Genomic DNA, 72,089 nt, shown 5'->3' on the forward strand with positions numbered 1-72,089 from the left:
CCTCTACTATATCTCCGTACACCATAGACTACGGCTCCTCTACTATATCTCCATACACTATAGCTTATAGCTCCTCTACTATATCTCCATACACCATAGACTATGGGCCTCTACTATATCTCCGTACACCATAGACTATGGGCCTCTACTATATCTCCATACACCATAGACTATGGGCCTTTACTATATCTCCATACAACATAGACTATGGGCCTCTACTATATATCCATACACCATAGAATACAGCTCCTCTACTATATCTCCATACACCATAGACTATGGGCCTCTACTATATCTCCATACACCATAGACTATGGGCCTTTACTATATCTCCATACACCATAGACTATGGGCCTCTACTATATATCCATACACCATAGACTATGGGCCTCTACTATATCTCCATACACCATAGACTATGGGGCCACTACTATATCTCCGTACACAATAGACTACAGCTCCTCTACTATATCTCCATACACCATAGACTATGGGCCTCAACTATATCTCCATACACCATAGACTACAGGGCCTCTACTATATCTCCATACACCATAGACTATGGGCCTCTACTATATCTCTGTACACCATAGAATACATAGACTGCTCTTTATATACATATAGCCTAGTTACTATGAAAACACAACAATCACTGAACTCAGGGAGAACAGTGAAAATTCCAATGGAGTCCTCATTTAAGAGTCTACATTGATTGTCCCATACAAATTTTGAATATGCAAAAAAGGGGTCCGTGGAGCCTCAGTTACGAGTCTCAAAACACGGGAATAGCCAGATATCCCTCTCTCCAGAGAAGGAAGCCCATTGCTAAGGGATGCCTCCTAGTGGGGAGAGCACCAAACCACCCTGATACGTAGTCCCTCAGGTCCTCACTCTGTTGCGAGCTTTAGGACCTAAATAGGGAAACACCAGGGTGGCCCCTGTGAGTCAAAGTCTAACTCTGTGGCGAGTATAACGGCATAAGACAAGGGTTACCAAGGCTAGGCATCCATCCACAGACTGCAGTTTTGGGGTATTTGCCCCTCGTCAGTGCGGAGCAGGATTCTGGCTACCGGGGGCAATGATAAATAGACCAACAAAACACAACAATCACTGAACTCAGGGAGAACAGTGGAAAATTCCAATGGAGTCCTCATTTAAGAGTCTCCATTGATTGTCCCATACAAAATTTGAATATGCAAAAAAGGGGTCCGTGGAGCCTCAGTTACGAGTCTCAAAACACGGCTTCCTTCTCTGGAGAGAGGGATATCTGGCTATTCCCGTGTTTTGAGAAGCCTAGTTACTATGCTCAGTTCTATGCATGATACCGTATAGTGGAATGACACAGAGCTCCAAATCCTCTGCACGGCCATCAGTTACATGATAACATCCTGTCTTCCTGCAGCCACCACCAGGGGGAGCTCAGGAGGGTACCCCATACAATGTATCCATTGACCTCTATAATAACACAGAATACAGTAAGCAGAACCCGGACCATATGTGGGGGATCTTTCTCTGTATTAATCTTTGGGGTCTCTTCCAGGTTTTCGGGCAGCTGCCGCAGTTTAAAGACGGAGGCTTTGTTCTGTATCAGAGTAACAGCATCTTGCGATACCTCGGCCGTAAATACGGTAAGTTTTTATTCGTATTGAAGAGGTGTCTGTTCTGTCCTGACTCAAGGTATTGCCCAGTTTCTTCCGGCTATTCTGAGCCCCCTTACTTTACCCACTTTACCTTTACCACCACCAATTTCCCCCTCCTTACCCATAAAGCCCAAGGACACTCTGATATCATTGGAAAAATTGGCCATAACGGCCTCTGTGTTAAAGCGCTTCAAAATTAACAAGGTAAATAACATTAAAAACCATAAATACCAATATAAATCAGATGTAGGGAGGTCGGGCAAACGCCATCCAGCAGCACCAGTTCTTAGACTATCCCCCAGCCGCGACGCACCAGCTCGGGAGCCAACACATCTGTCACCTGACAATGCACTTTTGTTTCCTGGTCCTATGCCCCTCCGTGCCTCTACGAATAACAACAGCACAGAAGTGGGGGAGTACCATCCCTCTCATGGGTCCCCCTCAGAAAAACTCCACCTTAAAGTTCCCTGCAAGATCTCCCTACCAGCGAGAAGCCTTTACCCAGACACCAAAAAAACTGCAACAAGGGCGACTGGGTTGATTCTGGTCCAGCGGGAACTAAAGCTCCACCTCATCCTATCGGTCTACAGTTTGTGGTAGGTCACTCACCTAGCAACTTCCGCACTTTTCCAGACAAGCCCCCCCCCCTCCCCGTCTGACGTAAACTTAACCCACCAACTCTTGTCCCTTATTTAACCTAGTTATGATGGTCCTCCACTAGCTCTGCACCCCTTTTACCCCTCGGAGCCCTTCCTCGTTACAGATTATAGATCTCACTCAATAGTAAATATTTCAGAGGTCTCCTTATCCTCATCCTCAATACAAACAATAAGAACCACAAGGAATCATTCTATCATTTCACTCCGTCCTCAGGTCTTGCCGGGAGCGATAACCAGGAGAGCGCACTCATTGACATGGTGAACGATGGGGTGGAGGACCTCAGGCTGAAGTTCACCCGCCTGGTCTTCTTTGAGTTTGTAAGTTTCTCTTTCCATTAAATGAGGCGCCGTAATCTTCAGAGAAAAGTTTCTTCAGGATTAGTTGACTGTCCATTGTGTACAAGGGTGTCCCGACTGTCAGAAAGGTTCTGGGTAGAGATGAGTGAACCTGGAGCATGCTCAAGTCCATCCGAACCCGATCGTTGGATAGTTGGAAGTTGGATAAAGCCCTAAGGCTATGTGGGAATCCTGGGTATAGTCATTGGCTGTATCCATTTTTTCCAGACAACCTTAGAGCTTTATCCAACTTCAGCAGCCCCCGCTAATCAAATTCCGATCGTTCAGGTTCGGATGGACTTGAACCCGAACTCGGTTCGCTCATCTCTAGTCACCACCAGAAGAGTCTGTGAGCGGACAATGGTGATGAGGAAGGATAACAGACAGAAGAGTCCATGAGAGGACAGAAGATTCTGGAAGACGATGGAGGAGTCTGGAGGAGGAGAAGAGGGATCTGACGGAGGGGACAGAGAAGTCTAGAGGAGGTCATGATGAACACGGTGGCCTATCTGGGGGCATCCTATTGTAGAGTCGGCCTAGTTGAAAAGATTGATGTATAATTTTATGGTCATAGATTAGAGATGAGCACAACTTGAGCACACTCAGTTCCGTCCAAGCCCAAACATTCGGCATCTGATTCCCGGTGGCTGAAGAAGTTGGATGCTGTCCTAGGGATTTATGGAAAACATGGATACAACCAATGGCCTATTACTGTGTCCATATCTTCCAGGACTTCCTAGGGCGGCATCCAACCACCAGTAGTCACACGCAGAAGGCTTTCCGGTAAAGATTTCTGAGACCTTGTATATGATGGTGGAGACCTCCCTTCCCTCTGGATGGATAAATGCTCTTTATCTGCTTGTATGTTACAGGAGTCGGGTAAGGAGAAATATGAGACCGACCTCCCCAATCACTTGTCGGCATTTGAGAGGATTCTTTCCAAGAACGGTGAAGGAAAAAAGTATTTGGTGGGAGAGAAGGTAATGGAGACTGCATTCTAGAATATTCCAGTTTTCACTGTTTAGAAGGGTGGGCGACAATTGTTCAGCAGACTCCATTATCTGTGATCAGAGGAGCATGTGGCTCCATCATCTATGTATGATCAGCAGAACACGGGGCCCCATCACCTATGTATGATCAGCAGAACATGGGGCTCCATCACCTATGATCAGCAGAACATGGGACTCCATCACCTGTGATCAGCAGAACACCAGGCCCCATCACGTGATCAGCAGAACACGGGGCCCCATCATCTGTGATCAGCAGAACACGGGGCCCCATCATGTGATCAGCAGAACACCGGGCCCCATCACGTGATCAGCAGAACACGGGGCCCCATCACGTGATCAGCAGAACACGGGGCCCCATCATCTGTGATCAGCAGAACACGGGGCCCCATCATGTGATCAGCAGAACACCGGGCCCCATCACGTGATCAGCAGAACACGGGGCCCCATCATCTGTGATCAGCAGAACACTGGGCCCCATCACCTATGATCAGCAGAACACGGAGCCCCATCACCTATGATCAGCAGAACACCGGGCCCAATCACGTGATCAGCAGAACACGGGGCCCCATCACCTGTGATTAGCAGAACACGGGGCCCCATCATCTGTGATCAGCAGAACACGGGGCCCCATCATGTGATCAGCAGAACACCGGGCCCAATCACGTGATCAGCAGAACACGGGGCCCCATCATGTGATCAGCAGAACACTGGGCCCCATCATCTGTGATCAGCAGAACACTGGGCCCCATCATCTGTGATCAGCAGAACACTGGGCCCCATCACCTGTGATCAGCAGAACACGGGGCCCCATCATGTGATCAGCAGAACACGGAGCCCCATCATCTGTGATCAGCAGAACACGGGGCCCCATCATGTGATCAGCAGAACACCGGGCCCCATCACGTGATCAGCAGAACACTGGGCCCCATCATCTGTGATCAGCAGAACACGGGGCCCCATCATGTGATCAGCAGAACACCGGGCCCCATCATGTGATCAGCAGAACACGGGGCCCCATCATGTGATCAGCAGAATACGGGGCCCCATCATGTGATCAGCAGAACACAGGGCCCCATCATGTGATCAGCAGAACACAGGGCCCCATCATGTGATCAGCAGAACACCGGGCCCCATCATGTGATCAGCAGAACACCGGGCCCCATCATGTGATCAGCCGATTACAGCTGAGGGGAGGGGGTGTCTTTGAAATGATAGTGTCCCTTTATATAAAGACGGGGGGGGGGGTACGTGTTATAACTATAATGATTAGTGATGTGAGCGTCTTCTCCCCACAGATCTCCTATGCAGACTACAACCTCCTGGACCTCCTGCAGGGCCACATCCACTTCTTCCCAGCATGCCTTTCCTCCTTCCCCCTCCTGACCGCATTAATCGAACGCATCAGCTCCCGACCTAAACTTAGCGAATACCTGAAATCTGAAGCTCGAATCCAGAGACCTATTTTCCCTAAAAAATGAGCAAGCACGGGGGAGGGTAAATGTTTACAGACGATAGTACCTCTATAACCGCCTCATAGTACCTCCATAACAGCCTCATAGTACCTCTATAACAGCCTCATAGTACCTCTATAACCGCCCCATAGTACCTCCATAACAGCCTCATAGTACCTCCATAACCGCCCCATAGTACCTCCATAACCGCCCCATAGTACCTCTATAACCGCCCTATAGTACCTCCATAACCGCCCCATAGTACCTCTATAACCGCCTCATAGTACCTCCATAACAGCCTCATAGTACCTCTATAACAGCCTCATAGTACCTCTATAACCGCCCCATAGTACCTCCATAACAGCCTCATAGTACCTCTATAACAGCCCCATAGTACCTCCATAACAGCCTCATAGTACCTCTATAACCGCCTCATAGTACCTCCATAACCGCCTCATAGTACCTCTATAACAGCCTCATAGTACCTCTATAACAGCCCCATAGTACCTCTATAACCGCCCCATAGTACCTCTATAACAACCCCATAGTACCTCTATAACCGCCCCATAGTACCTCTATAACAGCCTCATAGTACCTCCATAACAGCCCCATAGTACCTCTATAACAACCCCATAGTACCTCCATAACCGCCCCATAGTACCTCCATAACCGCCCCATAGTACCTCTATAACAGCCTCATAGTACCTCCATAACAACCCCATAGTACCTCCATAACCGCCCCATAGTACCTCCATAACCGCCCCATAGTACCTCTATAACAGCCTCATAGTACCTCTATAACAACCCCATAGTACCTCCATAACAACCCCATAGTACCTCCATAACAGCCTCATAGTACCTCCATAACCGCCCCATAGTACCTCTATAACAACCCCATAGTACCTCCATAACTGCTCCATAATAACTCCATAACTGCTCCATAGTAATTCCCATGTAAGAACCCCGCTCTCTTCATGACTTGATAGAATGTTTCCTTTTTTTTTTTTTTTTTTTTTTAGAAATAAATTATTTTTAATTTTCTTTGTGATTGTTTGATTTGTTACTTTCTGGCTCCTCGGGGGCGGGGTTAGCTTTACCATTGGTCACAGTAGACCCTGATCCTGTAGTCACTTTATGTAAGGGGGGGGGGGGTGAGCGCAGGATGAGACTACGTGTGGTGAAGGTCAGCACGGGAGCTGTATACACAAACCCAGAGCGAATCCTGCGAGTTGTTTTATTTTACAACAGCAACCATAATAATAAGCGTCCACTGCTGATATAACCGCAGCTTCTCGGGATGCACAGATCGCTTTGATGTTCCGCCTGCACAGTGAGCGGGCGGAACATTAAAGTGAGCAGAATTTAGTGCAGGACCTGTCAGCGTCCTGCTCCTACATTCCCTCCCATAGGCTGCCGACACTTCATACCAGCAGCCTATGGGACGCCAGGACGTGACCTCAGCAGCAGGCGTGATCATGTGACGTCATCACGCCTGCCGGAGGTCCCGTCCCTGCGGCTCGCAAGATGGAGCCAGAAGAGGAGGAAGAGCTGCTGCCTGCACAGCGCGGATTAGGTGAGTAGGAGGTTTGTTTTTTTAGGGGAACCTCTGGGGGCATTATTAGTATATGGGGGCACCTCTGGGGGCATTATTAGTATATGGGGGCACCTCTGGGGGCATTATTAGTTCATGGGGGCACCTCTGGGGGCATTATTAGTTCATGGGGGGCACCTCTGGGGGCATTATTAGTATATGGGGGCACCTCTGGGGGCATTATTAGTATATGGGGGCACAGCAGGGGATCCTACATACAGGGGGCATCCCACATTCTCTATTCTCCCATATTCTCTAACCACCAGCAAGAGGCTGTGATTTGTATACTTTCTTACCACCAGCGAGAAGCTGTGATTTGTATACTTTCTTACCACCAGCGAGAAGCTGTGATTTGTATACTCTCTAACTACCAGCGAGAAGCTGTGATTTGTATACTCTCTTACCACCAGCGAGAAGCTGTGATTTGTATACTCTCTAACTACCAGCGAGAAGCTGTGATTTGTATACTCTCTAACTACCAGCGAGAAGCTGTGATTTGTATACTCTCTTACCACCAGCGAGAAGCTGTGATTTGTGTACTCTCTTACCACCAGCAAGAAGCTGTGATTTGTATACTCTCTAACTACCAGCGAGAAGCTGTGATTTGTATACTCTCTTACCACCAGCGAGAAGCTGTGATTTGTATACTCTCTTACCACCAGCGAGAAGCTGTGATTTGTGTACTCTCTTACCACCAGCAAGAAGCTGTGATTTGTATACTCTCTTAGCCCCAGTGAGAAGCTGTGGAGTGTATTCAAGTCTATATCTAAAGTTACCGAGATCAAGGGATCTCAGTCAGCACAAGTTAATCTGTATTTTTGGTTTATTGAAGAGACTGTGTTACTGCGCCTTTAAGAGAGAATTCAAGTAAACGTTTTCTTGGTTAAGTTGAACTGCAGGACTTGTGGTTGCTCACACCAGCAATACCCTACAATACTGCAATGTTCTCAATTGTGTGTGTTGGTACATCCAGGGGTGGGCACACACCCCTCCTGGCCACCGTGACAACCTCCTCAGCCATGCACCAACACTTGCCTTTAGCTAAACACCACCTGGGTTACCGCAGCAAAAAACTGCATGGGGCCCCATGAAACCTTGAATGGGGTGGAGTGCAGAGGGAGAGCAGAAGGAGAGCAGAGGGAGAGCTGGGCTGGGGCAGAGGGAGAGCTGGGGGGGTGGGGGCGAATGGGCAGAGGGAGAGCTGGGCTGGGGCAGAGGGAGAGCTAGGGGGGGGGGGTCGAATGGGCAGAGGGAGAGCTGGGCTGGGGCAGAGGGAGAGCTAGGGGGGTGGGGGCGAATGGGCAGAGGGAGAGCTGGGCTGGGGCAGAGGGAGAGCTAGGGGGGGGGGTCGAATGGGCAGAGGGAGAGCTGCGCTGGGGCAGAGGGAGAGCTAGGGGGGGGCGAAGGGGCAGAGGGAGAGCTGGGCTGGGGCAGAGGGAGAGCTAGGGGGGGGCGAATGGGCAGAGGGAGAGCTGGGCTGGGGCAGAGGGAGAGCTGGGCTGGGGCAGAGGGAGAGCTGGGGGGGGGGGCGAATGGGCAGAGGGAGAGCTGGGCTGGGGCAGAGGGAGAGCTGGGCTGGGGCAGAGGGAGAGCTGGGCTGGGGCAGAGGGAGAGCTGGGGGGGGGGGCGAATGGGCAGAGGGAGAGCTGGGCTGGGGCAGAGGGAGAGCTGGGCTGGGGCAGAGGGAGAGCTAGGGGGGGGCGAATGGGCAGAGGGAGAGCTGGGGCAGAGGGAGAGCTGGGGGGGGCAAATGGGCAGAGGGAGAGCTGGGGCAGAGGGAGAGCTGGGGGGGGCGAATGGGCAGAGGGAGAGCTGGGGCAGAGGGAGAGCTGGGGGGGGCAAATGGGCAGAGGGAGAGCTGGGCTGGGGCAGAGGGAGAGGTGGGGTGGGGGCAGAGGAAGAGGTGGGGGCAGAGGGAGAGCTGGGGTGGGGGCAGAGGGAGAGATGGGGCAGAGGGAGAGGTGGAAAGGAGACTGGAGCAGGCTGGGCAGAGGGAGAGGTGGGGTGGGGGCTGGGGGCTGGGGCAGAGGGAGATCTGGGGTGGGGGCAGAGGGAGAGGTGGGAAGGAGACTGGAGCAGGCTGGGCAGAGGGAGAGGTGGGAAGGAGACTGGAGCAGGCTGGGCAGAGGGACCTGGCACACACCTGGCATCTCCTCCCTGAGAACACAGGCTCCTCTCCTGATCTCGTGCACCGGAGGTCCCAGGTGTCTGGAGGAGGAGGAGGCGGCAGCCGCTGAAGGAGCTACGTTCGGGGCTGGAGTTGCAGTTGCTGGAGATAGAGGGGCGCAGTGCAGACCCCCGATCCCGCTGTACATCTCCAGCACCGAACGTAGCTCCTTCAGCGGCTGCCGCCTCCTCCTCCTCCGGACACCTGGGACCTCCGGTGATCAGGAGAGGAGCCGTTGTACCGGGCTGAAGGCAGACTGTTATGGAGGAAAGCTGCGGGTCGGGTGAGGCGACGTGTGATGCGTGGGAGGGACGGCTACACACGCGATCGCGATGTCACACTGCAAGCTGTCCCACCCGTGGGGGAGGGGGGGGGATACTATTAGCTCCCACCATGGAAGATTTTCCGTGGGGGCCCAGGCCCCATAGCGACAGCGTACCCTGCCCCCGCAGTAGCTACGCCAGTGCGCCCCACCATAGAAGGCGGCATCCCCCTGCACACCCGGAGGCGGCATCCCCCTGCACACCCGGAGGCGGCATCCCCCTGCACACCCGGAGGCGGCATCCCCCTGCACACCCGGAGGCGGCATCCCCCTGCACACACAGAGGCGGCATCCCCCTGCACACCCGGAGGCGGCATCCCCCTGCACACACAGAGGGCGGCATCCCCCTGCCCACCCGGAGGCAGCTTCGCCCTGCACACCCGGAGGCGGCATCCACCTGCACACCCGGAGGCGGCATCCCCCTGCACACCCGGAGGCGGCATCCCCCTGCACACCCGGAGGCGGCATCCCCCTGCACACCCGGAGGCGGCATCCCCCTGCACACCCGGAGGCGGCATCCCCCTGCACACCCGGAGGCGGCATCCCCCTGCGCACCTGGTGGCGGCTTCGCCCTGCACACCCGGAGGCGGCATCCCCATGCACACCCGGAGGCGGCATCCCCCTGCACACCCGGAGGCGGCATCCCCCTGCACACCCGGAGGCGGCATCCCCCTGCACACCCGGAGGCGGCATCCCCCTGCACACACAGAGGCGGCTTCGCCCTGCACACTAAATAAACGTTAATTATAGAGGCCAAATAAAAGCCGTCGCTGATCCACCCAAATAAGTGCTGAGCAGTGTGTGATGTCAGCGGGCTGAGAACGAGGTAAATTATATGTCATGGCAGGTTAGAACCAGACAGTCTATGAGAACAGCCCCCGACGCTCTCCTGTCAGCGCCCCCGCCGCACTGTTTTAGCCATTAGGGGGGACCCCGCATCACACTGATACTACACAGAGAGGGGGGACCCCGCATCACACTGATACTACACAGAGAGGGGGGACCCCGCATCACACTGATACTACACAGAGAGGGGGGACCCCGCATCACACTGATACTACACAGAGAGGGGGGACCCCGCATCACACTGATACTACACAGAGAGAGGGACCCCGCATCACACTGATACTACACAGAGAGGGGGGACCCCGCATCACACTGATACTACACAGAGAGGGGGGACCCCGCATCACACTGATAATACACAGAGAGGGGGGACCCCGCATCACACTGATACTACACAGAGAGGGACCCCGCATCACACTGATACTATACAGAGAGGGGGGACCCCGCATCACACTGATACTACACAGAGAGGGGGGACCCCGCATCACACTGATACTACACAGAGAGGGGCCCCGCATCACACTGATAATACACAGAGAGGGGGGACCCCGCATCACACTGATACTACACAGAGAGGGGGGACCCCGGGAGAGAAAGAGAGAGAGAGGTTGTGAACTGGAACAAGAAAGAATCACGAAATGTGCAGAAAAAGAAAATCATCTGGAAATTCAGGAGAGTCTGTGAGTCCGGAGAACGTCCCCCCCCCCTCTCCGAGCTGTTTCTGGCCTCATCCTGAGGAAGTCTGTGTAACCCGCAGCCTAAGATTTCAGGATTTCAGGACCTTCCTCTCCTATCAGCACAGACGTCCCTCCATCCTGCCATGCTATGGTTTCCAGCCCCAGCCTCTCCTGTGGCCCCCATGGCCTCCATCCCACCCTGTACTGTGGCCTCCCCTCTCCTCCCATCCTCTGGCCCCTTGTACTATGGCCTCCCCTCTCCCCCCATCCTCTGGCCCCCTGTACTATGGCCTCCCCTCCCCCCATTCTCTGGCCCCCTGTACTATGGCCTCCCCTCCCCCCATTCTCTGGCCCCCTGTACTATGGCCTCCCCCTCCCCCCATTCTCTGGCCCCCTGTACTATGGCCTCCCCTCCCCCCATTCTCTGGCCCCCTGTACTATGGCCTCCCCTCCCCCCATCCTCTGGCCTCTGTACTATGGCCTCCCCTCCCCCCATCCTCTGTCCCCCTGTACTATGGCCTCCCCTCTCCCCCCATCCTTTGGCCCCCTGTACTATGGCCTCCCCTCCCCCCATCCTCTGGCCTCTGTACTATGGCCTCCCCTCTCCCCCCATCCTCTGGCCCCTTGTACTATGGCCTCCCCTCTCCTCCAGCCCCCATCCTCTGGCCCCCTGTACTTTGGCCTCCCCTCTCCTCCCCCCATCCTCTGGTCCCCTGTACTATGGCCTCCCCTCCCCCCCATTCTCTGGCCCCCTGTACTATGGCCTCCCCTCCCCCCATTCTCTGACCCCCTGTACTATGGCCTCCCCTCTCCTCCCCCCATCCTCTGGCCCCCTGTACTATGGCCTCCCCTCTCCCCCCATCCTCTGACCCCCTGTACTATGGCCTCCCCTCTCCCCCCATCCTCTGGCCCCCTGTACTATGGCCTCCCCTCTCCCCCCATCCTCTGGCCCCCTGTACTATGGCCTCCCCTCCCCCCATCCTCTGGCCCCCTGTACTATGGCGTCCCCTCCCCCCATCCTCTGGCCCCCTGTACTATGGCCTCCCCTCCCCCCCATCCTCTGTCCCCCTGTACTATGGCCTCCCCTCTCCTCCCATCCTCTGGCCCCCTGTACTATGGCCTCTCCCCTCCCCCCATCCTCTGGCCCCCTGTACTATGGCGTCCCCTCCCCCCATCCTCTGGCCCCCTGTACTATGGCCTCCCCTCCCCCCCATCCTCTGGCCCCCTGTACTATGGCCTCCCCTCTCCCCCCATCCTCTGGCCCCCTGTACTATGGCCTCCCCTCCCCCCATTCTCTGGCCCCCTGTACTATGGCCTCCCCTCCCCCCATCCTCTGGCCCCCTGTACTATGGCCTCCCCTCTCCCCCCATCCTCTGGCCCCCTGTACTATGGCGTCCCCTCCCCCCATCCTCTGGCCCCCTGTACTATGGCCTCCCCTCCCCCCATCCTCTGGCCCCCTGTACTATGGCCTCCCTTCCCCCCATCCTCTGGCCCCCTGTACTATGGCCTCCCCTCTCCCCATCCTCTGTCCCCCTGTACTATGGCCTCCCCTCCCCCATCCTCTGGCCCCTGTACTATGGCCTCCCCTCCCCCCATCCTCTGGCCCCCTGTACTATGGCCTCCCCTCTCCTCCCCCCATCCTCTGGCCCCCTGTACTATGGCCTCCCCTCCCCCCATCCTCTGGCCCCCTGTACTATGGCCTCCCCTCTCCCCCATCCTCTGGCCCCCTGTACTATGGCCTCCCCTCCCCCCATCCTCTGGCCCCCTGTACTATGGCCTCCCCCATCCTCTGGCCCCCTGTACTATGGCCTCCCCTCTCCCCCATCCTCTGGCCCCCTGTACTATGGCCTCCCCTCTCCCCCCATCCTCTGGCCCCTGTACTATGGCCTCCCCTCTCCTCCCATCCTCTGGCCCCTGTACTATGGCCTCCCCTCCCCCCATCCTCTGGCCTCTGTACTATGGCCTCCCCTCCCCCCCATCCTCTGGCCCCCTGTACTATGGCCTCCCCTCCCCCCATCCTCTGACCCCCTGTACTATGGCCTCCCCTCTCCTCCCATCCTCTGGCCCCCTGTACTATGGCCTCCCCTCTCCTCCCATCCTCTGGCCCCCTGTACTATGGCCTCCCCCCTCCCCCCATTCTCTGGCCCCCTGTACTATGGCCTCCCCTCCCCCCATCCTCTGGCCCCCTGTACTATGGCCTCCCCTCTCCTCCCCCATCCTCTGGCCCCCTGTACTATGGCCTCCCCTCTCCTCCCCCATCCTCTGGCCCCCTGTACTATGGCCTCCCCCCTCCCCCCATTCTCTGGCCCCCTGTACTATGGCCTCCCCTCCCCCCATCCTCTGGCCCCCTGTACTATGGCCTCCCCTCTCCCCCCATCCTCTGGCCCCCTGTACTATGGCCTCCCCTCTCCCCCATCCTCTGACCCCCTGTACTATGGCCTCCCCCCTCCCCCCATCCTCTGACCCCCTGTACTATGGCCTCCCCTCTCCTCCCCCCATCCTCTGGCCCCCTGTACTATGGCCTCCCCTCTCCTCCCCCCATCCTCTGGCCCCCTGTACTATGGCCTCCCTTCCCCCCATCCTCTGGCCCCCTGTACTATGGCCTCCCCTCTCCTCTCCCCATCCTCTGGCACCCTGTACTATGGCCTCCCCCCTCCCCCCATCCTCTGGCCCCCTGTACTATGGCCTCCCCTCCCCCCATCCTCTGGCCTCTCCCCCAGCACCCCCTCCCTCCCGTATTTTGGCTGTCCTGTATACTATGAGGCCTCCGCCCCTAGTGAATCTCTCACTATGACTCAGCAGAAGCCGCTCTCTATATAATACAGAAGTATCATCCACAACTGCTCCCCACTGCACGCCAGCCTCTGGAGGCCACACCGCCCGCACCAGCGCACCAGAAGTAAGCCGCCATCTTTTCTGGGGGGACTGATACTCATGTTTCTTCTTAATTCCATTGGGATAATTACAATATGAAAGAACTGAAGAAGAAGTTTAAAGAAGATTGTCCAGTAAGAGCGCCCCCTCCACCCAGTGGCCGAGTCCGGGGTTGCAGCTTAGACCTTCAGAAGGTTTTAGTTTTTATCTTTTAGTCAAAAAAGTTTCAGGATGGTGAAGCAGATGGAAAGGTGAAGGGGGGGGGGGGGGGGGGGGGGGGGGGGGGGGGGGGGGGGGGGGGGGGGGAGGTGAAGGGGGGGGGGGGGGGGGGGGGGGGGGGGAGGGGTGCCCTATGTGTCTGGGGGAAGATCAGAAGCAATGTGAGAAAATATTAGTGTACTGAAAGAGTAGTAGAGGAGGAAACTTCCAGCAGATGTGGTTGGTAAATCTACAATAAGGGAATGTAACCTGCCTGGTGTATATATATATATATCCCAAGATAATAAGGGGGGGGGATAACATAAGGGGGGGCTACTCTGCCGACAATCTTTTATGATTCTATTAATGTGACAGGCGTTGTGTGTGGTGGGGGGCCCCTTTAATGGGGTCTCCTATACTGAATGACACATTGAGGGGGTGCTGGCACTAAAGGTGATGCTGCTTCTGTAACCTAAAGGTGATGGGACCCCAGAACAAACATCCCCTATAGCGCCCCCTCCTGGTGATGGTGAAGACCACCACCTCCTGACCACCAGGAACCATAGATGTCTCATCCCTGAATACTTGTGTCTCATTTTGGTCTGTCTGTCTTTCCTCTCATCTGTATCGGCATTTATTGCCCCTTCTAAAGCTGCGTTTACACGGAACGATAATTCGCTCGATCGTACAATTAACGATGTCGGAGTAACGTTTTTTTGTTCATAACGATTAGCGTTTAGATGGAACGATATATCGTACGGAAATTCATTTTGCGATCGTTTTAATCTCACACATTGGTTAAACTGGCGAACGAATCTTCACACGGAACGATCAGCGAATTTTTTGCGAGCGATCAACAACGATTTGAGAAGTTGTTGAAAGATCAAAATGAACGATTTCTCGCTCATTGTTTGATCGTTCGCTGCGTTTACACGTCCGATTATCGTTCGAATTTGATTGTTATTGTGCGAATTCACACGATAATCGTTCCGTGTAAACGCAGCATAAGCGCTGAGCTGTAATAGTTTCTTTTCATTAGCTTTATCTGTCTCCCCTGTCACTCAACGCAAGTCCCCACCCCAGGTCTCACACCCACCCCAGGTCTCACACCCACCCATGGCTCACACCCACCCCATGTCTCACACCCACCCCAGGTCTCACACCCACCCCAGGTCTCACACCCACCCATGGCTCACACCCACCCCATGTCTCACACCCACCCCAGGTCTCACACCCACCCCAGGTCTCACACCCACCCCATGTCTCACACCCACCCCATGTCTCACACCCACCCCAGGTCTCACACCCACCCCATGTCTCACACCCACCCCAGGTCTCACACCCACCCCATGTCTCACACCTACCCCATGTCTCACACCCACCCCAGGTCTCACACCCACCCCATGTCTCACACCCACCCCATGTCTCACACCCACCCCAGGTCTCACACCCACCCCAGGTCTCACACCCACCCCATGTCTCACACCCACCCCATGTCTCACACCCACCCCAGATCTCACACCCACCCCATGTCTCACACCCACCCCAGATCTCACACCCACCCCATGTCTTACACCCACCCCAGGTCTCACACCCACCCCATGTCTCACACCCACCCCATGTCTCACACCCACCCCATGTCTCACACCCACCCCAGGTCTCACACCCACCCCAGGTCTCACACCCACCTCATGTCTCACACATACCCCAGGTCTCACACCCACCCCAGGTCTCACACCCACCCCATGTCTCACACCCACCCCATGTCTCACACCCACCCCATGTCTCACACCCACCCCAGGTCTCACACCCACCCCAGGTCTCACACCCACCCCATGTCTCACACCCACCCCATGTCTCACACCCACCCCAGGTCTCACACATACCCCAGGTCTCACACCCACCCCAGGTCTCACACCCACCTCATGTCTCACACATACCCCATGTCTCACACCCACCCCAGGTCTTATACCTACCCCATGTCTCACACCCACCCCATGTCTCACACCCACCCCATGTCTCACACCCACCCCAGGTCTCACACATACCCCATGTCTCACACCCACCCCATGTCTCACACATACCCCATGTCTCACACCCACCCCATGTCTCACACATACCCCAGGTCTCACACCCACCCCATGTCTCACACCCACCCCAGGTCTCACACCCACCCCATGTCTCACACCCACCCCAGGTCTCACACCCACCCCATGTCTCACACCCACCCCAGGTCTCACACCCACCCCATGTCTCACACCCACCCCAGGTCTCACACCCACCCCAGGTCTCACACCCACCTCATGTCTCACACATACCCCATGTCTCACACCCACCCCAGGTCTTATACCTACCCCATGTCTCACACCCACCCCATGTCTCACACCCACCCCATGTCTCACACCCACCCCAGGTCTCACACATACCCCATGTCTCACACCCACCCCATGTCTCACACATACCCCATGTCTCACACCCACCCCATGTCTCACACATACCCCAGGTCTCACACCCACCCCATGTCTCACACCCACCCCAGGTCTCACACCCACCCCATGTCTCACACCCACCCCAGGTCTCACACCCACCCCATGTCTCACACCCACCCCAGGTCTCACACCCACCCCAGGTCTCACACCCACCCCATGTCTCACACCCACCCCAGGTCTCACACATACCCCAGGTCTCACACCCACCCCATGTCTCACACCCACCCCATGTCTCACACCCACCCCATGTCTCACACCCACCCCATGTCTACCACCCACCCCATGTCTCACACCCACCCCATGTCTCACACCCACCCCAGGTCTCACACCCACCCCATGTCTCACACCCACCCCATGTCTCACACCCACCCCATGTCTCACACTCACCCTATGTCTACCACCCACCCCATGTCTCACACCCACCCCAGGTCTCACACCCACCCCATGTCTCACACCCACCCCATGTCTCACACCCTTCCCATGTCTCACACCCACCCCAGGTCTCACACCCTTCCCATGTCTCACACCCACCCCAGGTCTCACACCCACCCCATGTCTCACACCCACCCCAGGTCTCACACCCACCCCAGGTCTCACACCCACCCCATGTCTCACACCCACCCCATGTCTCACACCCACCCCAGGTCTCACACTCACCCTATGTCTACCACCCACCCCATGTCTCACACCCACCCCAGGTCTCACACCCACCCCAGGTCTCACACCCACCCCATGTCTCACACCCACCCCATGTCTCACACCCTTCCCATGTCTCACACCCACCCCAGGTCTCACACCCTTCCCATGTCTCACACCCACCCCAGGTCTCACACCCACCCCATGTCTCACACCCACCCCATATCTCACACCCACCCCATGTCTCACACCCACCCCATGTCTCACACCCACCCCAGGTCTCACACCCACCCCATGTCTCACACCCACCCCATGTCTCACACCCACCCCATGTCTCACACCCACCCCATATCTCACACCCACCCCAGATCTCACACCCACCCCAGGTCTCACACCCACCCCAGGTCTCACACCCACCCCAGGTCTCACACCCACCCCATGTCTCACACCCACCCCATGTCTCACACCCACCCCAGGTCTCACACCCACCCCATGTCTCACACCCACCCCATGTCTCACACCCACCCCAGGTCTCACACCCACCCCATGTCTCACACCCACCCCATGTCTCACACCTACCCCATGTCTCACACCCACCCCATGGCTCACACCCACCCTATGTCTCACACCCACCCCATGTCTCACACCCACCCCATGTCTCACACCCACCCCAGGTCTCACACCCACCCCAGGTCTCACACATAACCCATGTCTCACACCCACCCCATGTCTCACACCTTCCCCATGTCTCACACCCACCCCATGTCTCACACCCACCCCATGTCTCACACCTACCCCATGTCTCACACCTACCCCATGTCTCACACCCACCCCAGGTCTCACACCCACCCCAGGTCTCACACCCACCCCATGTCTCACACCCACCCCAGGTCTCACACCCACCCCAGGTCTCACACCCACCCCATGTCTCACACCCTTCCCATGTCTCACACCCACCCCATGTCTCACACCCACCCCATGTCTCACACATAACCCATGTCTCACACCCACCCCAGGTCTCACACCTACCCCATGTCTCACACCCACCCCATGTCTCACACCCACTCCAGGTCTCACACCCACCCCATGTCTCACACATACCCCATGTCTCACACCCACCCCATGTCTCACACCCACCCCAGGTCTCACACCCACCCCATGTCTCACACATACCCCATGTCTCACACCCACCCCAGGTCTCACACCCACTCCATGTCTCACACCCACCCCAGGTCTCACACCCACCCCAGGTCTCACACCCACCCCAGGTCTCACACCCACCCCATGTCTCACACCCACCCCATGTCTCACACCCACCCCATGTCTCACACCCACCCCAGGTCTCACACCCTTCCCATGTCTCACACCCACCCCATGTCTCACACCCACCCCATATCTCACACCCACCCCAGGTCTCACACCCACCCCAGGTCTCACACCCACCCCATGTCTCACACCCACCCCAGGTCTCACACCCACCCCAGGTCTCACACCCACCCCATGTCTCACACCCACCCCAGGTCTCACACCCACCCCAGGTCTCACACCCACCCCAGGTCTCACACCCACCCCATGTCTCACACATAACCCATGTCTCACACCCACCCCATGTCTCACACATAACCCATGTCTCACACCCACCCCATGTCTCACACATAACCCATGTCTCACACCCACCCCATGTCTCACACCCACCCCAGGTCTCACACCCACCCCATGTCTCACACCCACCCCATGTCTCACACCCACCCCATGTCTCACACCCACCCCATGTCTCACACCCACCCCATGTCTCACACCCACCCCAGGTCTCACACCCACCCCATGTCTCACACCCACCCCAGGTCTCACACTCACCCCAGGTCTCACACCCACCCCATGTCTCACACCCACCCCAGGTCTCACACCCACCCCATGTCTCACACCCACCCCATGTCTCACACCTACCCCATGTCTCACACCCACCCTATGTCTCACACCCACCCCATGTCTCACACCTACCCCATGTCTCACACCCACCCTATGTCTCACACCCACCCCATGTCTCACACCTACCCCATGTCTCACACCTGGTTCTAGTGATTGCTAAATCCCTATATATTCTGGACTCTTAATTCATTTCAGGGCCACATGTATCATCCTGCGAACGGATGATTTTCGGCGGAAAGTGCAGATTTGCGTATTTTTTTATACGCAAATGGCCTCTTTCCGCCGAGTACGCCAGGGGGGGCGGAAAGGGAGCGTGTAGTGGGCGGAACGGAGGGCGCGGACTCAGAGTCCGTGCGATTTACAATCCGTTCCGCCCAAATATACGCTGAAAACCTACTTATGTCCGGCTCTACATAAATCTCCGTAGCGGGGGGCAGCGGGGGCATTTTTAAGTCTGACGTAAAAAACGCCGGACTTAATAAATGCCCCCCTAAGTGTGAAAAGCAGAATTAATAGCAGAAGTGAACCAAAGGTAACGCCATATTCTCATCTCCGCTCCCTTTCTTTGCTCACAATGTTTGTTTTGTCTTTTACCTTCGCTTCCATTATCCTCATACTCTGCTTTAACCCTCCGCTCCCCACACCAAGTAACAACATCTTTATTTCTCCAGCTCTTTTTCCCGCTGATCTCCCCCCTCCTGTTATCCTCTTTCCATACACTAAAATTCTTACCTCTAAACGCTCTCAATGTCCGCGCCCCCTCACCTCCTCACACCTACTGTCTCTGTCGCTTCTCACTGCTGGAGACATTTCACCCAACCCCCAATATCTCAACAGATATTCCCACCATCATCATGGGCGACTTCAACATCCCCATTGACACAACCAAATCAGGCCACTATGGCCACTCACAGACAGGGTCACTCACTGGACCTCATCTTCTCCCGCCTCTGCCCTATATCTGACCTCACCAGCACATCCCTCCACATCTCTGACCACAACCTCCTAACATTCTCTTCTCCTCATTTGCCCCCCCCATCCCCCACCCAGTGCAGAGCCTTGCCCACCCTCGCAGGAACCTCAGAAACCTCAACATTCAAACACTCTCTGACTCCCTACTGCCACTCTCTACCATACACTCTCTGACTCCCTACTGCCACTCTCTACCATACACTCTCTGACTCCCTACTGCCACTCTCTACCATACACTCTCTGACTCCCTACTGCCACTCTCTACCATACACTCTCTGACTCCCTACTGCCACTCTCTACCATACACTCTCTGACTCCCTACTGCCACTCTCTACCATACACTCTCTGACTCCCTACTGCCACTCTCTACCATACACTCTCTGACTCCCTACTGCCACTCTCTACCATACACTCTCTGACTTCCTACTGCCACTCTCTACCATACACTCTCTGAGCGACACTGACACAGCCGCAACCTTCTACAATTCCACAATAACCTCGGCTCTTAACTCTGTCATCCCTCTCACAAAAAAGAGAACACAACGCATCATCAGAAAGCCCTGGCACACCGACCTAAGACCTAACCAAACATAAGCCCTGGCACACCGACCTAACCAAACATAAGCCCTGGCACACCGACCTAACCAAACATAAGCCCTGGCACACCGACCTAACCAAACATAAGCCCTGGCACACCGACCTAACCAAACATAAGCCCTGGCACACTGACCTAACCAAACATAAGCCCTGGCACACTGACCTAACCAAACATAAGCCCTGGCACACCGACCTAACCAAACATAAGCCCTGGCACACTGACCTAACCAAACATAAGCCCTGGCACACCGACCTAACCAAACATAAGCCCTGGCACACCGACCTAAGACCTAACCAAACATAAGCCCTGGCACACCCACATAACCAAACAACTAAGGCGAGTGTCCAGAGCTGCCGAGCGGCGCTGGAAGAAGGAACACTTCCAGACTAGGCGAGCACTCCTTGACTTCAAATCTGCCCTCACCTCTGCTAAACAGGATTACTTTTTTTCTCTTATATCTTCCTTATCTCACAACCCCAGGCAACTGTTTAACACCTTAACTCTCTTCTCTACCCCCCACGACCACCCCCCACTTCTCTTATCTCCGCCCCCCCAGTCACCCCCCACTTCTCTTATCTCCGCCCCCCAATCACCAGCCACTTCTCTTATCTCCGCCCCCCCCAGTCACCCCCCACTTCTCTTATCTCCGCCCCCCCAGTCACCCCCCACTTCTCTTATCTCCGCCCCCCCAGTCACCCCCACTTCTCTTATCTCCGCCCCCCCCCAGTCACCCCCCACTTCTCTTATCTCCGCCCCCCCAGTCACCCCCCACTTCTCTTATCTCCGCCCCCCCCAGTCACCCCCCACTTCTCTTATCTCCGCCCCCCCCCAGTCACCCCCCACTTCTCTTATCTCCGCCCCCCCAGTCACCCCCCACTTCTCTTATCTCCGCCCCCCCAGTCACCCCCCACTTCTCTTATCTCCGCCCCCCCCAGTCACCCCCCACTTCTCTTATCTCCGCCCCCCAGTCACCCCCCACTTCTCTTATCTCCGCCCCCCCAGTCACCCCCCACTTCTCTTATCTCCGCCCCCCCAGTCACCCCCCACTTCTCTTATCTCCGCCCCCCCCAGTCACCCCCCCACTTCTCTTATCTCCGCCCCCCCCAGTCACCCCCACTTCTCTTATCTCCGCCCCCCCAGTCACCCCCCACTTCTCTTATCTCCGCCCCCCCCAGTCACCCCCCAATTTTCTTATCTCCTCCCCCCCAGGTACACCGCACTTCTCTTATCTCCGCCCCCCCACGGCCACGCCCCACTTCTCTCATCTCTGCTGACGACTTTGCCACATTCTTCAAGCAGAAAATGGATGACAGTCCCCTCAGCCCCCCCTCATGCCTGTCCAGTACTCGTCCCCACTAAAGGCCCTATTCCACGCGGCAGCAGCCAGCGGGTGAGCCTGGGGGGGGGGGCCGCCCGGGGGATTGCTGATCGTCCGGACAGTCCATAGGATCCAGCAGCGTCTGCTGCCAACACTCCTTTTCCACAGAGGGATGGCTGCAGGTCGTTGCTGTATCAGTCGTTTGTCTTTCAACAAGACAAACGATGCAACGATCAATGCTGTCAATCCACGGGACGATCATCGGCCATAACGGCCAATATCTGTTCCGTGGAATAGATGGAATAATTGTTCCGTGGAATAGATGGAATAATTGTTCCGTGGAATAGGGCCTTAACTCACCTCTCCACCATCACGGAAGAACATCTCTCCAAACTACTCTCCACATCACACCTGCGCACTTGACCCAATCCCATCCCACCTTATCCCCAACCTCTCCTCAGCACTTGTCCCAGCACTAACCCATCTCTTCAATCTTTCACTAACTTCTGGCGTCTTCCCATCTGCATATAAACATGCAACCATCACACCCATCCTTACACAGCCATCTCTGACCCTACTTCCTTATCCAGCTACCGCCCAATCTCACTTCTCCCCTTTGCCTCAAAACTCCTGGAGCAACCTGTCTACCATGAACTTTCCTCCCACTTTTCATCCAACTCTCTATTTGACCCCCTGCAATCCGGCTTCCGCCCCACCGCTCCACAGAAACCGCCCTCATCAAAGTGGCCAATGACCTGCTGACTGCCAAAACCTTGCGTCACTACTCTGTGCTCCTTCTCCTTGACCTATCTTCTGCCTTCCACACAGTTGTCCATTCTCTCCTCCTACAGATTCTCTCATCCCTTGGTGTCACTTGCTCAGCCCTCTCCTGGATCTCCTCTTACCTCTCCAACCGCACTTTTAGTGTCTCCCACACACCCCTCCGCTCCTTGTCCGCTCACAGTTGGTGTCCCCCAAGGCTCTGTACTTGGGCCTCTTCTCCATCTATACCTCTGGCCTGGGACATATCATAGAGCCCCACAGCTTCAGGTACCACCTCTACGCTGATGACCCTCAGATCTACCTCTCTGGTCCGGATGTCACCTCTTTGCTATCCAGGATCCCAGAGTGTCTATCGGCCATATCCTCCTTCTTCTCCTCCCACTTTCTAAAACTCAACATGGACAACACAGAACTAATCATCTTTCCCCCATCTCGCTCCACCCCGCCTTCTAATCTGTCAATCACTATCAATGGCTGCACTCTATCCCCTGTCCGCTGCCTCAAAGTCTCCTTTGACTCTGCCCTGTCCATTAAGCCCCATATTCAGGCCCTGACCACCTCCTGCCGCATTCACCTCAAAAACATTTCCAGAATCCGCTCTTTCCTCACCCCTGACTCCACCAGACTGCTGATACATGCTCTCATTATCTCCCGCTTGGACTACTGTAACATCCTCCTCTCTTGCCTTCCATCTAACTCCCTTGCTCCCCTCCAGTCTATCCTTAACTCTGCTGCCCAACTAATCAAACTTTCCCCTCGCTTTTCCTCTGCCTCTCTCCTCTGCCAATTTCTCCACTGGCTCCGACTGCCCAATGTATTCACTTTAAATTTTGACCACGACGTACAAGACCGTCCACAACCTGTCCCCTCCTTACATCTCTGACCTGATATCCCGCTACCGTCCCTCACGCAACCTTCAAACCTACAGTGACCTCCGTCTGCGCTCCCCCCTTGTTCATAGCTCACACAACCGTCTCCAAGACTTTGCCCGAGCCTCCCCCATACTCTGGAACTGGCTGCCCCGACACATCCGGCTCTCACTGCCCCGACACATCCGGCTCTCACTGCCCCGACACATCCGGCTCTCACTGCCCCGACACATCCGGCTCTCACTGCCCCGACACATCCGGCTCTCACTGCCCCGACACATTTGGCTCTCACTGCCCCCGACACATCCGGCTCTCACTGCCCCCGACACATCCGGCTCTCACTGCCCCGACACATCCGGCTCTCACTGCCCCGACACATCCGGCTCTCACTGCCCCGACACATCCGGCTCTCACTGCCCCGACACATCCGGCTCTCACTGCCCCGACACATCCGGCTCTCACTGCCCCGACACATCCGGCTCTCACTGCCCCGACACATTTGGCTCTCACTGCCCCCGACACATCCGGCTCTCACTGCCCCGACACATCCGGCTCTCACTGCCCCGACACATCCGGCTCTCACTGCCCCGACACATCCGGCTCTCACTGCCCCGACACATCCGGCTCTCACTGCCCCGACACATCCGGCTATCACTGCCCCGACACATCCGACTCTCACTGCCCGACACATCCGGCTATCACTGCCCCGACACATCCGGCTCTCACTGCCCCGACACATCCGGCTCTCACTGCCCCGACACATCCGGCTCTCACTGCCCGACACATCCGCCTCTCACTGCCCGACACATCCGGCTCTCACTGCCCCGACACATCCGGCTCTCACTCCCCCGACACATCCGGCTCTCACTCCCCCGACACATCCGGCTCTCACTGCCCCGACACATCCGGCTCTCATCCACCATCAAGTCCTTCAAAAGTAACCTGAAAACCCATCTCTACAAACTAGGCTACAACCTACAATAACTCTGCATCACACTGTGACTGTCTGCACTTTGTCTCCTGTCTCTCTCCCCGTACCTTATAGATTGTAAGCCCTCGTGGGCAGGTCCTCTCCCCCTATGTTATACCTGGCGGGCAGGCTCTTCCCTCCCTATGTAATACCTGTCGGGCAGGCTCCTCTCTCCCTATGTAATACCTGGCGGGCAGGCTCCTCTCTCCCTATGTAAGGCCTGGCAGGCAGGCTCCTCTCTCCCTATGTAATACCTGGCGGGCAGGCTCCTCTCTCCCTATGTAACCACTGGCAGGCAGGCTCCTCTCTCCCTATGTAATACCTGGCGGGCAGGCTCCTCTCTCCCTATGTAACCACTGGCGGGCAGGCTCCTCTCTCCCTATGTAATACCTGGCGGGCAGGCTTCTCTCTCCCTATGTAAGCTCTGGCGGGCAGGCTCCTCTCTCCCTATGTAACCACTGGCGGGCAGGCTCCTCTCTCCCTATGTAACCACTGGCGGGCAGGCTCCTCTCTCCCTATGTAATACCTGGCGGGCAGGCTCCTCTCTCCCTATGTAATACCTGGCGGGCAGGCTCCTCTCTCCCTATGTAACCACTGGCGGGCAGGCTCCTCTCTCCCTATGTAATACCTGGTGGGCAGGCTCCTCTCTCCCTATGTAAGGCCTGGCGGGCAGGCTCCTCTCTCCCTATGTAAGGCCTGTCGGGCAGGCTCCTCTCTCCCTATGTAAGCCCTGGCGGGCAGGCTCCTCTCTCCCTATGTAATACCTGGCGGGCAGGCTCCTCTCTCCCTATGTAAGCTCTGGTGGGCAGGCTCCTCTCTCCCTATGTAAGCTCTGGTGGGCAGGCTCCTCTCTCCCTATGTAAGCTCTGGCGGGCAGGCTCCTCTCTCCCTATGTAAGCTCTGGTGGGCAGGCTCCTCTCTCCCTATGTAAGCTCTGGTGGGCAGGCTCCTCTCTCCCTATGTAAGCTCTGGCGGGCAGGCTCCTCTCTCCCTATGTAAGCTCTGGCGGGCAGGCTCCTCTCTCCCTATGTAATACCGGCGGGCAGGCTCCTCTCTCCCTATGTAATACCTGGTGGGCAGGCTCCTCTCTCCCTATGTAATACCTGGCGGGCAGGCGCCTCTCTCCCTATGTAAGCCCTGGTGGGCAGGCTCCTCTCTCCCTATGTAAGCCCTGGTGTAGTGGCCAGGGGTGACCTTACTGCGGTTGCCGCGGGTGACGGTGGTACTCCGAGCAGTGTAAGGGGTGTTAAGGCCTTGGCCCCTGAAGCAGACTATCATGTAGATGATGTTCCTAGTTCCTTAACCTGGTTGCCGGGTAATAAGTAATCCATAGACACAGGCCTTTCAATGAACAGTGCTTTTACTAGCAGGAACTTGTAAGTGACAGGATACAGTTCAGTAACAGGCAGACTTTTGGGGAGTCAGTGGACTAGCAAGCTTCTGGAGCTCCAGGGCAATAATGCATCTTTAGAGTCTTTAGTGTGTTGTGCTGCATGTATGCCGGCTGTGCAGGTGTGTGAGGAAGAGAAGACAGACCTGGTTTCTGCAGTATAATTGCGAGGTCCTGGAACTGGACCGGGGGACCCTGTGACAGGAAGCACGGACGTCTTCTGTAATACAACTGGGTTCCGGACACAGGATACTGAAGAGAGGTCCACAGCGTGCAGAGGTTTGGACTTAGGTCTAGTCAGCTTCTCACATAGTGTGTGTGCAGACACTTAGATGCTGCCCTGGGTAATGCCAGGCTTCCACTGCCCAGGGATCTGGAAGATTCCCTGTACAGGAGAATTAGCTCCACCCATTGATGACATGCCTCATCACATGCACCAATCGAGCTAGCTTGCTAGTGCTCCTTACCTCACAAGGAATGCTGGGGGACCAGCTTAAGGTGGTATACACCAAATTACCACTTTTACATTACCACTACAATACACTAAAGGGAGCATGGGACCGAGGAACAGACAGACAGCATATACCTGACTGGTATGTTACATACTCCCCCTCTTGAAATAAGCCGTCCTCGGCGCTCTGTGCAACACTTTCAGTAGCAAAGCAACACAATACTTGTGGAACGTAAATAAACGTTTGGACTCTGGTGAGCTACAGGAACAAGGGGAGTGTTCTTTCGGGAGAGTGTTTCTTTTGAGGCAATAACAAACATCGTCCATATCCAAAAGGCTCTGGTGAAGCACTCTGAAGAAATAGTCCATTTTTGGAGGAATCTTGGGAAGACCCAGGTGTGAGACTTGAATACAGTTGCTAACTAACTAGCCTGAGCTAACTTTTGTCAGTATACATGTGTACAAAAGAAGAGAAAATTTTATTAATCTCTGTAGCGGGCAGGCGGTGTCCCCCGGGTGCTTCGCTCTGACCGCCTCAGCTCTTGAACTTCTTCTGGTGCAGGAACCTGGAACACTTCCTCTGGAGCAGGAATCTGAAACTCTTCTGCTGGAACAGGGAGGTTGTAAGGCACTGGGCCAGGCATGAGATAAGCGGCTTGAGGAGGTGGTACCGGTAAAGGAGCAGCCACAGGGGGAGCAACTGGAACAGGAACCGGCATCGGACCCTGTGGGTAGAGCGGGATGAGATACTGGAAGGTGCTGGCGGGCCCTTCTGCAACGGGTGGTCTTGATACTTCAACTGCATGCACTGGTGGTGAAGGAGAAGACCTCATTGCCAAATCTTCCTTGGTACAAAGCTTCACCCGGTTTCTATGCACCGTTTGAGGAGCCATCCCTGGCTTCTGAACCTCATACACATCCGACTCTGGAAAGGGAATACCCGTCACTAGGTATGGCTCTGTTTCCCACAAGGAGTCCAGCTTTCCAGCACGGTGATACTTGCGAAGCCACACTCTGTCACCCACTTGAAGTGGAGGGGCGTTGGCCATCCGATTATAGGCCTCTCCTTGTCTGTGCTGAGCTTCGCCCATACGATGGTTCACAATCTGTTGGCTTCTTTCATTCTGTGCTGATGTTCAGAAACCCAGTCAGTGTTTGGCAGAGGATTCACTTCATCTGGGACTTGGATCCCCAGAGCCCGATCTTTTGGGAGCTGACCCTGCCGCCCAAACATCAAGTAGTAGGGTGTGTACCCCGTAGAGCAGTGGATGGTGTTATTATAGATCTCCGCGAGTTCGTCCAGGAGCTGGGGCCACTCTGCCTGCTTGGAGACTGATGCTGTTCTGAGCAGGTTTATAAAGATCTGGTTGACCCTTTCACAGAGTCCATTCCCTTGAGGATGATAAGCTGTGGTTCTGAGCTTCTTGCACTGGTGGAAACGACAAAGTTCCTGGAACAGCTGGGACTCAAATGCAGGTCCCCTGTCAGTCAGCACGGCTTTGGGAGAGCCATAATGCCTTACATACTCCCGGTAGAAGACTGCAGCTGTGGTTCTCGCCGTGAGGTCCTTCACAGGGGCGACTACAACCCACTTGGTGAAATGGTCGACCATGGTCAGCGCGTAGGTATAACCTGAGCGAGTTGGAGCCAACTTCACGTGGTCCAGAGCCACCAGCTCATTAGGCCTCTGTGAGGTAATGGAATGTAAAGGAGCTCTTTCACTTCTCCCAGCTTTGCTGAGGTTGCAGGCTGGACACTCTGCCACCCAGTTCTCGATGTCTAGGCGCATCCCGATCCAGTAGAATCTCTGCCGGATAGTGGCCTCAGTCTTTTGCACCCCAAAGTGCCCGGATTGGTCATGATAGAGGTCCAATATTACGCGAGCGTCTCTTCGGGGTATCAGGATCTGGTGGATCCGCCTCCCAGATACGGGGTCAAGGGAATTTCGGAGAATGAGCCCTCTTTGAATAAAGAGTTTCTTCCGATGCCGCCAGAGCCGATCGAGTTCCTGGTCAGGGCGGGGACGCTTTCTGCGAGACCTTTTTCCAGCACATAGAGCCTCATACAGCTCTCCCAGAGTTCTAGACTCCTTCTGCAGCAGCAACCACCTGGATACGTCCAGCGAGGGGTCAGACTCTGAGGGGGAACCTTCCTCAGTCGGTGTGGCGACCACTGAGCTCTGGTTAGCAAACCTCTGGTAGAAGGGTGGCATCTCTACATCCTCCCAAACATCATCCTCAGGGGGTTCCTCTCCTTTTGCCAACCGAGACAAGGCGTCAGCGTTGGTGTTCGTCTTGCCACTCCGATATTTGATGTCGAAGCAGAAATTGGCAAGTCTGGATGCCCATCTTTGTTCAATAGCCCCCAGTCGGGCAGTATTCAGGTGAGCCAGAGGATTATTATCCGTGAACACGGTGAAGGGGGTGGCTGTAAGGTAGTCCCTGAACTTCTCAGTCACCGCCCAGACAAGAGCCAGTAGTTCTAATTTGAACGAGCTGTAATTCTTATCGTTTTTCTCTGCACCCCTCAAGCTCCGGCTGGCATAGGCCACGACACGTTCCTGGTTGTCTTGGACTTGGGACAACACAGCTCCCAGACCGTCAAAGCTGGCATCTGTGTATAAGCGGAAGGGTCGACTGTAGTCCGGATAAGCCAGGATGGGGGGAGAAGTCAACAGGCCCTTCAATGTATGGAAGGCAGTGGCCTGTCTTTCTTCCCACAGGACCGGAAGGCGTCTGTTATAATTCTCTTTCGGGCATCCTCGAAGTAGCTCTGTCAGTGGTTCTGCCACTTGTGCAAAATGAGGAATGAAGCGGCGGTAATAGCCCGCGAATCCCAGAAAACTTCTGACCTCCTTCACTGTCTTGGGGGTGTCCCATTCCTGGACAACGGAGATCTTCTCCGGATCTGGCTGAATACCCTCAGCACTCACCAGATGGCCCAGGTATTTCACCTTTGGCTTTAGCAGGTGGCATTTGGTGGGCTTGATCTTCAGGCCATGTTGTGTGAGCACCTGGAATACTTCGGCTAGATGGTGGAGGTGCTCCTCGTACGAGCTAGAGTACACGACCACATCATCCAAATAGAGAAGAACGCTCTGGAAGTTCAAGTGACCAAGACATCTCTCCATAAGCCTCTGGAAAGTGGCAGGGGCATTGCAGAGCCCGAATGGCATACTTGTAAACTCATAGAGCCCCATCGGAGTGGTAAAGGCCGTCTTCTCCCTATCCCCAGGGGCCACCGGGACCTGCCAGTAGCCACTGGTGAGGTCGAGAGTGGAGAAGTAGCGGGCTGAGCCCAGTGCTGTGAGGGATTCTTCGATCCGTGGAAGAGGATATGCATCTTTGTGGGTTACATTATTCAATTTTCTGTAGTCTACGCAGAAACGTATGTTCCCATCCTTCTTCTTCACCAGCACTATGGGGGCAGCCCATGGGCTCTGGCTCTCCTGAATAACGGATGACTCCCTCATTTCTTTCAGCAGTTTCTTGACTTGTTGGTAGTTAGCCGGAGGGACTGGTCGGTGCCTTTCTTTAATGGGTGCATGGTCACCTGTATGGATCCTGTGCTCAATTAGATTAGTCTTCCCAAAGTCGAGAGGGTGTTTACTAAAGGCCTCGTGATACCTCTTAGCCAACTTTCTCACGCCCTCTGTGTGCCTTGAGGGAGTATTGGCATCACCGATGTTCAGCTCTTCCCACCAATGAACAGTGGGGGTGTAAGAGCCCTTTGAGACCGACTTGATGGATTTTTGCTGGGCAATCATCTCTTCATCCAACACATCCTCAGGGTCAATGCAGAATAATTTGGCCACAGTGTTAAATTTACGTAACTTCGCTGGTGTGTCCCCCAAATTAACAAGCCGTACTGGGACTCGCCCGTTCGAAACATTGACTAAGCTTCTGGCAGCTTTAACTAGGGGTAATCCTTCCAGCTGGTATGAGTCCAGTAGAGCAGTGTAGTCTTCATTGTTTACACCGGGTCGAGCCCGACACCAGAGAGTGGTCTCACTGTTGGCAGCCAGGGTGATGGGTCTTGAATCTGTGACTCTTACCCGACAGATCTCCCCATTCTGATTGGCAAACTTCTGCTGAGCGGAGAGCACTTTGATAGTCTTCCGCACCGCCTGCCTGTAGGGGAGGGAAGCAGAGGGGAGAGAGGCATGCAATGCAGCAAGTAATTCAGAAAATACATGACGTATGACATTCATGCCTAACACTACCGCTGTGGTATCTCCCTGAGCCTCCGTAACTATCACACCTTGAGAGGGCAATTGTCGGTCCCCAATCTGGATGGTGGGTTCCCAGTAGCCCACCTGGGTAATGGACTGTCCATTGCCAGCTATAAGGCGTAAGTTGGTTTTACCAACAGGGTTGATGAGACTGTGGTCCCAATGCTGTTCAAAAGCTCTTCTATCGATAGTAGTGACTTGGGAGCCAGTGTCTATGAGAGCTTCAAGTGGGACACCATTTATTTTCAGCGTGATGTAGGGACATTGGAACAAGAATCGATCGACCCACTGCTCCTGCGAGCCTTTGGAGGGACCTCCCGAGGGGCGGCTCTTTGCCTCGGGGGTTGCCCGTTTAACTGATAGCATTGGTATCTGAAATGTCCTCTCCGTCTACAGTGGGTACAATAAACACAATCCTCGGCTGGGGGGTCCTCAGGTGGGGGCTGTTCAACATTAGAGCGGCTGGAACAGGGCCCTGAGTAACTTGTCTGAGTACAGGGGGGCTCACAGGCAACCGGGGGTTGAGTCTTAAATTCTCTGAGAGCCTGACACAGGGAGTCCACTACCTGTGCCAACACATCCAGGGTATTGGGGTCAGACGCCTGGGCAGGTGGAGCCGCCTGCCTGGGGGAACCCTGAGGGATCGCAGCAGAGGTAGAAAACAGAGTGACTGAGTCAGTTGTGTAAGAAGGAGCATGACCGGTGCCGGGAGTGTCAGTACCCACGACTTTCAGAGCCAGTGTTTTGAATTCCAGAAAGGTCATGTGAGGATTCTGGGCCGCCAGCATGCGAAGCTGGCCCTGTACTAATCGGGAGTCCACTCCTTCTATGAACCGGTCTGTAATGATGCCTTCCGCTACTGTGGGGTCCAGCCGATCAATACGTTGTAAGGCCCTATAAGCAGACTGGAGTGCTAAAGCATATTCTCGGAGGGTCTCACCTGACCTCTGACGCCGGTCGTAGAAGTTCAAACGCACCTCTGTTGGGGATTGATGTTCAAACTCCTTGCGTAGCCGGGTCAAGATTTGTCTCACGCTGGTCTTTTCAGTGAGGGGCCAGGAACGGACCTCTTCGGCTGCTGGGCCCTCTAGCTGTCCAAGCAACAGTTGTACCTGCTGATGAGGTGAGAGAGTTACAAGTTCAAGAATCCTAGTAATGTTCTCTTTAAATTCGGAAAAAGAGTGGGGGTCCCCCTTGTACTTGAGCAAACTGGGGGTGCCCAGAAAGAACGGCATTCCAGTTGGGGCCGCAGGGGGGGCTGGAGCCGCAGCAGCAGCGTCAAGTGGTTGGATGATAGGGCCGACATTCCCTAGGGGGCCGGCGGGGTTCTGCACATTCCCATGGTCTGGCAGATTGGCAGCAGCTGCCTGACCTCCGGCACTTGGGTCAGACATGGTTCCCCTTTTAGCTGGCTGGCAGTCTTTGGCACTTTAAGAGCGCGTCGTAATAACTCAGTCTCTGTCCTCCCGCTTCCCCTCTTGAGCAAAGCCCGTTGAGAAATACAATCAAAGGTAGTTCACTTATCTGGTTGGTAAACGGGGGCGGTTCTGGTGCTCTGTAACAGTGCAGCAGCTTGTTTGTAACCTTTCCAAGATGGCGGCATACATGCAGCAATCCAGAGCCAGTGGGCGGAGCTTGAGTCTTGCCGCGCGGGAAAGTCGGTTTAACCTTTTGCAAGCCCGTGATGCACAATTCCAGGTGGATAAAGTCTGTTTTAACACACACAATGTTGAGAGCAGTAGTGATAAGACACAAAGATATCCTGTTCGTGACGCCAAATCTCATGTAGTGGCCAGGGGTGACCTTACTGCGGTTGCCGCGGGTGACGGTGGTACTCCGAGCAGTGTAAGGGGTGTTAAGGCCTTGGCCCCTGAAGCAGACTATCATGTAGATGATGTTCCTAGTTCCTTAACCTGGTTGCCGGGTAATAAGTAATCCATAGACACAGGCCTTTCAATGAACAGTGCTTTTACTAGCAGGAACTTGTAAGTGACAGGATACAGTTCAGTAACAGGCAGACTTTTGGGGAGTCAGTGGACTAGCAAGCTTCTGGAGCTCCAGGGCAATAATGCATCTTTAGAGTCTTTAGTGTGTTGTGCTGCATGTATGCCGGCTGTGCAGGTGTGTGAGGAAGAGAAGACAGACCTGGTTTCTGCAGTATAATTGCGAGGTCCTGGAACTGGACCGGGGGACCCTGTGACAGGAAGCACGGACGTCTTCTGTAATACAACTGGGTTCTCCGGACACAGGATACTGAAGAGAGGTCCACAGCGTGCAGAGGTTTGGACTTAGGTCTAGTCAGCTTCTCACATAGTGTGTGTGCAGACACTTAGATGCTGCCCTGGGTAATGCCAGGCTTCCACTGCCCAGGGATCTGGAAGATTCCCTGTACAGGAGAATTAGCTCCACCCATTGATGACATGCCTCATCACATGCACCAATCGAGCTAGCTTGCTAGTGCTCCTTACCTCACAAGGAATGCTGGGGGACCAGCTTAAGGTGGTATACACCAAATTACCACTTTTACATTACCACTACAATACACTAAAGGGAGCATGGGACCGAGGAACAGACAGACAGCATATACCTGACTGGTATGTTACACTGGCAGGCAGGGTCCTCTCTCCCTATGTAAGCCCTGGTGGGCAGGCTCCTCTCTCCCTATGTAAGCTCTGGTGGGCAGGCTCCTCTCTCCCTATGTAAGCTCTGGCGGGCAGGCTCCTCTCTCCCTATGTAAGCTCTGGCGGGCAGGCCCCTCTCTCCCTATGTAAGCTCTGGCGGGCAGGCCCCTCTCTCCCTATGTAAGCTCTGGCGGGCAGGCTCCTCTCTCCCTATGTAATACCTGGGGGGCAGGCTCCTCTCTCCCTATGTAATACCTGGCGGGCAGGCTCCTCTCTCCCTATGTAATACCGGCAGGCAGGCTCCTCCCTCCCTATGTAATCCCTGGCAGGCAGGGTCCTCTCTCCCTATGTAATACCTGGCGGGCAGGCTCCTCTCTCCCTATGTAAGCTCTGGCGGGCAGGCTCCTCTCTCCCTATGTAAGCTCTGGCGGGCAGGCTCCTCTCTCCCTATGTAATCCCTGGCGGTCAGGCTCCTCTCTCCCTATGTAATACCTGGCGGGCAGGCTCCTCTCTCCCTGTGTAATACCTGGCGGGCAGGCTCCTCTCTCCCTATGTAATACCTGGCGGGCAGGCTCCTCTCTCCCTATGTAATACCTGGCGGGCAGGCTCCTCTCTCCCTATGTAAGCTCTGGTGGGCAGGCTCCTCTCTCCCTATGTAAGCTCTGGTGGGCAGGCTCCTCTCTCCCTATGTAATACCTGGCGGGCAGGCTCCTCTCTCCCTATGTAATACCTGGCGGGCAGGCTCCTCTCTCCCTATGTAATACCTGGTGGGCAGGCTCCTCTCTCCCTATGTAAGCCCTGGTGGGCAGGCTCCTCTCTCCCTATGTAATACCTGGCGGGCAGGCTCCTCTCTCCCTATGTAATCCCTGGCGGGCAGGCTCCTCTCTCCCTATGTAAGCTCTGGTGGGCAGGCTCCTCTCTCCCTATGTAAGGCCTGGCGGGCAGGCTCCTCTCTCCCTATGTAAGCTCTGGCGGGCAGGCCCCTCTCTCCCTATGTAAGCTCTGGTGGGCAGGCTCCTCTCTCCCTATGTAAGCTCGCGGACAGGGTCTTCTCCCCCATACACCATACATATATCTTGTGCTGCTTCTGCTTGTTACCCCTTTCTATTGTAGCATTATTATTATTTTTCTCCATGCTCCCCATTGGTGCAGACAGGCCCTATACACAGGGTGGTGGATGCGGCCTGGGGGGATCCCCCATTCTGGGACCCCCATAGTAGCGGCCTCTGTGATATAGACACCTGCAGATGAGAACTCCTATTAACCCTTTCCTTTCCCTCTCTTCCAGTGAGCGGATACGTCATTACATATTTCCCATTGAGGGGTAAGTGAGTGATCCATGTTACATGATGGCGTCGTCTGCTGATGACCTCCGGGGGGCGCCACCTCCTCATTCTGGTCACTTTATCTTCTTACACCTTGATCTATACCGGACCCCATCACAGGGGTAACTGGAAACTCGGCTACATCTGCGGGGGTCACACCTGCCATTCACTATACTGGCGTCTCTTATATGGCAGCGGGGCCCCTCAGGGATCGGGGCCCAGGAGTAACAACCCTGCATGACCTAGAACCATGTCCCCGACCACAGCGGCTGCCCGCACTCCCCTATCCTCATACGCACAGGGGTACTATCCTCCATCCTCATACACACACAAGTATTATCCTCATATACACACACACACACAAACATACACGGGTATTATCCTCATACACACACACAAACATACACGGGTATTATCCTCATACACACACACACAAGTATTATCCTCATATACACACACACGTATTATCCTCATACACACACACACACGGGTATTATCCTCATACACACACACGTATTATCCTCATACACACACACACACAGGGGTATTATCCTCATATACACACACACGTATTATCCTCATACACACACACACACGGGTATTATCCTCATACACACACACGTATTATCCTCATACACACACACACACAGGGGTATTATCCTCATACACACACACACGGTATTATCCTCATACATACATACACACACACACACAGGCATTATACTCATACACACACACACACACGGGTATTATCCTAATACACACAGGGGTATTATCCTCATACACACACACACACAAGTATTATCCTCATACACACACACACACACACACACACACAAGTATTATCCTCATACACACACACACACACACACACACACACAAGTATTATCCTCATACACACACACACACGGATATTATCCTCATACACACACACACACACACACACACGGATATTATCCATACACACACACACACACACACACACACTGGTATTATCCTCATACACACACACACACAAGTATTATCCTCATACACACACACACACACACACACACACAAGTATTATCCTCATACACACACACGGGTATTATCCTCATACACACACACACACACACACACAAGTATTATCCTCATACACACACACACTGGTATTATCCTCATACACACACACACACACACAAGTATTATCCTCATACACACACACACACACACACACACACACACGGATATTATCCATACACACACACACACACACACACACACACACACACACACACACTGGTATTATCCTCTATCCTCATACACACACACACAGGGGTATTATCCTCTATCCTCATACACACAGGGGTATGTTTCTGGGTCCTGTACTGCAGACAGAAGCTGTAGTACTGGACACAGACTGGGGACAGGAGGGGGCGCTGTTTGGTGACTTTAGACTTGGTTTCTTTCCTGACTCTTACACAGTATCTCTTCCCAGGTCGTGCTGAGCCCATCCGTCTGCTCCTCGCTGATCAGGGGGCCTCATGGACGGAGGAGGAGATACCCATCGCTGACTGGTTTGCTGGAAAATGTGACATTAAGAAAGAGGCGGTGAGTTACTTTGTCAACATATTATAGGTCAGTCATGTCAAACTCTGGCCGGCGGGACAAATCTAACCCGTGGTGCCATTATTTTTGGCCCGCCATGCTTTTCTATTGCTGTGTTAAATGTGGCCCTCGTTGACGTTGCAGCAGATTATAATATGGGTGGTCTGGATGGCCGCTCAGACGGACCATATTATAATCTCGTAGGCCACAGGCTACTATATAAGAGACTATTTTAGGGACTGGCTTATATATAAGAGACTATTGGGGAGGGCTGGCTACTATATGAGACTATGGGGAGGGCTGGCTACTATATAAGACTATGGGGGAGGGCTGGCTACTATATAAGATTATAGGGGAGGGCTGGCTACTATATAAGAGACTATTTTAGGGACTGGCTTATATATAAGAGACTATAGGGGAGGGCTGGCTACTATATGAGACTATGGGAGGGCTGGCTACTATATGAGACTATAGGGGAGGGCTGGCTACTATATAAGAGACTATGGGGGAGGGACGGCTACTGTATAAGAGACTATGGGGGAGGGCTGGTTACTATATAAGACTATGGGGGAGGGCTGGCTACTATATGAGACTATAGGGGAGGGCTGGCTACTATATAAGAGACTATTTTAGGGACTGGCTTATATATAAGAGACTATGGGGAGGGCTGGCTACTATATGAGACTATGGGGGAGGGCTGGCTACTATATGAGACTATGGGGGAGGGCTGGCTACTATATAAGAGACTATGGGGAGGGCTGGCTACTATATAAGAGACTATGGGGGAGGGCTGGCTACTATATATGAGACTATGTGGGAGGGCTGGCTACTATATAAGAGACTATGGGGGAGGGCTGACTACTATATAAGAGACTATGGGGAGGGCTGGCTACTATATAAGAGACTATAGGGGAGGGCTGGCTACTATATTAGACTATGGGGGAGGGATGGCTACAATATAAGAGACTATGGGGGAGGGCTGGCTACTATATAAGAGACTATGGGGGAGGGCTGGCTACTATATAAGAGACTATGGGGGAGGGCTGGCTACTATATAAGAGACTATGGGGAGGGCTGGCTACTATATAGAGACTATGGGGAGGGCTGACTACTATATAAGAGACTATGGGGAGGGCTGGCTACTATATAAGAGACTATGGGGAGGGCTGGCTACTATATAAGAGACTATGGGGAGGGCTGGCTACTATATAAGAGACTATTGGGGAGGGCTGGCTACTATATGAGACTATGGGGAGGGCTGGCTACTATATGAGACTATGGGGAGGGCTGGCTACTATATAAGAGACTATGGGGAGGGCTGGCTACTATATAAGACTATGGGGGAGGGCTGGCTACTATATAAGAGACTATGGGGAGGGCTGGCTACTATTTAAGAGACTATGGGGAGGGCTGGCTACTATATAAGAGACTATGAGGGAGGGCTGGCTACTATATAAGAGACTATGGGGAGGGCTGGCTACTATATATGAGACTATGGGGAGGGCTGGCTACTATATAAGAGACTATGGGGGAGGGCTGGCTACTATATAAGAGACTATCGGGGAGGGCTGGCTACTATATAAGAGACTATTTTAGGGACTGGCTTATATATAAGAGACTATGGGGGAGGGTTGGCTACTATATGAGACTATAGGGAGGGCTGGCTACTATATAAGAGACTATGGGGAGGGCTGGCTACTATATAAGAGACTATGGGGAGGGCTGGCTACTATATAAGAGACTATGGGGAGGGCTGGCTACTATATAAGAGACTATGGGGGAGGGCTGGCTACTATATAAGAGACTATGGGGAGGGGTGGCTACTATATAAGAGACTATTTTAGGGACTGGCTTATATATAAGAGACTATGGGGGAGGGTTGGCTACTATATGAGACTATGGGGAGGGCTGGCTACTATATAAGAGACTATGGGGGAGGGCTGGCTACTATATAAGAGACTATGGGGGAGGGCTGGCTACTATATAAGAGACTATGGGGGAGGGCTGGCTACTATATAAGAGACTATGGGGAGGGCTGGCTACTATATAAGAGACTATGGGGAGGGCTGGCTACTATATAAGAGACTATGGGGGAGGGCTGGCTACTATATAAGAGACTATTGGGAAGGGCTGGCTACTATATAAGAGACTATGGGGGAGGGCTGGCTACTATATAAGACTATGGGGAGGGCTGGCTACTATATGAGACTATGGGGAGGGCTGGCTACTATATAAGAGACTATGGGGGAGGGCTGGCTACTATATAAGAGACTATGGGGGTGGCTGGCTACTATATAAGACTATGGGGAGGGCTAGCTACTATATAAGAGACTATGGGGAGGGCTGGCTACTATACAAGACACTATGGGGGAGGGCTGGCTACTATATGAGACTATGGGGAGGGCTGGCTACTATATAAGACTATGGGGAGGGCTGGCTACTATATAAGAGACTATGGGGGTGGCTAGCTACTATATAAGACTATGGGGAGGGCTGGCTACTATATAAGAGACTATGGGGGAGGGCTGGCTACTATATGAGACTATAGGGGAGGGCTGGATACTATATAAGACTATGGGGAGGGCTGGCTACTATATAAGAGACTATGGGGAGGGCTGGCTACTATACAAGACACTATGGGGGAGGGCTGGCTACTATATGAGACTATAGGGGAGGGCTGGATACTATATAAGACTATGGGGAGGGCTGGCTACTATATAAGAGACTATGGGGGAGGGCTGGCTACTATATAAGAGACTATGGGGAGGGCTGGCTACTATATAAGACTATGGGGAGGGCTGGCTACTATATAAGAGACTATGGGGAGGGCTGGCTACTATATAAGAGACTATGGGGGAGGGCTGGCTACTATATAAGAGACTATGGGGAGGGGTGGCTACTATATAAGACTATGGGGGAGGGCTGGCTACTATATAAGAGACTATTTTAGGGACTGGCTTATATATAAGAGACTATGAGGGAGGGCTGGCTACTATATAAGAGACTATGGGGGAGGGCTGGCTACTATAAAAGAGACTATGGGGAGGGCTGGCTACTATATAAGAGACTATGGGGAGGGCTGGCTACTATATAAGAGACTATGGGGGAGGGCTGGCTACTATATAAGACTACAGGGGAGGGCTGGCTACTATATAAGAGACTATGGGGAGGGCTGGCTACTATATAAGAGACTATGGGGAGGGCTGGCTACTATATAAGACTATGGGGGAGGGCTGGCTACTATATAAGAGACTATGGGGAGGGCTGGCTACTATTTAAGAGACTATGGGGAGGGCTGGCTACTATATAAGAGACTATGAGGGAGGGCTGGCTACTATATAAGAGACTATGGGGAGGGCTGGCTACTATATATGAGACTATGGGGAGGGCTGGCTACTATATAAGAGACTATGGGGGAGGGCTGGCTACTATATAAGAGACTATCGGGGAGGGCTGGCTACTATATAAGAGACTATTTTAGGGACTGGCTTATATATAAGAGACTATGGGGGAGGGTTGGCTACTATATGAGACTATAGGGAGGGCTGGCTACTATATAAGAGACTATGGGGAGGGCTGGCTACTATATAAGAGACTATGGGGAGGGCTGGCTACTATATAAGAGACTATGGGGAGGGCTGGCTACTATATAAGAGACTATGGGGGAGGGCTGGCTACTATATAAGAGACTATGGGGAGGGGTGGCTACTATATAAGAGACTATTTTAGGGACTGGCTTATATATAAGAGACTATGGGGGAGGGTTGGCTACTATATGAGACTATGGGGAGGGCTGGCTACTATATAAGAGACTATGGGGGAGGGCTGGCTACTATATAAGAGACTATGGGGGAGGGCTGGCTACTATATAAGAGACTATGGGGGAGGGCTGGCTACTATATAAGAGACTATGGGGAGGGCTGGCTACTATATAAGAGACTATGGGGAGGGCTGGCTACTATATAAGAGACTATGGGGGAGGGCTGGCTACTATATAAGAGACTATTGGGAAGGGCTGGCTACTATATAAGAGACTATGGGGGAGGGCTGGCTACTATATAAGACTATGGGGAGGGCTGGCTACTATATGAGACTATGGGGAGGGCTGGCTACTATATAAGAGACTATGGGGGAGGGCTGGCTACTATATAAGAGACTATGGGGGTGGCTGGCTACTATATAAGACTATGGGGAGGGCTAGCTACTATATAAGAGACTATGGGGAGGGCTGGCTACTATACAAGACACTATGGGGGAGGGCTGGCTACTATATGAGACTATGGGGAGGGCTGGCTACTATATAAGACTATGGGGAGGGCTGGCTACTATATAAGAGACTATGGGGGTGGCTAGCTACTATATAAGACTATGGGGAGGGCTGGCTACTATATAAGAGACTATGGGGGAGGGCTGGCTACTATATGAGACTATAGGGGAGGGCTGGATACTATATAAGACTATGGGGAGGGCTGGCTACTATATAAGAGACTATGGGGAGGGCTGGCTACTATACAAGACACTATGGGGGAGGGCTGGCTACTATATGAGACTATAGGGGAGGGCTGGATACTATATAAGACTATGGGGAGGGCTGGCTACTATATAAGAGACTATGGGGGAGGGCTGGCTACTATATAAGAGACTATGGGGAGGGCTGGCTACTATATAAGACTATGGGGAGGGCTGGCTACTATATAAGAGACTATGGGGAGGGCTGGCTACTATATAAGAGACTATGGGGGAGGGCTGGCTACTATATAAGAGACTATGGGGAGGGGTGGCTACTATATAAGACTATGGGGGAGGGCTGGCTACTATATAAGAGACTATTTTAGGGACTGGCTTATATATAAGAGACTATGAGGGAGGGCTGGCTACTATATAAGAGACTATGGGGGAGGGCTGGCTACTATAAAAGAGACTATGGGGAGGGCTGGCTACTATATAAGAGACTATGGGGAGGGCTGGCTACTATATAAGAGACTATGGGGGAGGGCTGGCTACTATATAAGACTACAGGGGAGGGCTGGCTACTATATAAGAGACTATGGGGAGGGCTGGCTACTATATAAGACTATGGGGAGGGCTGGCTACTGTATAAGACTATGGGGGGAGGGCTGGCTACTATATAAGACTATGGGGAGGGCTGGCTACTAAATAAGACAATGGGGAGGGCTGGCTACTATATAAGAGACTATTGGGAAGGGCTGGCTACTATATAAGAGACTATGGGGGAGGGCTGGCTACTATATAAGACTATGGGGAGGGCTGGCTACTATATGAGACTATGGGGAGGGCTGGCTACTATATAAGAGACTATGGGGGAGGGCTGGCTACTATATAAGAGACTATGGGGAGGGCTGGCTACTATATAAGACTATGGGGAGGGCTGGCTACTATATAAGAGACTATGGGGAGGGCTGGCTACTATATGAGACTATTGGGGAGGGCTGGATACTATATAAGACTATGGGGAGGGCTGGCTACTATATAAGAGACTATGGGGAGGGCTGGCTACTATACAAGACACTATGGGGGAGGGCTGGCTACTATATGAGACTATAGGGGAGGGCTGGCTACTATATAAGACTATGGGGGAGGGCTGGCTACTATATAAGACTATGGGGAGGGCTGGCTACTATATAAGACTATGGGGGAGGGCTGGCTACTATATAAGACACTATAGGGGAGGGCTGGCTACTATATAGCCCTGACTTTCTGTAGGGAAATGATACAATGGCGCGGTCATTTTATCATTTCTCGGGATTTAATCAAATCCCTAAGTTCATCATTTTCCTGAAGTATATATATATACAGTTCACTCAAACCAAACACCATATATAGGAAACACGAACGCGGATTATATATGACCGAGGGAGCTCATGCTTTACAGTACTAATCTTTGGGGTCTCTTCCAGGTTTTCGGGCAGCTGCCGCGGTTTAAAGATGGAGACTTTGTCCTGTATCAGAGTAACTGCATCCTGCGATACCTCGGCTGTAAATACTGTAAGTCTATCTATTTCTTCACTCTTCTGCTTGTGTAGTTGGGCACTTAAAGACACAGGGATGGCCCATGGATGGCCCTATAGACACAGGGATGGCCAATGGATGGCCCTATAGACACAGGGATGGCCAATGGATGGCCCTATAGACACAGGGATGGCCAATGGATGGACCTATAGACACAGGGATGGCCCATGGATGGCCCTATAGACACAGGGATGGCCAATGGATGGACCTATAGACACAGGGATGGCCCATGGATGGCCCTATAGACACAGGGATGGCCAATGGATGGCCCTATAGACACAGGGATGGCCAATGGATGGACCTATAGACACAGGGATGGCCAATGGATGGCCCTATAGACACAGGGATGGCCCATGGATGGACCTATAGACACAGGGATGGCCAATGGATGGGCCTATAGACACAGGGATGGCCCATGGATGGACCTATAGACACAGGGATGGCCCATGGATGGCCCTATAGACACAGGGATGGCCCATGGATGGACCTATAGACACAGGGATGGCCCATGGATGGACCCATAGACACAGGGATGGCCCTATAGACACAGGGATGGCCCATGGATGGACCTATAGACACAGGGATGGCCCATGGATGGCCCTATAGACACAGGGATGGCCCATGAATGGACCTATAGACACAGGGATGGCCCATGGATGGCCCTATAGACACAGGGATGGCCCATGGATGGACCTATAGACACAGGGATGGCCCATAGATGGACCCATAGACACAGGGATGGCCCTATAGACACAGGGATGGCCCATGGATGGCCCTATAGACACAGAGATGGCCCATGGATGGCCCTATAGACACAGGGATGGCCCATGGATGGCCCTATAGACACAGGGATGGCCCATGGATGGCCCTATAGACACAGGGATGGCCCATGGATGGACCTATAGACACAGGGATGGCCCATGGATGGACCCATAGACACAGGGATGGCCCTATAGACACAGGGATGGCCCATGGGTGGCCCTATAGACACAGAGATGGCCCATGGATGGCCCTATAGACATAGGGATGGCCCTATAGACAGAGGGATGGCCCATGGGTGGCCCTATAGACACAGAGATGGCCCATGGATGGCCCTATAGACACAGGAATGGCCCATGGATGGGCCTATAGACACAGATGACCCATGGATGGACCTATAGACACAGGGATGGCCCATGGATGGGCCTATAGACACAGAGATGGCCCATGGATGGCCCTATAGACACAGGGATGGCCCTATAGACACAGGGATGGCCCATGGATGGCCCTATAGACACAGAGATGGCCCATGGATGGCCCTATAGACACAGGGATGGCCCTATAGACACAGGAATGGCCCATGGATGGACCTATAGACACAGATGGCCCATGGATGGACCTATAGACACAGGGATGGCCCACGTGGTTGCTTTATCTCTGATATAAATAATAATTTTATTTGACTCTGTCCTCAGGTCTTGCTGGGGGCGATAACAAGGAGAAAGCGCTCATTGACATGGTGAACGATGGGGTGGAGGACCTCAGACTGAAATTCGCCCGGGCTATCTTCTATGAGCCGGTAAGTGCGGGAAGAAATGGAACAAAAATTCGAATAGTTTATTTAAATCAGATAATTTTTATTAAAGGTTTTTACATTTTAATGCAGAAGAATAGAGACAAGGTAGCGGCCGAGACACCTGTGCTGTGGATGGGGGATAATTGTTATCCCCATTCCTATATATTACGGTCCTTTTACACGGAGCGATAATTTGCCCAAACGATTAACGATTTCAAAGAAATAATGAGTTTTTTAAACCCATCAGTGTTTAGACGGAACGATATATTGTTTGAAAAAGTCGTTATTGTGATCGTTTTAAGATTGCTGAAGCCCATCTCACACATAGGGTGAATCGGTGAAAGGCTGTTTAGACGAAGCGATCTGCTAATTGTCAGCGAACGACCAACAACGAGTTGAGAACATGTTGAAAGATCACGATGAACGATTTATCGCTCATGGTTTGATCGTTCGCAGTGTTAACATGAGATGATTATCGCTCAAATGCCATCGTTAACGTGAAAATTTGAATGATAATCATTCAGTCTAAACGCACCATAAGGCTGGGATCACACTAATTTTTTTCATCTGTTTTTACAAAAAACGAATGGAAAAACGGATGCATTTCTGGGCATCTGTTTTGATCTGTTTTTTCATTTCCTTCCATTATAAAAAAAAAAAAGGATGAAAATGCATAAATTTTTTTGTGTACATTAAGGCTATGTTCACACAATGTATGTTTTGCATAAATCACGGCCGTAGTTGCAACAACGGCCGTGATTTATACAGAACATATGTTATATTGGAATGAATGGAATCCGGGCCAGAGCGAATACACATAGTACATAAATACATACTGTACACAGTCTAAAACATGTCAGTTTTCTGCAGGTGCTACTGCAGCTATATTTTTTTAGAGGCTGAAGTTGCAGAGGAACGTGACCATTTTGAATGAGGCGATGGTTCAGATGGTGTCCACTCCATTCATTCTAACGGAGCCGCGTCATACAGAGGAGGGAATTCCCTCCCACTGGGGGCGGCCCGGCCTACCTCCAGTGCTTGAGCACCGACCGGTTCCGGTGCATAGAACGGCGCTGTGCACGGGAACCAGGCCGCGATCTGAAAAACGGACTGGCGGCACTGGCTTCCCTGTGACTGCGCCGTTCAATCCGTGGGTTTAGCTTAAAGAGGATGTACCTGGTGGTACATCCTCTTTAAACAACTCGATCTGTGATTGCTGCCCCCCTGACAGATCTGTATAACCAATCCCTGCTAACAGGAGATGTCCGCGATGATTGGAGAAAGGCCGATGTTATACCAATCCACAAGAAGGGGAATAGAGAGGAGCCCAGTAACTACAGGCCAGTGAGCCTGACATCTGTAGTAGTAAAAATTATGGAAACTCTTCTAAAAAAGAAGATAATGGATCACCTAAGAATCATCAATTTGATGGATCCAAACCAGCATGGCGTCACTGAGGGCCGATCAGGTCAGACTAATCTCAGTGATTTCTTTGATTATGTCACAAAAGTGCTGGATGAAGGTGACGGGGATATTGCCTATCTGGACTTCAGCAAAGACGCAGATACAGGTCCCCATAAAGAGCTGAGAGAGAAGTTGGAGAAAATTGGACTTAATCCCTGGATAGTTCAGTGGATTAGTGGTTGGTGAAGGAGAGATATCAGAGGGGTGATGGTAATGGTGAATATTCCGAGCAGAGACGGTTACAGGTCGTGTTCCACAAGGGTCTCTTCTGGGTCCTATTCTTTTTAATATGTTTGCTAGTGATATAGGAGAAGGTTTGGTGGGTAAGGATAGTGACATAGGAGAAGGTTTGGTGGGTAAAAATTGTGACATAGGAGAAGGGTTGGTGGGTAAGGATAGTGACATAAGAGAAGAGTTGGTAGGTAAGGATAGTGACATAAAAGAAGGGTTGGTGGGTAAGGATAGTGACATGGAGAAGGGTTGGTAGGTAAGGATAGTGACATAGGAGAAGGTTTGGTAGGTAAGGATAGTGACATAGGAGAAGGGTTGGTAGATAAGGATAGTGACATAGGAGAAGGGTTGGCAGGTAAGGATAGTGACATAGAACGGTGGTAGGTAAGGATAGTGACATAGGAGAAGGGTTGGTAGGTAAGGATAGTGACATAGGAGAAGGGTTGGTAGGTAAGGATAGTGACATAGGAGAAGGTTTGATAGGTAAGGATAGTGACATAGGGGAAGGGTTGGTAGGTAAGGATAGTGACATAGGAGAAGGGTTGGTAGGTAAGGATAGTGACATAGGAGAAGGTTTGGTAGGTAAGGATAGTGACATAGGAGAAGGGTTGGTGGGTAAGGATAGTGACATGGAGAAGGGTTGGTGGGTAAGGATAGTGACATAGGAGAAGGTTTGGTAGGTAAGGATAGTGACATAGGAGAAGCGTTGGTAGGTAAGGATAGTGACATAGGAGAATGGTTGGTAGGTAAGGATAGTGACATAGGAGGTTTGGTAGGTAAGGATAGTGACATAGGAGAAGGGTTGGCAGGTAAGGATAGTGACATAGAAGAATGGTTGGTGGGTAAGGATAGTGACATAGGAGAAGGGTTGTGGGTAAGGATAGTGACATAGGAGAAGGGTTGGTGGGTAAGGATAGTGACATAGGAGAAGGGTTGGTAGGTAAGGATAGTGACATAGGAGAAGGTTTGGTGGGTAAGGATAGTGACATAGGAGAAGGTTTGGTAGGTAAGGATAGTGACATAGGAGAAGGGTTGGTGGGTAAGGATAGTGACATAGGAGAAGGGTTGGTGGGTAAGAATAGTGACATAGGAGAATGGTTGGTAGGTAAGGGTAGTGACATAGGAGAAGGGTTGGTAGGTAAGGATAGTGACATAGGAGAAGGGTTGGTGGGTAAGGATAGTGACATAGGAGAATGGTTGGTAGGTAAGGATAGTGACATAGGAGAAGGGTTGGTGGGTAAGGATAGTGACATAGGAGAAGGGTTGGTGGGTAAGGATAGTGACATGGAGAAGGGTTGGTGGGTAAGGATAGTGACATAGGAGAAGGTTTGGTAGGTAAGGATAGTGACATAGGAGAAGGGTTGGTAGATAAGGATAGTGACATAGGAGAAGGGTTGGCAGGTAAGGATAGTGACATAGAACGGTGGTAGGTAAGGATAGTGACATAGGAGAAGGGTTGGTAGGTAAGGATAGTGACATAGGAGAAGGGTTGGTAGGTAAGGATAGTGACATAGGAGAAGGTTTGATAGGTAAGGATAGTGACATAGGGGAAGGGTTGGTAGGTAAGGATAGTGACATAGGAGAAGGGTTGGTAGGTAAGGATAGTGACATAGGAGAAGGTTTGGTAGGTAAGGATAGTGACATAGGAGAAGGGTTGGTGGGTAAGGATAGTGACATGGAGAACGGTTGGTGGGTAAGGATAGTGACATAGGAGAAGGTTTGGTAGGTAAGGATAGTGACATAGGAGAAGCGTTGGTAGGTAAGGATAGTGACATAGGAGAATGGTTGGTAGGTAAGGATAGTGACAAAGGAGGTTTGGTAGGTAAGGATAGTGACATAGGAGAAGGGTTGGTAGGTAAGGATAGTGACATAGAAGAATGGTTGGTGGGTAAGGATAGTGACATAGGAGAAGGGTTGTGGGTAAGGATAGTGACATAGGAGAAGGGTTGGTGGGTAAGGATAGTGACATAGGAGAAGGGTTGGTAGGTAAGGATAGTGACATAGGAGAAGGGTTTGGTAGGTAAGGATAGTGACATAGGAGAAGGGTTGGTGGGTAAGGATAGTGACATAGGAGAAGGTTTGGTAGGTAAGGATAGTGACATAGGAGAAGGTCTGGTAGGTAAGGATAGTGACATAGGAGAAGGGTTGGTAGGTAAGGATAGTGACATAGGAGAAGGTTTGGTGGGTAAGGATAGTGACATAGGAGAAGGTTTGGTAGGTAAGGATAGTGACATAGGAGAAGGGTTGGTGGGTAAGGATAGTGACATAGGAGAAGGGTTGGTGGGTAAGAATAGTGACATAGGAGAATGGTTGGTAGGTAAGGGTAGTGACATAGGAGAAGGGTTGGTAGGTAAGGATAGTGACATAGGAGAAGGGTTGGTGGGTAAGGATAGTGACATAGGAGAATGGTTGGTAGGTAAGGATAGTGACATAGGAGAAGGGTTGTGGGTAAGGATAGTGACATAGGAGAAGGGTTGGTGGGTAAGGATAGTGACATAGGAGAAGGGTTGGTAGGTAAGGATAGTGACATAGGAGAATGGTTGGTAGGTAAGGATAGTGACATAGGAGAAGGGTTGGTAGGTAAGGATAGTGACATCGGAGAAGGGTTGGTGGGTAAGGATAGTGACATAGGAGAATGGTTGGTAGGTAAGGATAGTGACATAGGAGAAGGTTTGGTAGGTAAGGATAGTGACATAGGAGAATGGTTGGTAGGTAAGGATAGTGACATAGGAGAAGGGTTGGTAGGTAAGGATAGTGACATCGGAGAAGGGTTGGTGGGTAAGGATAGTGACATAGGAGAAGGGTTGGTGGGTAAGGATAGTGACATAGGAGAAGGGTTGGTAGGTAAGGATAGTGACATAGGAGAATGGTTGGTAGGTAAGGATAGTGACATAGGAGAAGGGTTGTGGGTAAGGATAGTGACATAGGAGAAGGGTTGGTGGGTAAGGATAGTGACATAGGAGAAGGTCTGGTAGGTAAGGATATATATATATATATAATGGTATGCTGGGCTGTATATATATAATGATATGCTGGGCTGTATTAGATAGATAGATAAATGCTCTTTATTTGCTTGTATGTTACAGGAGAATAAGGAGAAGTATGAGACTGATCTTCCCAATCACTTGTCGGCATTTGAGAGGATTCTTTCCCAGAATGCTGATGGAACCAAGTACACAGTGGGAGAGAAGGTAACAGAGACTATTATAAGTGCTAGAGGGCATCAGGTCTGGGGTCCCTCATATCTACATACACAGACAGATCCAGAAGAACCATCAATAAGAATGGACAGAAGCTTCAGGCCCCGACATCTCTCCTCCTGGCCAGAAACTTATATAGATGATAGAGGGCCCCGTATCACTGATAAAACGGGGGCCCCGGGATCAGCGTCTCATTACACAGGACCATTATCACTGATATAACGGGGCCTGGGATCAGCGTCTCATTACACAGGACCATTATCACTGATATAACGGGGTTCTGGGATCAGCGTCTCATTACACAGGACCATTATCACTGATATAACGGGGCCTGGGATCAGCGTCTCATTACACAGGACCATTATCACTGATATAACGGGGTTCTGGGATCAGCGTCTCATTATACTGGACCATTATCACTGATATAACGGGGCCTGGGATCAGCGTCTCATTACACGGGACCATTATCAGTGATAGAACAGGGGCCCCGGGATCAGCGTCTCATTATACTGGACCATTATCACTGATAGAACAGGGGCCCCGGGATCAGCGTCTCATTATACTGGACCATTATCACTGATAAAACGGGGGCCCCGGGATCAGCGTCTCATTACACAGGACCATTATCACTGATAGAACGGGCCCCCGGATCAGCGTCTCATTATACTGGACCATTATCAGTGATAGAACGGGGCCCCGGGATCAGCGTCTCATTATACTGGACCATTATCACTAATGGAACGGGGGCCCGGGATCAGCGTCTCATTACACAGGACCATTATCACTGATAAAACGGGGGCCCCGGGATCAGCGTCTCATTACACGGGACCATTATCAGTGATAGAACGGGGCCCCGGGATCAGCGTCTCATTATACTGGACCATTATCAGTGATAGAACAGGGGCCCTGGGATCAGCGTCTCATTACACTGGACCATTATCAGTGATAGAACGGGGCCCCGGGATCAGCGTCTCATTATACTGGACCATTATCAGTGATAGAACAGGGGCCCCGGGATCAGCGTCTCATTATACTGGACCATTATCACTGATAGAACAGGGGCCCCGGGATCAGCGTCTCATTATACTGGACCATTATCAGTGATAGAACAGGGGCCCCGGGATCAGCGTCTCATTATACTGGACCATTATCACTGATGGAACGGGGCCCGGGATCAGCGTCTCATTATACTGGACCATTATCACTGATAGAACAGGGGCCCCGGGATCAGCATCTCATTATACTGGACCATTATCAGTGATAGAACAGGGGCCCCGGGATCAGCGTCTCATTACACTGGACCATTATCAATGATAGAACGGGGCCCCGGGATCAGCATCTCATTATACTGGACCATTATCAATGATAGAACGGGGCCCCGGGATCAGCATCTCATTATACTGGACCATTATCAGTGATAGAACAGGGGCCCCGGGATCAGCGTCTCATTATACTGGACCATTATCACTGATGGAACGGGGCCCCGGGATCAGCGTCTCATTATACTGGACCATTATCACTGATAGAACAGGGGCCCCGGGATCAGCGTCTCATTATACTGGACCATTATCAGTGATAGAACGGGGCCCCGGGATCAGCGTCTCATTATACTGGACCATTATCACTGATAGAACAGGGGCCCCGGGATCAGCGTCTCATTACACGGGACCATAATCACTGATGGAACGGGGCCCCGGGATCAGCATCTCATTATACTGGACCATTATCACCGATGGAACGGGGGCCCTGGGATCAGCGTCTCATTATACTGGACCATTATCACTGATAGAACAGGGGCCCCGGGATCAGCGTCTCATTATACTGGACCATTATCACTGATAGAACAGGGGCCCCGGGATCAGCATCTCATTATACTAGACCATTATCACTGATAGAACAGGGGCCCCGGGATCAGCGTCTCATTACACTGGACCATTATCACTGATAGAACAGGGGCCCCGGGATCAGCATCTTATTATACTGGACCATTATCACTGATGGAGAGGGTCCTAGAGAGGACTGAGAAGCAGGGAGGCGTTCAGCTTGGCCCAGCGATCTGGTAAATGTAACTGTTATGTGGTTTGTTGCCTTATCAGAGAGGACTGGAGGGTCAGAGGTCACCAACATGACTTATTTCCGACTCTCAACACTATAATGATTAGTGATGTGTGCGTCTTCTCCCCACAGATCTCCTATGCAGACTACAACCTCCTGGACCTCCTGCACTGTCACCTCGACCCCTTCCCAGCATGCCTTTCCTCATTCCCCCTCCTGACCGCATTCATTGATCGCATCAGCTCCCGACCTAAACTTAGCGAATACTTGAAATCTGAAGCTAGAAACCAGCGACCTATTATCCCTAAAAAATGAACAGGGGGAGGGTACATATTTACAGCCAAAAGTGTTGCAACAACTCCTGGTTAGTACCTTAATAACAGTCCCCGGTTAGTACCTTAATAACAGCCCCTGGGTAGTACCTTAATAACAGTCCTTGGTTAGTACCTTAATAACAGTCCCTGGTTAGTACCTTAATAACAGTCCCTGGTTAGTACCTTAATAACAGTCCCTGGTTAGTACCTTAATAACAGTCCCTGGTTAGTACCTTAATAACAGTCCCTGGGTAGTACCTTAATAACAGTCCCTGGGTAGTACCTTAATAACAGTCCCTGGTTAGTACCTTAATAACAGTCCCTGGTTAGTACCTTAATAACAGTCCCTGGTTAGTACCTTAATAACAGTCCTTGGTTAGTACCTTAATAACAGTCCCTGGTTAGTACCTTAATAACAGTCCCTGGGTAGTACCTTAATAACAGTCCCTGGGTAGTACCTTAATAACAGTCCCTGGTTAGTACCTTAATAACAGTCCCTGGTTAGTACCTTAATAACAGTCCCTGGTTAGTACCTTAATAACAGTCCCTGGTTAGTACTTTAATAACAGCCCCTGGGTAGTACCTTAATAACAGCCCCTGGGTAGTACCTTAATAACAGCCCCTGGGTAGTACCTTAATAACAGCCCCTGGGTAGTACCTTAATAACAGCCCCTGGTTAGTACTTTAATAACAGCCCCTGGGTAGTACCTTAATAACAGCCCCTGGGTAGTACCTTAATAACAGCCCCTGGTTAGTACTTTAATAACAGCCCCTGGGTAGTACCTTAATAACAGCCCCTGGGTAGTACCTTAATAACAGCCCCTGGTTAGTACTTTAATAACAGCCCCTGGGTAGTACCTTAATAACAGCCCCTGGGTAGTACCTTTATAACAGCCCCTGGTTAATATCTTAATAACAGACCCTGGTTAGTATTTTAACAACAGCTCCCAGGTAGTACTTTAATAACTGCCCCATAGTACCGCTATACTGCCCCCCCATAATAATACCCCTCAATGTGTATATAAGAACCCCACTCCACTCAGGACCCGATCAAATGTTTCTTTCAGAAATAAAATACTTTTAATTTCCTCTGTGACTCATTTCATTGTTTATTTGTTACTTTCTGGATCCTCATGGGCGGGGTTTAATCTTAGCTACAGTTAGGGCCGTATTACATGGGACGATTAGTGTTAGAAAAATCGTTACATCATACAGATTTAAACGATAATCATTTTGTGTAATAGCAGGCAGTGATTAAATGACCAATGACAAATCAATTGATTGATAGACTTATTTTCATCGTTGATCATTTGCAAATCATTCGAACATCGTTCCGTGTAATAACACGTAATTCGGTCGTTCCCTGGTCTATCAACCAGGAAAGAACGAGCGCAAGACCTTAAGTAACGATCATCTTCCTGTGTAACAGGGTGTACAATTTGAGATAGTTTGTCCTAGCAGTCATTTGAAATCGTTTATCGTTAATTGCCGAAAAATTGTCCCATGTAATACCAACCTTACAGTATATCCTGGAATTGCCTAGAGGGGCTTTGACCATCTCTTCTGAATGGCCTGGTCCCATCTTATCTATAACTATATCATGCAGAAGAAAATGGAAAGTTAGGGAAAACACAAAACCTCCTGATTAGAGATGAGTGAACCTGGAGCAGCTGGAGTCCATCCGAACCCGAACGTTCGGCATGTGATTAGCGGGGGCTGCTGAAGTTGGATGAAGCCCTAAGGCTATGTGGAAATCATGGATATAGTCATTGGCTGTATCCATGTTTTCCAGACAACCTTAGAGCTTCATCCAACTTCAGCAGCCACCGCTAATCAAATGCCAAACGTTCGGATGGACTCGAACCCGAACCTGGTTCGCTCATCTCTACTCCTGATACCTCCTTTTTATATAAGGAATGGGAAGGATGGATAATGTGCTATGGATTTCTCCAACCAATAGAGGGTTGGGATAAAATGGATTAATCAACTGGTTTCACTGTATTCTGGGAGTCACTCAAGTTTCCTCAGCCATAAAAAGTGGCACACCTAAATAACAGCAAACAATTCTATGTGTGTCACTCCTTTACGTAGCTGCCTGTCCTGCTGCTTCTGACATAGGACAGGATGCTGCTCCTGGCTGTGTCTCTGCTCCTATCTGTCAGGATCCTGATATTTCATCATTTGACCACTAGAGGCTGCCATTTGTAGTTTGGAAGAAATTATGCTGCAGATCCATACCTTACCACTGGATGATGCTGTTTTGCCCTTTTCCAAAATGGTCACTATGGATGGTGTGGCAGCCATCTTGCTTCCTATTTGGGCATACTTCTGACCATGAGGCAATGTGACTTGTTCCAGTCTCCTGCTTTAGAGAAATATTTTCTCCAGACTGTTCTACATTCAAGTTGGATTATCCTTATCTACATTCTAGTTTCACCCCTCCGGACATTCTCTTCAGTTTATCCTTGTGCTCAGCTCACTCCATCTGGCCATTGTATTCCAGCTGCGTACACCAGTATCATGACACCATCGCTCTATGTTACAGATATAAGTAAAGAAAGGAGGGAGAGGTAGGAAAGCAGCAGGAAGGGCAGATCACACAGCTGTACATCGGACAGGATGCTGCTCCCGGCTGTGACTCTGCTCCTACCCATCTCTCTATGTTACAGATATAAGTAAAGAAAGGAGGGAAAGCAGCAGGAAGGGCAGATCACACTGTTTTACATAGGACAGGATGCTGCTCCTGGCTGTGTCTCTGCTCCTACTCATCGCTCTATGTTACAGATATAAGTAAAGAAAGGAGGGAGAGGTAGGAAAGCAGCAGGAAGGGCAGATCACACTGCTGTACATAGGACAGGATGCTGCTCCTGGCTGTGTCTCTGCTCCTACCCATCTCTCTATGTTACAGATATAAGTAAAGAAAGGAGGGAGAGGTAGGAAAGCAGCAGGAAGGGCAGATCACACTGCTGTACATAGGACAGGATGCTGCTCCTGGCTGTGTCTCTGCTCCTACTCATCGCTCTATGTTACAGATATAAGTAAAGAAAGGAGGGAGAGGTAGGAAAGCAGCAGGAAGGGCAGATCACACTGTTTTACATAGGACAGGATGCTGCTCCTGGCTGTGTCTCTGCTCCTACTCATCGCTCTATGTTACAGATATAAGTAAAGAAAGGAGGGAGAGGTAGGAAAGCAGCAGGAAGGGCAGATCACACTGCTGTACATAGGACAGGATGCTGCTCCTGGCTGTGTCTCTGCTCCTACCCATCTCTCTATGTTACAGATATAAGTAAAGAAAGGAGGAAGAGGTAGGAAAGCAGCAGGAAGGGCAGATCACACTGCTGTACATAGGACAGGATGCTGCTCCTGGCTGTGTCTCTGCTCCTACTCATCGCTCTATGTTACAGATATAAGTAAAGAAAGGAGGGAGAGGTAGGAAAGCAGCAGAAGGGCAGATCACACTGCTGTACATAGGAGAGGATGCTGCTCCTTTCTGCATTGACGTCCTCTACAGATGGCGAGGCCCCGGGAGAAAAAGACAGAGAGGCCCCGAACTGGACCAAGAATGAATCATAAATGTGCCTTCCCTGTACTCTGGCCTCCCCATACTCTGGCCCTCTGCACTTAAGTCTCTCATATACAGTTTTTTTCTGTACTCCAGCCTCCCCTGTACTCCTGCCTCTCCCATACTCTAGTTGTTCTGTACTCCAGCCTCCGTTGTATTCTGACCATCCTTTACTCCAGCCTTCCCTGTGCTATGACCTCCCCTGTATTCCTGACCTCTCCTTTACTCCAGCCTCCCCTGTACTCCTGCCTTTCCCATACTCTAGTTGTTCTGTACTCCAGCCTCCCCTGTATTCTGACCATCCTTTACTCCAGCCTTCCCTGTGCTATGACCTCCCCTGTATTCCTGACCTCTCCTTTACTCCAGCCTCCCCTGTATTCCTGACCTCTCCTGTACTCCAGTGCAAAAACAAAAAAGAAAGAATTCAGCCTACTTGCAGATCAGGACCTGGAACAGGCTTTGGACTAGAAATTCTTTGTATTAGTGCAGTCCCAGGCTGACCTCCACTCTCAGACTGTAAAGTCTCCTCACCTTGTGGAAAGGCTAACCTCCACTGTCTCCTCACCTTGTGGAGTGGCTAAACTCCACTGTCTCCTACCTTGTGGAGTGGCTAACCTTTACTGTCTCCTCACCTTGTGGAGGGGCTAACCTCTACTGTCTCCTCACAATGTGGAAAGGCTACATAGGAAAGGTTTTACATAGGACAGGATGCTGCTCCTGGCTGTGTCTCTGCTCCTACTCATCGCTCTATGTTACAGATATAAGTAAAGAAAGGAGGAAGAGGTAGGAAAGCAGCAGGAAGGGCAGATCACACTGCTGTACATAGGACAGGATGCTGCTCCTGGCTGTGTCTCTGCTCCTACCCATCTCTCTATGTTACAGATATAAGTAAAGAAAGGAGGGAGAGGTAGGAAAGCAGCAGGAAGGGCAGATCACACTGCTGTACATAGGACAGGAAGCTGCTCCTGGCTGTGTCTCTGCTCCTACTCATCGCTCTATGTTACAGATATAAGTAAAGAAAGGAGGGAAAGCAGCAGGAAGGGCAGATCACACTGTTTTACATAGGACAGGATGCTGCTCCTGGCTGTGTCTCTGCTCCTACTCATTGCTCTATGTTACAGATATAAGTAAAGAAAGGAGGGAGAGGTAGGAAAGCAGCAGGAAGGGCAGATCACACTGCTGTACATAGGACAGGATGCTGCTCCTGGCTGTGTCTCTGCTCCTACCCATCTCTCTATGTTACAGATATAAGTAAAGAAAGGAGGGAGAGTTAGGAAAGCAGCAGGAAGGGCAGATCACACTGCTGTACATAGGACAGGATGCTGCTCCTGGCTGTGTCTCTGCTCCTACTCATCGCTCTATGTTACAGATATAAGTAAAGAAAGGAGGGAAAGCAGCAGGAAGGGCAGATCCCACAGCTGTACATAGGACAGGATGCTGCTCCTGGCTGTGTCTCTGCTCCTACCCATCTCTCTATGTTACAGATATAAGTAAAGAAAGGAGGGAGAGGTAGGAAAGCAGCAGAAAGGGCAGATCACACTGCTGTACATAAGACAGGATGCTGCTCCTGGCTGTGTCTCTGCTCCTACTCATCGCTCTATGTTACAGATATAAGTAAAGAAAGGAGGGAAAGCAGCAGGAAGGGCAGATCCCACAGCTGTACATAGAACAGAATGCTGCTCCCGGCTGTGTCTCTGCTCCTACCCATCTCTCTATGTTACAGATATAAGTAAAGAAAGGAGGGAGAGGTAGGAAAGCAGCAGAAGGGCAGATCACACTGCTGTACATAGGACAGGATGCTGCTCCTGGCTGTGTCTCTGCTGCTACCCATCTCTCTATGTTACAGATATAAGTAAAGAAAGGAGGGAGAGGTAGGAAAGCAGCAGAAGGGCAGATCCCACAGCTGTACATAGGACAGGATGCTGCTCCTGGCTGTGTCTCTGCTCCTACCCATCTCTCTATGTTACAGATAGAAGTAAAGAAAGGAGGGAGAGGTAGGAAAGCAGCAGGAAGGGCAGATCACACTGCTGTACATAGGACAGGATGCTGCTCCTGGCTGTGTCTCTGCTCCTACCCATCTCTCTATGTTACAGATAGAAGTAAAGAAAGGGAGCCTAACCAGCCAGAAGCATGGAAGACATTACTGTTGGGAAGAGTCTTAAGGATGGTCCAGGCCACCGGTGTAAGATATTGGTGACAGTGAGTGATCCTGAGCACGGCTGTGCTTAGTCTAGAGACTGTTACCAAGTTCCCGAGTATGTAACTATGTAACATTACAGGAGATTTGCTGTAGATCTTATGTTATTGTTGTACAGAGTCCAGGAGAGAAATAGAAGGGAAATTGGGGAATGTTTTCAGTTTCTGCATTGACGTCCTCTACAGATGGCGAGGCCCCGGGAGAAAAAGACAGAGAGGCCCCGAACTGGACCAAGAATGAATCATAAATGTGCCTTCCCTGTACTCCGGCCTCCCCATACTCTGGCCCTCTGCACTTAAGTCTCTCATATACAGTTTTTTTCTGTACTCCAGCCTCCCCTGTACTCCTGCCTCTCCCATACTCTAGTTGTTCTGTACTCCAGCCTCCATTGTATTCTGACCATTCTTTACTCCAGCCTTCCCTGTGCTATGACCTCCCCTGTATTCCTGACCTCTCCTTTACTCCAGCCTCCCCTGTACTCCTGCCTCTCCCATACTCTAGTTGTTCTGTACTCCAGCCTCCCCTGTGATTCTTTATTTCTGTCCTCCATCTCCACGCCCTCAGCTTTCCTAAGTTTTTTCTGTGACCTTTGATCTGACAGGACTGAGTGTTTCCCGCCTTGCGATGAGTCCACCTTTTGGTTGGCGTGCTATCATTTATCTGATGGTGTCCTGTGCTCTCCTGTCACGGCTTTTAGTATAAACGTATCTCTATTATATAATAAACAGTAAAAGCTCGCAATAAAACTGGTGCTACGAGAGACTCCAGGATATCGGTGCAGGGAAATGTAACTTATTAACCAGTGTCAGGCAGCTGCTGCCAAGCCAAATAAGATCCAGGGAGGCATGACAAGAACGTCACAAGAACACAGTCCCCTCAATTCACACGACTAGTCAGAGCCCACGTGGGATATGGTGTACAGCATCGGGCACCTATATATGAGGAGGACACAGACGGATCCAGGGCAGATCAGGAGGACTGCTGAACTGAGACAGGGTACAAAGAACAAAGACATCTGAGGAGTTATCCACACCTGGGAAAGCTGGATCCTGAGGTCTGGCACTCCCCTTTAAGTAGTGGAAGACGGGTGACACGTCCAACCACAGTCCAGAAGCATTTCAGATTAGAGCAGAAACTATGAAAAAATCAGCTGCAGCATTGCTCATCGACCCAACTAGATAACTATATTATTGCTGAGCTCCGACCTCTGTACAGCCGTCCTCCGACCTACCTGATCAAACACCAGTACACTCAGACCTCTGTACAGCCGTCCTCCGACCTACCTGATCAAACACCAGTACACTCAGACCTCTGTACAGCCGTCCTCCGACCTACCTGATCAAACACCAGGACACCCCGACCTCTGTACAGCCATCCTCCGACCTACCTACCTGACTGATCAAACACCAATACACTCAGACCTCTGTACAGCCATCCTCCGACCTACCTACCTGACTGATCAAACACCAGTACACTCAGACCTCTGTACAGCCGTCCTCCGACCTACCTGATCAAACACCAGTACACTCAGACCTCTGTACAGCCGTCCTCCGACCTACCTGATCAAACACCAGTACACTCAGACCTCTGTACAGCCGTCCTCCGACCTACCTGACTGATCAAACACCAGTACACTCAGACCTCTGTACAGCCATCCTCCGACCTACCTGACTCATCAAACACCAGTACACTCAGACCTCTGTACAGCCATCCTCCGACCTACCTACCTGACTCATCAAACACCAGTACACTCAGACCTCTGTACAGCCATCCTCCGACCTACCTGATCAAACACCAGGACACCCCGACCTCTGTACAGCCGTCCTCCGACCTACCTGATCAAACACCAGTACACTCAGACCTCTGTACAGCCATCCTCCGACCTACCTGACTGATCAAACACCAGTACACTCAGACCTCTGTACAGCCATCCTCCGACCTACCTACCTGACTCATCAAACACCAGTACACTCAGACCTCTGTACAGCCATCCTCCGACCTACCTGACTGATCAAACACCAGTACACTCAGACCTCTGTACAGCCATCCTCCGACCTACCTGACTGATCAAACACCAGTACACTCAGACCTCTGTACAGCCGTCCTCCGACCTACCTGACTGATCAAACACCAGTACAGTTCTCATTTTGCACCCGCACACCTAGTGCTACCTTTGCTAAGCCTAGTGTTAGTATACCTGGTGTGGGTATCACCTCTCCTGGCCACCGTGACAAGTGTCCAATCAAAGCACCACCACCACCTAGCCCACTGCTGTTACCTCCTAGCCACCCCAGGTTACTGCCCTAAGTGATGTAACCAGGGTGGGGGATTCCTTCTGTCTCTGATCATGCTGATCTCATTGTAAACCCCCCCCATGCGACTAAAAGAAACAATTAAGATGAGTGAAGAACGAGGTCTTAATGGCGCGTGGATTACGTCTCATCTCATTACATCTCACTCTCTTTGCTGCTGCTGTAAATGCTCAGGATCTTAGTAGTGAAAGTGTTAATGGTTGGGACTTGTACATGTGTGGTGGACAGCCATAGGTTCTCCTATCTTGGGCGTCCTTTGTCCTCCGGCTGTGGTGACTCAGCACAATCCTCCTCCTATATAAATCTGAGTCCAGGAGGGCCGGACCGCAATCTGCCGGACACAGCCGCCTCCTCCTCACAAGTAACTATCGCTCCTCTGGACCTGACGTCTGATTCCTCGTACACAGCTGATAAGTCTGCTTCATTGGGCTCCGGGTCCTGTTGGGGACTTTGTATAGAATGATTGTGGAATATTTACCCGGCAGCTCGCACAAGTTACACGTTATATGTTTAACCCTTTCATCTCTCTTGCAGTGCCTGGATACACGTTGACTTACTTCCCCATAAGAGGTAACTATCACCATCCGTACCATGATATATGAACGTATGAACTACATCATGGGGGCACAACCTCTTCTGGGGGCCACATTCTGCACCAGGGGCCACTCTAACCCATATAGGACTCCATGGTGGAGCAGATATATAGACGATTTACCATTACTTTTTGGCTGCTCACCGTGTTTTGAGGCTTTGACGACACTATGAAACATTGGAATATGGGAGGACAAGAAAGTGATGGAAAACAGGGACATACTAGGGCCGGTCTGGGTCACATAGGGCCAAAAGGGTCACTCGTCTATACCTATCCTGTAATTATTAGGATTTATCATAGACACTAAATATAGAGATATAGGGGAGCAGGATCCTCTCTTCCATATTTGTCCCCAGATGACCCCTAGTACCAAACGACAGTGCAAACATATCACTAAACAGTGCACCCTCCTGTCACCAAGAAATTCAGGTATACTCACATAGTATGAGAACCTGCTCACTAGTCTTATTGCAGCACAGTGCCCCCTCTCTGCTCATGAAAAGTCAACAAATCATTGCTGGTGCTATTATAAAAATATCTCAGCCCTGTTTTCTGCTTTCCAGGAAGAGCGGAGGCAATACGGCTGCTGCTTGCAGATCAAGGTGCCTCATGGACTGATGATGAGGTGGGGATGGAGGACTGGGCCGCAGGGGTTAGAGATCTGAAGAAAAATGCGGTGAGAAAACCCTAAAGTTGCATGTGCAGGATGTCTTGTGTGCAAAGCAGACCTCTAAGATGTCAGCCCCTCTAAGCACATAGCTACAGTACCAGAACTAAACTGTGCTGAAACTGAAACAAAACCAAGCTCAATACATAGATACAGTAACAAAAAAACATTGTGTATGCATACGTTACCAGAACCAAGCTTACTGCATAGATACAATACCAGAACCAAGCTTACTACATAGACACAGTACCAGAACCAAGCTTACTCCACAGATACAGTACCAGAACCAAGCTTACTACATAGACATAGTACCATAACCAAGCTTACTACACAGATACAGTACCAGAACCAAGCTTACTACATAGACATAGTACCAGAACCAAGCTTACTACATAGACATAGTACCAGAACCAAGCTTACTACATAGACACAGTACCAGAACCAAGCTTACTACACAGATACAGTACCAGAACCAAGCTTACTACATAGACATAGTACCAGAACCAAGCTTACTACATAGACATAGTACCAGAACCAAGCTTACTACATAGACACAATACCAGAACCAAGCTTACTACATAGACACAGTACCAGAACCAAGCTTACTACATAGACATAGTACCAGAACCAAGCTTACTACATAGACACAGTACCAGAACCAAGCTTACTACACAGATACAGTACCAGAACCAAGCTTACTACATAGACATAGTACTAGAACCAAGCTTACTACATAGACACAGTACCAGAACCAAGCTTACTACACAGATACAGTACCAGAACCAAGCTTACTACATAGGCATAGTACCAGAACCAAGCTAACTACATAGACACAGTACCAGAACCAAGCTTAATACATAGACACAGTACCAGAACCAAGCTTACTACACAGATACAGTACCAGAACCAAGCTTATTACATAGACATAGTACCAGAACCAAGCTTACTACACAGATACAGTACCAGAACCAAGCTTACTACATAGACATAGTACCAGAACCAAGCTTACTACATAGACACATTACCAGAACCAAGCTTACTACATAGACATAGTACCAGAACCAAGCTTACTACATAGACACAGTACCAGAACCAAGCTTACTACACAGATACAGTACCAGAACCAAGCTTACTACATAGACATAGTACCAGAACCAAGCTTACTACATAGACACAGTACCAGAACCAAGCTTAATACATAGACACAGTACCAGAACCAAGCTTACTACATAGACACAGTACCAGAGCCAAGGTTACTACATAGACAGTACCAGAACCAAGCTTACTACATAGACACAATACCAGAACCAAGCTTGCTACATAGACACAGTACCAGAACCAACTTTACTACATAGACACAGTACCAGAACCAAGGTTACTACATACACACAGTACCAGAACCAAGGTTACTACATAAACACAGTACCAGAACCAAGGTTACTGCATACATACAGTACCAGAACCAAGCTTACTGCATACATACAGTACCAGAACCAAGCTTCCAATCTACATAGATATTGTTAAAAAATTATAAACAATTCAGGCCACTCACCTTGTCAAATGTTATATGGAAATGAGTGCCAGGAACTATTAAAACGAATCAGCAACACAGAAGTATAATCCAGTTCTTATTATAAATTCAATTAAACATCTGGTTATGCACAGCTCTGTTGCGCAGCTCCCCGAAGCTACCAGTCGCAGCTGCTGCAGTAGCTTTACAGCGAGAAAAAGATGTTTTATTCCCCTGTGAGAGGACATGAGAGGGACGGCAACTTGTCATCTGGGCAGAGAGAGGCCTGTGACTAGCCATGACTCTGCCTGTCAGCGTGCTCTGCGATGATAATTGACAGGCAGAGAGACCAGTTAGTGGTCCCTTTACCCATGAATAAGGGCCATGTGGCCTAAACATGGTTTGGCTTCTGCATATAAACTAACTTCTATTTTCACCTATGTATGATGTGTGAACAGATTCATAATAAAATAATACATTTAACTTCTATGTTACATAGATACAGTACCAGAACAAAGCCTATTACATAGACACAGTAAGAGAACCAAGCTTACTACGTATAGAGATGGTAATAAAACCAAGCTTAGTACATAGATACAGTAACAGAACAAATCTTATTACTTAGACACAGTATCAGAACCAAGCATACTACTTTTAGACACAATGAAACCAAACTAAGTACATAGACACAGTAACAGAACCAAGCATACTACATAGATATAATAGCATAACCAATCTTATTATAAAGTATCAGCACCAAGCCTGATATCTGCAGCTAGGAGATAACATATACAGTCACATCTGTTCTCTGTTTTCTTTCTTCTAAAATTTATATAGAAGTATCCAGTTAAAGTGGGGACTGTGCCTAATATTTTACCCTTGGACCTGCACTAACATTGAGCTAGCCCTAGGTTTACACACAGGGTAATAATCCTAGCCCTTGATACCCTGATACAGAAGAGGACTATGGTGGTGGATGGTGCTGGTGGGGAGCAATGACATTGCCCGGGCCCCAGTGCAGAATCTGCCCCCCAAATATCACTCTTCATTTATAGCACTGGCCTCTTATATAAGAAAAGACGTCTGGACACCCTATGGTTTTTCGTCTAGTGGGGCAGCAACAATGCTAATTCTCCACCAGAAGAGGTGTAGAGTTTTATAGTGTATATGCTGCTCACGTGAAGTGATGGTCAGTAACTGGTGCTGATGCAGTCGCCCAGAGGCCCTTGTGCCTGAAAGAGCCTAAAGCCCCCTCTGCCACATAGGAGGAGACCAGTATCATATATGGCACACAGCAGATGGGCGTCCTATTAGGCTGGGTTCACACCACATTTCTTTCATCCTTTTTTTCATGTTTTTACAAAAAAATGGATCCATTTTTTTCATTGACTTCCATTATAAAAAAAACATTGATCAAAATGCATCCTCTTTAGAGTACACAAAACTGTGGTCGACAGTGTTTTTGTAAAAATGGATTAAAAAAACGTAGGGGTCAGACTACTTTTTTTTTTTTATCCGTTTTTACAAAAACCCTGTCGACCACATTTTTGTGTACTCTAAAGAGGATGCATTTTGATCAATGTTTTTTTTTTTACCCCAGCCTTACCTATTGTGCATCAGGCTCAGGTATAATCACTGCACCCAGACCCTCACAGTTTTGGCTAGGTTGCTTTGTTGTTTTCTGTAACCCGTCTCATGGAGCTTTGTATGTTGATTGTTCTCAGGTCTTTGGTCAAATTCCGCGTTTTCTAGACGGAAACTTTGAGCTGTATCAGAGTAACACGATACTGCGCTACCTGGGACGCAAATATGGTGAGGCCATTATATTATGCACTATTGTACGGTCACAAGTTAGAAAGACCATGGGGGCATCTCTTAATTTGCTGTGTTTTGGTGGAGTGGCTACACTACACAGGGCCCTACCCCAGGGCTACACTACACAGGACCCTACCCCAGGGCTACACTACACGTGGCCTTACCCCAGGGCTACACTACACGTGGCCCTACCCCAGGGCTACACTACACAGGACCCTACCCCAGGGCTACACTACACAGGGCCCTACCCCAGGGCTACACTACACGTGGCCCTACCCCAGGGCTACACTACACAGGACCCTACCCCAGGGCTACACTACACGTGGCCCTACCCCAGGGCTACACTACACAGGACCCTACCCCAGGGCTACACTACACAGGACCCTACCCCAGGGCTACACTACACGTGGCCCTACCCCAGGGCTACACTACACGTGGCCCTACCCCAGGGCTACACTACACAGGACCCTACCCCAGGGCTACACTACACATGGTCCTACCCCAGGGCTATACTACACAGGACCCTACCCCAGGGCTACACTACACAGGACCCTACCCCAGGGCTACACTACACAGGACCCTACCCCAGGGCTACACTACACAGGACCCTACCACAGGATTACACTACACAGGGCCCTACCCCAGGGCTACACTACACAGGACCCTACCACAGGATTACACTACACAGGACCCTACCCCAGGGCTACACTACACAGGGCCCTACCCCAGGGCTACACTACACAGGGCCCTACCCCAGGGCTACACTACACAGGACCCTACCCCAGGGCTACACTACACGTGGCCCTACCCCAGGGCTACACTACACAGGACCCTACCCCAGGGCTACACTACACGTGGCCCTACCCCAGGGCTACACTACACGTGGCCCTACCCCAGGGCTACACTACACAGGACCCTACCCCAGGGCTACACTACACAGGACCCTACCCCAGGGCTACACTACACAGGACCCTACCACAGGATTACACTACACAGGGCCCTACCCCAGGGCTACACTACACAGGGCCCTACCCCAGGGCTACACTACACAGGACCCTACCCCAGGGCTACACTACACGTGGCCCTACCCCAGGGCTACACTACACGTGGCCCTACCCCAGGGCTACACTACACAGGACCCTACCCCAGGGCTACACTACACGTGGCCCTACCCCAGGGCTACACTACACAGGGCCCTACCCCAGGGCTACACTACACAGGGCCCTACCCCAGGGCTACACTACACGTGGCCCTACCCCAGGGCTACACTACACAGGACCCTACCCCAGGGCTACACTACACAGGACCCTACCCCAGGGCTACACTACACGTGGCCCTACCCCAGGGCTACACTACACAGGACCCTACCCCAGGGCTACACTACACAGGACCCTACCCCAGGGCTACACTACACAGGACCCTACCCCAGGGCTACACTACACAGGACCCTACCCCAGGGCTACACTACACAGGACCCTACCCCAGGGCTACACTACACAGGACCCTACCCCAGGGCTACACTACACAGGACCCTACCCCAGGGCTACACTACACAGGACCCTACCACAGGATTACACTACACAGGACCCTACCACAGGATTACACTACACAGGGCCCTACCCCAGGGCTACACTACACAGGGCCCTACCCCAGGGCTACACTACACAGGACCCTACCCCAGGGCTACACTACACGTGGCCCTACCCCAGGGCTACACTACACAGGACCCTACCCCAGGGCTACACTACACGTGGCCCTACCCCAGGGCTACACTACACGTGGCCCTACCCCAGGGCTACACTACACAGGACCCTACCCCAGGGCTACACTACACAGGACCCTACCACAGGGCTACACTACACATGGTCCTACCCCAGGGCTATACTACACAGGACCCTACCCCAGGGCTACACTACACAGGGCCCTACCCCAGGGCTACACTACACAGGACCCTACCACAGGATTACACTACACAGGGCCCTACCCCAGGGCTACACTACACAGGGCCCTACCCCAGGGCTACACTACACAGGGCCCTACCCCAGGGCTACACTACACAGGACCCTACCACAGGATTACACTACACAGGGCCCTACCCCAGGGCTACACTACACAGGGCCCTACCCCAGGGCTACACTACACAGGACCCTACCCCAGGGCTACACTACACGTGGCCCTACCCCAGGGCTACACTACACGTGGCCCTACCCCAGGGCTACACTACACAGGACCCTACCCCAGGGCTACACTACACAGGACCCTACCCCAGGGCTACACTACACGTGGCCCTACCCCAGGGCTACACTACACGTGGCCCTACCCCAGGGATACACTATGCATGACTGTACCACAGGGAGACATTACACAGGGCCCTAACCTGGGGTTACACTACGTATGACCTTAACCTGGGTCCTATCCCAGTGAATGGAGCCTAGTGGGACACAGACCGTTCATATGTCATATATGTCCAGTACTTTCTCCATAACTAACCCCACAACCTGGATTGTGTCCTACAGGTATCAGTGGCCACAATGAACAGGAAATAGCCGTCATCGAGATGATCAACGATGGGGTGGAGGACCTGAGGATGAATTACTACAAATTTATCTTCGTAGACAATGTATGTAGTACTGCCTTATACATAGCGGTATGATATGATCTGTAACACAGCGCCTGCGCCCTGCTGTCCGCTACATCTACTTCCACATGCCTCCAATATATTATCCAGGCCCATGGAATTTGTGGGTTTCAGTAAAGGGGTTGTCCAGAGTATTAAAGGGGCATCCAGCTCCACAATAGGTTTTAAGTTAGCCAGAAATAAACAAGAAGCCATACTCACCTGCCAGCTCCCTGCCACTGCTGTTCCAATGACTCCCCGTCCCCTCTGCTTTCTCTGATGCGGTACCTGCAGGAACTGTCAGCTCAGCCAATTATTGGTGTCATGTCCTATACCATATAACAGAGGAGAGAGGGCGGCACTCTGGCTGTCGGTGGTGCTGGAGGTGGAAGGAACCAGCAATATGTAGAGAAAAGCTCAGCACTCACCAGGTCGTTTTCTTCATTTATTTAGGGCGGAATGCATCAATATTACTCATGCAGCCTATAGTATAATATGTGAGTTAGAGCCGTAACACAACATCCATAGACGCCTGTGAGGCTCGGCTGCTCCAGCACGTTCTCTTGAATACCGCCATCCTCTCCACCAAGTTTTTGTTCAAAAAAAGAATGGGTCCGATTTACTAACATGTCTCCGTTAGCAAATTGTTGGGTTTGTGTCTATCTACCCCGTCGGTTTGGTGTTTCGACATATTGACTACATATTTGAAGCTGTTCAAAAACTCGCCAAGGGGGCGTGTCATGGGTCCTTTAAAACTCGCCACAACCCAAAGATTTATTACGCAAACAGTTATCTTTTTGATGGGTGTTCTATTCTAAAAACCATCCCCTTTTTGTGTGCCGGGATGGTCGGGTTTTAGTTTTGTCCTGTGAAAAAACTTCCAGAAATTTCTAAGGGCAACAGGCACATTAATGAATTTGACGCTAAATAAAACTTACACAACCGACAGCATGACGGCCTAAAACTGACCGACTGTTAGTAAATGAGGCTTGATATCTCCATTTTATGGTGCCATATGGTGCAGTATACAGCGGCTCCGTGAGATGTAGATGGATGGAGTAATAGCTACTAGTACTGGACTGTTATCCGGCAATATACTTTAGCTGGTGACCTATTAACCCTTTCTTACCTTCCAGGAGGCAAACAAGGAGAAATTTCTAGCAGAATTGGAGACTCAGCTCGGATACTTTGAGAAGATCCTCTCCAAGAATTCCAATGGAACAAAATTCCTGGTGGGAGATAAAGTAAGTATAAGGGTACGAGGGTACGTACAGGGCCTATCATAGAGCGTGTTCACACCATAATGTCTCCCTAAAGGTCACCTATGCCGACTACAACCTCCTGGACACCCTACAATGCTACCTGGACCTCTCCCCAACATGTCTGTCCGCCTTCCCCCTGCTGTCAGGATACGTGGAGAGGATGCTGAAGAGACCGAACCTCAGTCAGTACCTGGGATCTGAAGGTCGGAAGAGACGCCCGATCATCCCCAAGTCCAAGTGAGCGGCCGTTGTCGTCCACGATATTCACATTAAAGCTTTTTTTGGTGTTACATTTAGTCTGGAGGAGTCATTTCAAATTGTTATGGTGATAACTGACCGGCTGCTTCGGATCACTGTCATGCTGGAAACCCCGGCCACCACCTATCCTCAATGGTCTTTCTGAGGGAAGGAGGTTGTTGAATCTGGAGATACATGGCCCCATCCATATTCCCTTCTTCATGCTGCAGTCCTCATGTCCCATTTACACAAAAGCCCCCAAAGTATGATGCCCCCCATGCTTCATGGTGGGGACTGTGTTATTGGGGTTGTCCTCATCCTTATTTTTCCTCTAAACACAGTGAGTGGAGTTGATACCACAATGTTCTATTTTGGTATCCTCTGACTACATGACCTTCTCCCATGTCTCTCCTGGATCAGATGGTCATTGGAGACGTCACACGGGCCTGGACATGTGCTGGTGTGAACAGGGGGACCTTGTGTGCCCTGCACGATTATAATCCATAGCGGTGTAGTGTATTATTTATGATAATCTATGAGACTGTGGTCCCAGCTCTCTTCAGGTCAGTGACCATGTCCACCGCTGTAGTTCTAGGCTGTTTCCTGGCTTATTTTTAGAATCCTTCTTAACCCATGAATCGAGGCCTAACATGGAGCCCCAGACTGAGGAAGACTGACAGTCATCTTGTGTTTCTTCCATTCTCTAATAATTGCACCAAGAGTTGTCACCAAGCTGCTTGCCTGTTGTCCTGTAGCCCATCCCAGCATTGTGTAGGTCTACACTGTTGTTCCTGGTGTCCTTAGATAGCTCTTTGGCCTCTCCATTCTGTGTAGGTGGTAAAACGTGCAAAATCATCAGTATATAAAATACTTATTTTCACCACTGTAGTGGGCAGACTTATGGTGTCGTATTACAGTGGGATTCTCTTTTGTTGCACATAACAATTGATCACAGCTCCCATAGCAACCAATCACAGCTCACGTACAGCTGTCTTGTACTCATTGGCTCTGGTAGGATTAGTCGCTATGGGATCTGTGATCTGTTACTTTGCAATCCACACTGAAAATCCTCAGCAGATCCATAAGACCGGAGTGTCCTCTATCCACACTGAACTCAGCCGAGCCGGCATTCTCCATTCACATCAATCTGACACTCGGCTCTTAACCTCTCCCTGATCCCAAGAGGTCCGACAGGGATTCATGAAACCTTTGTGTGTGACCACATGTGGAGCTTGGACCTCCTCTCAGGAATGGTGGCAGCATCCTCTCTCTGCTCTCTCATTATGGGAAAATCCTTCTTCTTTACTTCTGGACCCAGTGTAGCAGGCCAAATAAACCCCCACCCAGATTATAACCCAGGTATAGTTTGGCCTAGGCCGGAGTATAACCCTCCAGGCTAGAATATATTCATCTAATGTCAATCATGGTTATAGTCTGGCCCAAGCCACAGTATACCTCGGGGAATAAAACAGATTAGGGTGTAGGACACGCCATGTGCTGATCGGTGTAGGACACGCCATGTGCTGATCGGTGTAGGACACGCCATGTGCTGATTGGTGTATAATGTGTATGTGCTGATCGGTGTAGGACACGCCATGTGCTGATCGGTGTAGGACACGCCATGTGCTGATCGGTGTAGGACACGCCATGTGCTGATCGGTGTAGGACACGCCATGTGCTGATCGGTGTAGGACACGCCATGTGCTGATTGGTGTATAATACGTATGTGCTGATTGGTGTAGGACACGCCATGTGCTGATTGGTGTATAATGTGTATGTGCTGATCGGTGTAGGACACGCCATGTGCTGATTGGTGTATAATGTGTATGTGCTGATCGGTGTAGGACACGCCATGTGCTGATTGGTGTATAATACGTATGTGCTGATCGGTGTAGGACACGCCATGTGCTGATTGGTGTATAATACGTATGTGCTGATCAGTGTAGGACACGCCATGTGCTGATCGGTGTAGGACACGCCATGTGCTGATTGGTGTATAATGTGTATGTGCTGATCGGTGTAGGACACGCCATATGCTGATTGGTGTATAATGTGTATGTGCTGATCGGTGTAGGACACGCCATGTGCTGATTGGTGTATAATACGTATGTGCTGATCGGTGTAGGACACGCCATGTGCTGATTGGTGTATAATGTGTATGTGCTGATCGGTGTAGGACACGCCATGTGCTGATTGGTGTATAATACGTATGTGCTGATCGGTGTAGGACACGCCATGTGCTGATTGGTGTATAATACGTATGTGCTGATCAGTGTAGGACACGCCATGTGCTGATCGGTGTAGGACACGCCATGTGCTGATTGGTGTATAATACGTATGTGCTGATCGGTGTAGGACACGCCATGTGCTGATTGGTGTATAATACGTATGTGCTGATCGGTGTAGGACACGCCATGTGCTGATTGGTGTATAATACGTATGTGCTGATCAGTGTAGGACACGCCATGTGCTGATTGGTGTATAATACGTATGTGCTGATCGGTGTAGGACACGCCATGTGCTGATTGGTGTATAATACGTATGTGCTGATCGGTGTAGGACACGCCATGTGCTGATTGGTGTATAATACGTATGTGCTGATCGGTGTAGGACACGCCATGTGCTGATCGGTGTATAATGTGTATGTGCTGATCGGTGTAGGACACGCCATGTGCTGATTGGTGTATAATACGTATGTGCTGATCGGTGTAGGACACGCCATGTGCTGATCGGTGTATAATGTGTATGTGCTGATCGGTGTATAATGTGTATGTGCTGATCGGTGTAGGACACGCCATATGCTGATTGGTGTATAATACGTATGTGCTGATCGGTGTAGGACACGCCATGTGCTGATTGGTATATAATACGTATGTGCTGATCGGTGTAGGACACGCCATGTGCTGATCGGTGTATAATGTGTATGTGCTGATCGGTGTATAATGTGTATGTGCTGATCGGTGTAGGACACGCCATGTGCTGATCGGTGTAGGACACGCCATGTGCTGATCGGTGTAGGACACGCCATGTGCTGATCGGTGTATAATGTGTATGTGCTGATCGGTGTAGGACACGCCATGTGCTGATCGGTGTAGGACACGCCATGTGCTGATTGGTGTATAATGTGTATGTGCTGATCGGTGTAGGACACGCCATGTGCTGATCGGTGTATAATGTGTATGTGCTGATCGGTGTAGGACACGCCATGTGCTGATCGGTGTAGGACACGCCATGTGCTGATTGGTGTATAATACGTATGTGCTGATCGGTGTAGGACACGCCATGTGCTGATCGGTGTATAATGTGTATGTGCTGATCGGTGTAGGACACGCCATGTGCTGATCGGTGTATAATGTGTATGTGCTGATCGGTGTAGGACACGCCATGTGCTGATTGGTGTATAATACGTATGTGCTGATTGGTGTAGGACACGCCATGTGCTGATTGGTGTATAATACGTATGTGCTGATCGGTGTAGGACACGCCATGTGCTGATTGGTATATAATACGTATGTGCTGATCGGTGTAGGACACGCCATGTGCTGATTGGTGTATAATGTGTATGTGCTGATCGGTGTAGGACACGCCATATGCTGATTGGTGTAGGACACGCCATGTGCTGATCGGTGTAGGACACGCCATGTGCTGATCGGTGTAGGACACGCCATGTGCTGATCGGTGTATAATGTGTATGTGCTGATCGGTGTAGGACACGCCATGTGCTGATCGGTGTAGGACACGCCATGTGCTGATCGGTGTAGGACACGCCATGTGCTGATCGGTGTAGGACACGCCATGTGCTGATCGGTGTAGGACACGCCATGTGCTGATCGGTGTAGGACACGCCATGTGCTGATCGGTGTATTACACGCCATCCGCAGAGAGACTTCTCTTGGACATATACGCTGTCCTTAGCTCCCTCACGCGGTCCAATCCACTATACTACATGCAGGTTTGGGAAAGAGATTTTGGAATGCAACTCAGTACTGCGGACTGGGACAAATGTTTCTTGTTCACGCATAAACTCCCAATGGCATCTCATGCTCAGGAGAAAAATTATAAAATCGTGACACGATGGTACCGCTACCCAACTTTTTTACACTCGGTCTTCCTCTCTGTGTTGGACCTGTGCTGGCGATGCTCCTCTGCACCCGGTACCATGCTACACATTTGGTGGAGCTGCCCATTACTGGATGGATATTGGCCCAAAATCTTCAATCTCTATAACACTCTGATGGCTAACTCTGTACCGATTACTCCCTAGATTGGCCTCCTCTCCATGATCCCCGGCTCCATCTCTTCAGTTAAGAGGGGCCTCCTTAGGCACTTTCTGACTGTTTCCCGACATTGGAAGTCCTTTACAGCTCTTTCCCTTGCAGAGTGGGTGACTGAGGTCAATTACCTAATGCGTATGGAGGAGATGGTGGCTGAGGATGCCAATCGCAATGACAGATTCAACCGCACCTGGATGACTTGGTTGAATTTTCGCGACAGTCCTGATCTGGGTTTTTGGTTGGCCTCCCCTTAGA

General features: G+C 51.3%; 3 protein-coding genes across 3 annotated transcripts in view; all 3 read left to right on the top strand.

Moving 5' to 3' along the window:
* The window catches only part of LOC138798368 (glutathione S-transferase P 1-like), a 14,550-nt gene extending 9,427 nt beyond the window's left edge, over positions 1-5,123 (top strand). The window contains exons 4-7 of the mRNA XM_069978791.1: positions 1,541-1,628; positions 2,514-2,617; positions 3,508-3,615; positions 4,941-5,123. Of these exons, the coding sequence (XP_069834892.1) occupies positions 1,541-1,628; positions 2,514-2,617; positions 3,508-3,615; positions 4,941-5,123 (483 nt within the window). The remainder of the gene's footprint in view (positions 1-1,540; positions 1,629-2,513; positions 2,618-3,507; positions 3,616-4,940) is intronic.
* Positions 5,124-13,522: 8,399 nt separating this feature from the next.
* Positions 13,523-51,122, top strand: LOC138798963 (glutathione S-transferase P 1-like). Its single transcript, XM_069979605.1, has 7 exons — positions 13,523-13,598; positions 34,317-34,352; positions 35,831-35,943; positions 41,859-41,946; positions 43,425-43,528; positions 48,307-48,411; positions 50,608-51,122. Coding segments are annotated over exons 1-7 (630 nt in total). The 5' UTR covers positions 13,523-13,597; the 3' UTR covers positions 50,791-51,122.
* An 8,031-nt stretch (positions 51,123-59,153) lies between these two features.
* On the top strand, positions 59,154-67,613 carry LOC138798369 (glutathione S-transferase P 2-like). The gene is made up of 7 exons (XM_069978792.1): positions 59,154-59,221; positions 59,395-59,430; positions 60,016-60,128; positions 63,354-63,441; positions 65,961-66,064; positions 67,198-67,305; positions 67,379-67,613. Coding segments are annotated over exons 1-7 (636 nt in total). The 5' UTR covers positions 59,154-59,220; the 3' UTR covers positions 67,565-67,613.
* The last annotated feature ends 4,476 nt before the right edge of the window (positions 67,614-72,089 follow it).

The sequence above is a fragment of the Dendropsophus ebraccatus genome, chromosome 8 (assembly GCF_027789765.1).
Source record: "Dendropsophus ebraccatus isolate aDenEbr1 chromosome 8, aDenEbr1.pat, whole genome shotgun sequence".
Classification (NCBI taxonomy): Eukaryota; Metazoa; Chordata; class Amphibia; order Anura; family Hylidae; genus Dendropsophus; species Dendropsophus ebraccatus.

Excerpts from the sequence above, each read along its gene's own strand:
- LOC138798963 (XM_069979605.1), top strand. Across the intron at positions 34,353-35,830 it reads TACATATTTCCCATTGAGGG|GTCGTGCTGAGCCCATCCGT; the intron begins GTAAGTGAGTGA and ends ATCTCTTCCCAG. Across the intron at positions 48,412-50,607 it reads AGTACACAGTGGGAGAGAAG|ATCTCCTATGCAGACTACAA; the intron begins GTAACAGAGACT and ends TTCTCCCCACAG.
- LOC138798369 (XM_069978792.1), top strand. Across the intron at positions 59,431-60,015 it reads GACTTACTTCCCCATAAGAG|GAAGAGCGGAGGCAATACGG; the intron begins GTAACTATCACC and ends TCTGCTTTCCAG. Across the intron at positions 60,129-63,353 it reads GAGATCTGAAGAAAAATGCG|GTCTTTGGTCAAATTCCGCG; the intron begins GTGAGAAAACCC and ends GATTGTTCTCAG.